The sequence below is a fragment of the Paramisgurnus dabryanus genome, chromosome 9, assembly GCF_030506205.2.
Source record: "Paramisgurnus dabryanus chromosome 9, PD_genome_1.1, whole genome shotgun sequence".
Taxonomy (NCBI): domain Eukaryota; kingdom Metazoa; phylum Chordata; class Actinopteri; order Cypriniformes; family Cobitidae; genus Paramisgurnus; species Paramisgurnus dabryanus.
Window position 1 is genome coordinate 24528451 of NC_133345.1, and position 72089 is coordinate 24600539.

General features: G+C 37.4%; 4 protein-coding genes and 1 long non-coding RNA gene across 11 annotated transcripts in view; 1 reads left to right on the forward strand and 4 right to left on the reverse strand.

Annotated features, from left to right (window-relative positions):
- The window catches only part of uacaa (uveal autoantigen with coiled-coil domains and ankyrin repeats a), a 16899-nt gene extending 12535 nt beyond the window's left edge, over positions 1 to 4364 (reverse strand). The window contains exons 1-2 of the mRNA XM_065283244.1: positions 4206 to 4364; positions 2931 to 3058 (exon numbers count right to left, since the gene is read on the reverse strand). Of these exons, the coding sequence (XP_065139316.1) occupies positions 2931 to 3058; positions 4206 to 4241 (164 nt within the window). The 5' untranslated portion in view covers positions 4242 to 4364. The remainder of the gene's footprint in view (positions 1 to 2930; positions 3059 to 4205) is intronic.
- Positions 4365 to 7465: 3101 nt separating this feature from the next.
- morf4l1 (mortality factor 4 like 1) lies at positions 7466 to 11948 on the reverse strand. Its single transcript, XM_065283245.1, has 12 exons — positions 11790 to 11948; positions 10913 to 10959; positions 10365 to 10432; positions 10162 to 10248; positions 9795 to 9875; positions 9656 to 9681; positions 9248 to 9336; positions 9050 to 9151; positions 8653 to 8741; positions 8295 to 8467; positions 8047 to 8131; positions 7466 to 7871 (listed from the first exon to the last, which is right to left on the reverse strand). The coding sequence occupies exons 1-12, from the start codon at positions 11827 to 11829 to the stop codon at positions 7787 to 7789; spliced, it is 972 nt and encodes a 323-aa protein (XP_065139317.1). The 5' UTR covers positions 11830 to 11948; the 3' UTR covers positions 7466 to 7786.
- A 1029-nt stretch (positions 11949 to 12977) lies between these two features.
- LOC135773218 (uncharacterized) lies at positions 12978 to 17304 on the forward strand. 3 transcript variants are annotated; one of them, XR_012337279.1, is made up of 4 exons: positions 12978 to 13743; positions 14328 to 14375; positions 15037 to 15104; positions 16024 to 16536. It is a non-coding gene; the product is annotated as an uncharacterized lncRNA (long non-coding RNA). The 3 variants fall into 3 exon arrangements; XR_010543476.2 differs by adding an exon at positions 16833 to 17304 and having other exon boundaries at positions 12984 to 14375; positions 16024 to 16140; XR_012337278.1 differs by having other exon boundaries at positions 12989 to 14375.
- Positions 17305 to 18814: 1510 nt separating this feature from the next.
- On the reverse strand, positions 18815 to 36939 carry pias1b (protein inhibitor of activated STAT, 1b). The gene is made up of 14 exons (XM_065283246.2): positions 36912 to 36939; positions 29946 to 30390; positions 26460 to 26544; positions 26091 to 26138; positions 25702 to 25792; positions 24737 to 24871; positions 24526 to 24631; positions 24079 to 24152; positions 23626 to 23786; positions 23334 to 23464; positions 23032 to 23230; positions 22564 to 22703; positions 22164 to 22204; positions 18815 to 21495 (listed from the first exon to the last, which is right to left on the reverse strand). The coding sequence occupies exons 1-14, from the start codon at positions 36933 to 36935 to the stop codon at positions 21178 to 21180; spliced, it is 1998 nt and encodes a 665-aa protein (XP_065139318.1). The 5' UTR covers positions 36936 to 36939; the 3' UTR covers positions 18815 to 21177.
- A 4040-nt stretch (positions 36940 to 40979) lies between these two features.
- On the reverse strand, positions 40980 to 53764 carry skor1b (SKI family transcriptional corepressor 1b). 5 transcript variants are annotated; one of them, XR_012337281.1, is made up of 8 exons: positions 47579 to 47878; positions 44963 to 46721; positions 44262 to 44358; positions 44049 to 44159; positions 43889 to 43963; positions 42927 to 43001; positions 42346 to 42416; positions 40980 to 41691 (listed from the first exon to the last, which is right to left on the reverse strand). XR_012337281.1 is itself a non-coding variant. In XM_065278617.2 (8 exons), the coding sequence occupies exons 2-8, from the start codon at positions 46709 to 46711 to the stop codon at positions 41597 to 41599; spliced, it is 2280 nt and encodes a 759-aa protein (XP_065134689.2). In that variant the 5' UTR covers positions 46712 to 46721; positions 53641 to 53764; the 3' UTR covers positions 40983 to 41596. The 5 variants fall into 5 exon arrangements, 3 of the variants coding, with proteins under 3 accessions (XP_065134689.2, XP_073671784.1, XP_065134690.2); XR_012337280.1 differs by having other exon boundaries at positions 40980 to 41694; XM_065278617.2 differs by lacking the exon at positions 47579 to 47878 and adding an exon at positions 53641 to 53764 and having other exon boundaries at positions 40983 to 41694; positions 42346 to 42420.
- Positions 53765 to 72089: the final 18325 nt, after the last annotated feature.

The following is a 72089-nucleotide window of genomic DNA, read 5'->3' on the forward strand; positions in this document are numbered from 1 at the left end:
GTTTAACTCTAGGGGAGCTGGAAAATTAGCATATTTTCAAAAAAAGTTGATTGTTCCTTTAAGATTCACATCATAACCTTGTTTGTCTAGGATACAAGGATGTAGCAAACAGACATTTAAAAACATGCATGAAAGCCGAGACCTGTTTCAACAGAAAATACACCCAACCACTCCTGTCTAGTCTAGTCACAACGATATATCAGAGATTATTAGAGCAATAAGACGGTCGGTTATCACTTGAAATCTAGAGAAGTTAGAAGACAAAAGAAGGATGAATAAGATGTAGGAGTATGTAATAAACACATGTACAAGCATGTTTTGCCCATAAACAAAAAATGGATTTAAATCTGGATTTAAAAAGGAATGAAAAGCATAGTGTGAGGACCTCAGTGTTTAAGCCCTAATGAAATGCACAGGATAAAAGAAAATAAAGCAGGCATTCCATAAAACTTACTGGCAAGGTTTTAATGTAGAAGAGTTTTGACAGCAAATGAATATACATTTTATGTTTTATGTTAAAGAAATAAAAGGTTAGTAGCTTGCTGTCATTATTATGTATCATCATGTAAAAGAGTTTTTTTTTAAGGGAATAGTGTTTAACACAAAATCACAAAACATGGGCTGAAATGGAAGCCTGGCACACCCAAATGAATAACAACCCCTTTCCAAAAACAAGTGACAGGAAAAGAACAAAGTAACAGGAAACTTTTTAGGCAGTAACATAGCACATTGTGTTTTAATAGGTGTCAAATTGTCTTTGATCTTTGAAGATAAAAAGCCCCAAGTATAATGAAAACATACTATATAACTATCAAAACTCCATTTTATCCCCCAAAAATATTTTTTTTGGCCATTCATTAACTTTTGTACCTTTCTGTCATCAAAACAGATAAACACACCAACTACATTCAAACATATTCACACGCCATCTGGGTGTTCAAAAACTGGTGTGCTCTGCTCAACAACATTGCATTAATAAAAGATTATAATAAATTAATTTATTCCTTTATACCAAAATGTTTCTTCTTTATACTGAGGTTTATGGAAATGTTTGCAAATATTAGCTATATGTATGACCTGTTTCCTTGGTATTTTTTGTAACTTTATTATGTCAAGAACAGCCTATCCCAAGCAGAGACATGCAGAAAGGCAGCGAGGTAATCTAAGTTAATATAATTCTGTTCGATCTATATAGCAAGTTTGTGTTTAGGACTATTCTAGTCATTTTGCTATAAATGTTGTTCATTATTTTTATTAATTTAATGCCAAACAATTCAAACACTTGTGTGGCAGGCCCATGGTTATGTGTTGTTCTCCAAAGACATCCTTATCAAATATTGTAAGAGTACCATAGCTTGTCGTTTAAATCTTTTAATTACTTTTCTAGATAAACTTCTTAAGATCAATGCAGCTTTGTTATAGACTAAAGGGCGATTTATAGTCGTGCGTAGGTCCTACGGCGTAGCAGTTACGGCGTAGGTTCCGCGTCGGTTTTCATTTATACTTGTGCGTCGCCGTCCGCGTCGACGTGCAAACACACGCGAAACCGCGGGTTGGCAGTAATCACGAGTGTAACCACAGTAGCAGCAGAAGTCGTCAGAGAAGAAGAAGCTAAGCAAGTTAACCCACAAACAAGAAGAAATAGCAACTTGTTGTGTATAATTTGAGAAGACCAGCAATGATGGAAGTAAATAAACAGCGACTTATGTTGCAGTTTGAGTTAAATCACTCCTCAACTTGGCTCATCTTTGTTTTCACCGTCTCAACCGGAAATACCTATGACGCAGTTTTTTTTACCTGACGGGAGGGGTTCTGGTGGACCAATCACAGAGCTTGCGGTCCGCGTAGAGCCGACGCGCTGTTAGGAATTTTGTGAGGTGCGCGTCAGGCTACGCAGAGCTACGCACAGGCTACGGATAGCCTACGCCGTAGCTACGGCGTAGCACCTACGCACGACTATAAATCGCCCTTAACACTGCACAAAGCGTAGAGAGCACTGTAGATAACTTATCTTTGAGGGTCATTGACAGGAGGGTAAACAAAGTATGATCTTGAAACAAAGTCAATGCAAAAGAGGGGTTTAAATGGCCTCCAAATCAAAATGTTTTCAGGCAATTAAAGCTAAGAGGCTGTTTACATTTGGCATTATTATGCCAGGTGTAAACTGTGTTCAAAGCGTTTTGAGTTCGTCCACTTTCGACCACATTCAGAGGTAGTCGAAAACCCTTTCGATCGGACAGAAGCGGTCGAAAGTGGACAAAAGAGACGCATTTAAATGCCAGGTGTAAACGTGATGTGTCTCTCTCGTCCACTTGTGATCCGATCGATGAAAACATATCTTAATACCAAGTGTAAACAGCCCCTAAGGTTAGTCTGCACGTCCCGGTCATCATCCAAGCTATTCAAATGCCTTTACAAAAAACTTGAGCTAGGACAGACTCTCTATTTTCTATTCAGAAGCGGACACTGGAAATAAATTCAACAACAATCAAGGCATTGTGCATTAAAGGGGAGGATGAGGGAGGACATAAAAATTAGGTCATCAGAATTCCCTCCCTCAATCCCATGGCTGGACATTTGAACAGCTTTCTTTGGTGGCAAGAAACAAGTGATGAAATGCATAGACAGTATGTATACACCCAGTCCCATTCGGGAGGAAAGGGATACAGTAAATGTTTCACAGATTCACATGTCAAATCAAAAACTGAAAAACTACTTGAGCGCAGTGACCTTTATAGGGGCTTGCACTTAAAAAAACAAATCCAGAAATGAGCCCAGACATTTTTGCACAGAACCATAGAAAAGACGTTCAAATGTGTTTTCTGCGGAGGTTCTATGCAAATTAGCTGGTCTGGATGCATACACATTTTCGAGAATATTCTCAGATTTTCAGTGCAGTTAATCTTATCATGTAAAAAAGTGGCACTTACGCAGAATGGCCCTCTGGGTCTAGTCTGGTGGGACTCGCTCCTTTCTTGATTGTGGCTGTGAGTCGGTCTATATCTCCATTCTCCACTGCTTTCATCAGACGCTCATCATACTTTCCCCATTCTGTGCTCTGAGATAGCAAGCAGAAATAAGACATCGGAACACACAATTTACCAAAATGACAACCATGTGATCATAGATTTTTAAAGCATTACATTTAAAGATTTGATGACTAATCACATACCGAACATTCCAAATTTATTAGTATTTTGCACATCCCCATTTTGCTTTAACCTCCCAAGACACGAGCTTTGGTTTGTCTTTTTTTCAGATTTCTTCCAGCTATTTGGGGTTAGGAAGAACCCATAAATATAATAACCAATTTTTTTTCTTTTAATATGAAGGAGTGTAAGTCAACTTGTATATAACTTTTTTGGATAAAAGTGTAATACATATAGTTGAAGTTTTTTGTAAACAGTATGGACTTTTGTACAAAGGAGTAGTTTGTTAACTGTCACAGATTTGTTTGATATACTGTAGAAATAGGTGCAATGGTAGGAATAGTGTTCTCAACCTTTTTGATCCCCTATAACAATGAGCATTTAGTTGTTGTAGCCTGCAGGAGAAGTGATTCAGGAAGCAGACCTGTTGATACACTACGCCATAGCTTTACTACACTGTCATTTAGTATAAAATCATAGGCTTTGTAAACCTTTGATAACCTCTCATAAACCTTAGCTCACCAAAAGTCCCTACAAAGAAACGTGTAATAACCCTGTAACTAAACCATGACCTAATGTCAAATCAGAATACACATTAACATTATTGTGCTTTACATCCTACTACTATAATGTAAATGCGTGTTTTGTGGTCTAGTAAAAATTATTACATTACTTCAGGATACGTTTGGTTATAAACGAGTCTGCATTATTTGTTAAGTGTTCTAAATTGTGCGTTAAACAACAAAGTAAACAAATATCTTATTAAACGCGTGAAGTTTAACTAGAAACTGCAAACTAATGTGCAGCGATAAAAAGACAATCACATATTCAGCAGCAGGCTAATTTCTGATAAACTTATGTATTCACTTCAGCTACAACACTTTTTATGTCTTTTAACAAAACAATATGCAATTTAAAACCACCGCAGAAGTGACCACCCACAGCCCATTCTTCAAACACAGAGCAAGTTTTTAGGGCATGTTATGGGCTTGGTCCAACAAAGTCACTCTAAAATCTACGCGAAACAGTTATACGTCTAGTGCCGATAATGTTTACCTCAGTTTTCTTAAGTCGCTGTTTCAAACTTTTCATAATTCCGCTATAGCCGTTATTAAGGCCGGTGCACTTGTCCAGATGTCCAGATTTGCGTCTCTTGTAAAAGTTTGCCTGAAACAACCCTCCGTTTCAAGGTTCAGAGTCTATAGAGACCTGACGCACCCTCGTGAACCAATGGGCAGGAATACTGTGTAAGGTGTGTTCGACTTTATGCAGCGCTGCGCAGACCAGCCGGCCTCTGACATCAAGCCCGGCGGGAGCGATTCGAAAATACAGCACACCTTTAGAATCGCTCTCGTGATACTTTGATGTCATACGCCATTCACTCTGCGCAGCTCCGCGTTACGTCGAAGACCTCTATTCTCAGCCAATCGGCGTGTTCCGGGAGTCTTCCTATGAAGGGTCACACCGTGGAAAAGCTGCTTCACATGTTATGTGGGCTAGATTCCACAAACTCTACAAATGCTTTCAAAACCAGCTCGACAGTGAGTGTTTGTTTTGGATACAACTTCCGAGTAATAAAATTAGCAGGCTTGTCTTGTTTGCACACTCAGTGGCTGGCTGGTTTGAAATATGCATTCTTATGAAGCATGATTTGAATAGTAAACTTATTCGCTGTTGTTCTTTGTTTTACCAACTAAACACATTATTGGGCATGTACGTCATCTTATAGTATCTTTCCTCGTAGTCAACTATTTTTAGTAAAATCATAAGTTATTATTTAATCCACAACTAGGACAAGATTTAGTTTGTGCCATTAAAGCATTGGATGTTTATGACATCCCATAAATCGTTTCATCTGTCTTGTTTGGATAAAAGCATAAATTGACTACATCAATATTTTGTTGATCCTCTTGTTTTGGATTTAAAAAGCCATTATCATGGGCCTTGAGTCAATAAGCTTGACGCATATGATATGGTTTGTCAAGGTTTCTTAAACTTAAATTCTTCCCAAAGCTGAGCTTTAACGTACACTACCTCTTCAAGTACAACTACGCAACATGCATACAAAATTTTTGTACAGCTTTAATGATGTACTTAAAAGGTCATAAAGGAAGACACATTTTCTTCAAAGCTTTACAGACTTAATACTGGAGCGAACTAACAAAAAATACATTTAACAAGAGGACAAGTCTGCAATTATACATAGTTGGAATTGCACTCATTTATTTGCAAACTTGCCAAATCAAGTAGGCTACTCAAACCTGTTTCAGACACGTGCCTTTTAAAAACCATGGTTCAGTCTGCCCGGCTATGTAACAGCTTCCCAAAGTGAGCTGATGTCATTTACTTTGCCATTGTATTTCTAAAAAAGCAGTTTTTCAGGCCTTTTAACTGTCACTGCAATTAATTCTGAAGCTGAGATAAACTCTCTTACAAAACTGATATACTGTCTTTAAATACAGAAAAAGTATACTATTTGTTTTTAAAACACTTTCAATGTTTTTACTTTTCTAAATGTTCTGTGTTAGTAGAAAGTAACAATTTCAATGGTATTAAAGGAATAAACACAGAAATATACACTATACTATACTATACTATACCACCCCTTTAGGGTTTTTCACAGAAGTGTCTTGAGGTGAAAATCTTTTTTAAAAAAAATGTTATAGCAGTTTACATTTATTTTAAGAAATAAAAATATTTAAAACATAATTTTATAAATAAAATTATAAAAATGTAAACAAATGTTCACTAAAATAATAATGCAAGCATGAAACCATAAGTCTCAAGTAGTTTTGTTTCAAATTTTAAGTTAAAATCACAAAAAATGTTGTTTGTATCACAGTTTTAGTGGTTTTACCAACAACGGCCACTAGGTGTCAACGGTTTGCTGCATACTCTTCTCACAAATTAATAAATTACTGTCACTGCATTATTTTTAATGCAAAAAGGTTTTGAAATATGAAAACTACATTCTTAGAGCTTTCCAACAATATATAGTTTGTGAACATTTTGAAGATTTCTTAAAAGCGTAACTAAACCCCTGTTCAGAGCCTGACTCCGCCCACTGGCAATATTTGAAAAATGCAAGAAAAGTGGGAAGATCCCAACGGAGATAGAGGGGACGAACTAAGCTGTACCAAGTGTGTGGTGAGATCGTAACAAGGGCGTGGTGAGCTTGAACCTGCTTACGTCACGAGTTCTTTTTTGGACCCAACATCCAATAGGAAAATTCAACTGCAGTAGCCACCGTTCAACCTGAAGAGGGCAGCACTCAGACGTTTTTATACCATATATTATAGTATTGGAACACTTTATATACAAATGTCAAAAAACTTACTCAAATCAAGTAAGTTTCAAATCATACTCAAATCATAAAGCATCATTCTTACAGATCATTAACTAAAAAAAGTTAGTTAAGGGTTTAGTTACTCTTTAAAGGATATAACATTATGAATAAATAATAATAAATATGCATTCCTATGGGGGGGGGGTCATGTAACTACATTATTTCTATCATCAGATGACCTTGAAATATGAAAACTACATTCTGAGAGCTTTCTGGTGATATATAGTTTGTCACGATTATTTAGATTTAGAGTAGGGTTTTAATGTTATAAATGTGGATAAACAAATTTGGCCTGCCTGTGGGCCCGTAATCTTTTAAAAACTCCCACCATGTCATAATTTTCCCCAAATGGTGATGAAATGAAATATGAAAACTACACTCTTAGAGCTTTCAAACGATATAAAGTTTGTCAAGATTGTTTGGTTTAGAATAGGGTATTAGTGTTATAAATATATAATAACAAAGTGGGCACACCTGTGGCATTTTAGAAAATGGCCCTCACTATGTCATTCCTTTACCAAAATGGTGATGAAAAATGAAATTTACACTCTTAGAGTTTTCAAACGATAAATAGTTTGTCATGATTGGATAAGAATTCACATGCAAAACATTTTAAAAAATTGTAACCATCCCTCTGGCGGATTCAACAGAATATAAATATTTTAAGGCACACTCTCTTCATAAATGAATCAATTACTCTCCCTACATATTTTATTTTATAAAACACTGTTAAAAATATGTATTCTAGAGGCTTAGACCTCTCCAATGATACATTGTTTGTTGTGATAGATAAAAATTTACATGAAAAATATTGAAGTAAACTAAGGTGCCCCGCTCACTGGACAGCGCCACTTAAGGGGTTAAACCCTCCAATTACTATATTCAGTTTCATAAATAAGCTTGTTTGCAACAATGCTTTCTGGCAGAAGATGATTTTTATAGTGTTTCAGTAATGACATGATAGAAACAATTTTGAGAGGGACAATTTATTGATAAACATGTTTTTAAAGTCAAACAAAACACAAATGATGCAGCAACACATGACCAGCTCTGTTAATCAATATTACAATAACCAAAAATATAGGAACAACTACCAGAGAATCCTGAATTTTGGTAGATTATCTGAAACACCAGACATAATCCTTAAAGTACAAATAAACAAACAAAGAATCTGTTTTTTTAAATGTCTGATGCTAAGTACCGAGATCTTGTAGACCAATAAAGGGATTTAAAAAAATATTTAAAAATGACGATCAGAACATAGCACCAAACATCCTCACTGGCTTTGGCTTCAGACAGCCTTACGGTGGTATTCTGGAGGTGCAACCTCATAGTCACTTGCGCTGAATAGAGACGATGAATTTTTCACCAAATACCTACGGCAAAAATAAAACTTTAGACTCGGAACATATCAACAAAAATCCTAAATTGCATGGATTATGCATACAATGTGCAGCATCAAAATTGGCGGTCAAAATCACTGTTGCAGTTAAAGTGACATCGATTTGAACAAAATGTCTTATTAACCTTAAAGTCGATAAGTCTACTTACTTTAAAAAGTCCTGCAGATAGCTGAGAAGCAGGGCTAGACTCTTCTCATCCAGTGGTGTGTAGGCCAGCATTGCTCCAATTCTTACTGTCCATAACAATAAAGTAAAAAAAAGCATTAAGAACAAATACTAGTACAGATAAACAAACCATAAACACTCATTATTATGTCTGGTGTCTAACAGTTATCATTTTGCATCTTTTAAACGATTTCCAAGCATTTCTGAAATACCATTGGCTTTCGCTCATACCAAAAAGTCTCAACAAATGTGGTGCTCCGTATATTTGAGACATGGAGGTGTCTGGATGGTTTGCAAGGATCTCTGCATACTGTGGTCTTTCAAACTTGTAGAGTAGCTGAGTGCCTAACATGACATTGAAGTATTCACGGACTCCAGCAACAACCTCATTGACGGCATATTCCCTGTGTGAAGACATCAAATATGCTTTTTAGTATCTCATTACAAAGACTCTCATGTGGAGTTTGTTCTACAATGAGTGACTCCAATTAACTGAAAGACTTGTGCATTAAATCAATAATTTGTACTACAGTGATTCCAATTAACTGCATAATTAAATCATTACTTGCCATATGGCACACAAACATACTTGTTATCACAGTTTCCCCTCGACTTCTTGTAATTTGCATAGTCTTCCAGGACACCATCAACATTCTTTTTTGCCGGCAAGTGGAAGAGCTAAACAAACAAACAAACACACAAAAACACATTGTGCATAAAGTTCGACTGGACATATACTATACTGTAAAGAAAGCCCATTTGTCCAAGTACATCATGACAATTTCTGTTAATCCAAAGGGAGCTGAGCTGTGGACGGACCCGTTGGCTGCAATTCACAGTCTCACCACTAGATGCCGCTAAAAGTTCCACATTGCACCTTTAACTATTCCTATTAGTTTTTTTTTGTTATTTTTTCTATATAAAATGATAAGTCATGTATTATAGGCTAGAGCAGAATTAGGTTAAGTACAACAAAAGGTTTGTACCTGCTTCTGTCTCGTGATCAGGTCCCAGTCATCTACCAGCCACGGTTTTAACTCCTCAGGAATTTTTACCTTCACTTCTACCCTGTTAATAAAGGTCTCCTCCTGTACAGAGTAACAGTCTTACTGTTACCTTACTTTAAAAATAAACTGGCCATAGCCATATTTAGGTATTATCTGACAGGTATTAAAGCAACATACACTCTCCACAGTTGGGTCCACACGTGCCCTCTTCTTGCGTGGGGGGTGAGGCATATCCCCAGTGCTGGGACCTTCTCCAGCTCCCGGTGCTGAGAAGCCACCAAAAAGGCAATACAAAGTTTGTATAAGAAATTTATAATGACCAATAATGCAGCAATACACTGCAGTACTAAGTTAGAAACTCTATAAACTGTGCTTTTATCTACAGCTAAGCTGGTTAAAAGACTTTAAGCTTGGATAAATAAAAAATGGGACACAATCTTGTATAAATTTTAATGTGCTAAAGACACCCTTGTGCTTTAAGCAAATATAAAGCTTAAAACACTTAAAATACAGGGACACGTGTACTTAAACCATTTCAATACACAGGTCAGAAAACATAAGTATTGACAGAGAAACTAAACTTACTCTTTTGCTTGTTCTTTTTTGTTTTTCTAGTGAAAGAACAGAAATGTCGTGATTAAATACAACAGTAAACAACGCGAGTTTGCACCTCTGAAAGTTTTGTAAGAAGCACTGTTTATAAACATTCAAAGCAAACACTCACACATCTACATTTTTTTGCTGCACAGCAGCGATCTTCTTGCTTGGTGCGACACCCCTCATCCTTCCCTCAACATAATGGTCTCTGAAAAACAGATATGATTTATATAGTTTCTATAGGAGAAACATCACAATTATACACAAATGTCTTTGCCTTTGTAATAATACTGCAAATCAATAAAGAATAGTACATTTAATTAAAGTTTTCCCCAGATGAGTTCAGAGGACAGCACTGAAGGGACAATTCACCCCAAAACTATGTAAACAATCTTCAAAATTTCTCAAGTCAAGGGTTTATCACGTCATCAGGATTTTGGTGTTTGGGTAAACTGTATCATTCTGCATTTTGTGTAATCTTAACACACACTCACTGATTTGCCTTCTGAAGCTCTTTCTGTTTCTGCAGGTTACTGTCCACATATTTAAGCACACGGCTTTCAGGAACCCATTCGTCCCAGCTAGAAAAACATTGAATTCACAAAATTAACCTATTGAACCATTTAGACCTGTACAATGTTAGATATGTTATCTGCATCCTAACTACCAGTAAACACTTGGAAAAATATAGACTTACTTTTTATTCCATCCACTGTAATGAATAAAGTATTTCACTTGTTTATCCTTAATATTGATTTTTACACACTGCAAAGAGAGACATAAAATATTCAAAACATCATCTCTTACAGAAAGAAAAACATTTTAGCCTGAAAAATTGCACAAAGTAACACAATAAAAATAATGTTTGTTTAAAAATCAGGAAATTGCACTTGGACATCAAAATCAGGAAATGACAAAAATACAAGCACACACTCTCTCTCTCTCTTTACACATGTGGAAATGCATAACAAATCATCAATCTTCATCATCAATAAGCACACAAATTTAAAGTATAAAAGGCTTTAGAGTCCATTTTTAAAAGTGCGTTTTACAGAGAATGCTTTTAAAAGCATTAACTTTCATCTACAAAAGCACATCATCAGACACCTGAGCTCCATTTACACTTACAAAGCAAACTATCATCCTTTTTTTTGCTACCAAAAATATCAAACAGGCTTTTGAAGACCTTAATGGATGCATAATCGATTAAGAATGAATGCATAACAGAATGATTCAGACAGATACCTTAGCTTCGTATAGCAATGGCCCATGAAAGCACAGCACTCGTTCACCTGAAATGGATCAGACTTTATTAATAGTGTCACTTAATGATGTACACTGGTATTACCTTTTTGGAAGCGTTTCCTTTGTATGGATCACTTTCATTTTGCATTGACATAACATAAATATGTCTTAAGGCAAGAAAATGCTTTACTTATTGAAACCAAGCAGATCATGCGTTTATTTTGACAAGATGAGTTTTGAGCCACAACACAGACTATCTAAAAAATATTATCAAGTTTCTGAAACAAAAAAAATTTAAGTGTCCAAATCGACAAACATAACACATAAAAACTGCGTCGATGTTTTGTGCAGTTCTTTTCAGTCAGGCATCTCTCAGTCTCCTAAAACTGCAACAATTGCCAGTTGACAATGTGATGTGGGTAATATTAATGCGTTTAAAAAGACTTTGGCTCGTCTAAAATGCACGTAAATAATTTCAAAACAGTACACATTTCAAGCTAAATATATTTGGATAATAAAAATAACAATATAAAGTACTTCCGCTAGGACGTTAACAATCTGCCGTGTTGTGTGCATTCTGTAAACAAGGCCTGCTATGAGCTAACAGGCTACATGGATAACTGCTCATGTTTTGTTTCGGAAACGTGCAGGTGCTTGCGCATGTAAAAGCTCTTCGCGCAAAACGGAAATCCTGACATGCAGTCCTGCACTTATATTAAATAAATCTACATTTTATAATAATAGCGACATTAGCATTGCGCGGCTAAATGTTGGTTTCAGACGCGCCATTGTGCGGAGGCAGCGCCCGCTTCCTCTGCACAGTACACTCACGCTGGACAAATGAGGACTCATAGAGCATTCAAGTAGGATCTCCTACCTTCTTGAAATTTAGGTTTAGGGTCCTGTTTAGGCGCCATTCACGGATTAAACAATAAAAATAGCTGGAAAATCAAATCCAGGCATCGCCAGCTCTGGGTTCATTCACACAGGGTGAAGGCGCCGCGTTGCGTTTCTACTGTGATGAACTTTTTTGGCGCCCCTGTCAGGTGGCTGCCATAATAAACACACGGAGCCCCTGATGGAGAAACACGGTATTCCAGTGCATACAGATAATAAACATATTTAGGTTCAATTTAGATTAGAAACATGCAATATAGTCATATGCAAAATAAATGCAAATCTCTACTTTGTTGGTAAGATAGCAGTTTCTGCAACGCCTTCATTTGTATATACCATGAGATGAAGGATAAATAATATAAACACACTTTACCCAGCTGTCATCATTGACAGGACATAACTAATTCTATCTTTATTATTTACGCAGGAGTCTGACATTATAGATGTATCGAGAACCACATAGACCTAACATGAAAAACATACACAACAATAATGCCAATAATAATGCATGAAAAGTAAGACTTTATGTTGATATATATTTTTATTAAAAATTAATACATGCAACCAAAAAGCTGATTTTTAATAGAGCCCAGACTCCACACAACACACACACAGGTTTGCATTTTTATGGGGACATTACATATACGTAATGGTCTTTATACTGTACAAACTGTATATTATATTCCCTAACCCAACCCCTAAACTAAACCCTATAAACTTTTTGTTTTAGATTTTCCAAAATATCTAAGTTTGTTTCCTCATGGGGACCAAAAAATAATCCCCAAAAAGTTATAACTATATTCTTTTATGGGGATATTTTGCCCCACACCAGGGAATCCGGGTAGGCACGCACCCACACACACACAAATGTATATTTGTTGTCTCAAAAACAAACAAACACAAAAGCATCTTTTATTACAACGCATGTTGCGTGTTTAGTACTATTCAGAATAAATTACAGGCAATTCTATGCATTTGTATGGCAACTCATGCATTGCCTCACAGCTTTCTGAGACAGGGTCAAAAACCAAGGTGCAACATTTGACAAACATTGTTTTAGTTTCTCTCTCATTGCCCGTCTTGTAAAGCAATATATAAACGGATTACAACAACTATTAGCATGAGCTACACTGTAAAAAATTACCGTTAATTTACGGCATAATTTTACGGTACTGAACTGTTTTATAAATTTACAGTTTCTTGCCGTAAATGGTTGCATGAGTGGTGAGCGTGGGGGAGGAACTGCACTGAAATTATTGAGTGGTATGTGTTGGCCACTTATTAATATGCATTTTCTGTCTGGACTTTTATTATAAAGACTGAATAATTTTGAAACGTCATCAGTAGATGGCCAAGTACTGTTCCAATTCAAAGTTAACTTCTAGCAAAGAACAGTTAAAATCCTATATGTGTTCCTACATCATACCTTTAATCGAGGACCCTTATGAAAATTAACCATGTTGTCTTGCTTTATTGATTGGCAAAACATGGTTTTACTACAGTAAACGTTTGTTTTGGACTGCATAACTCCTTTAATATAACCATAAATAATGTCAATAAAAAGGTCTGTTCATTCAATAAACCGGGAAAAATCTGTATGAACGTATACGTAGAAATAATATTGAGGACACACTGCACGATAATGAAACCTTTAGTTTGATTAAAAGTCGATTAATATTTCTGTTTTTATTAAATAAATATTCTATGTTGGCTCTAAACAGGCAACTTTCTTTCTTGGAAGCAGCACTGGAAGAAGCACTTTACTTTCATCTTTTATATCTTTATTTACTTTTATTATGTTATTATTGGCGGAGGCGCGTAAGGCGCGTGTCCGTATACCGAATGCTTTGATCACGTGATTATTCAAACCAGGAGACGCGCAATCTGGATTAACCGCTGTTCTCCTCAGACGAGTGTTTTGGTGGTATTATGAGGTAAGTTTCTTTACATTCGTGGTTACTTTACTGAAATTAGTTCACAGTGATGTTTATTCAGTTGTCAGTATATTTCGATATGTCTAATATAATAACCCTTGATGTTGACCGTTGGTTCGTTTCGTTCGAGCGCTGAGTGGGGTGAGCTGAGCTCGGCGCAGCTGTGAGCTAATGGAGATCTTTTATTTGTCTTTATATCTTCTATAAAAATGTGTTATGCATGTTCTTAAAAGTATTTAACATAGTTAAGTTAATTATAACGCAAGTTTTCTCCAAGTATTGCAATGTGGGCTTAGTTCAGCTCCCGCCTAGATTGACTGAGCTCGTGAGCTTACGTTAGTGGAGATCTTTTAACTTATTTGTTTTTTTTATATCTTTTATAAAAATGTGTTGTGCTTGTTGTTAAATGTATTTGACATTGTTTAGTTAATTATAACGCAGGTTAACTACAAGTATTGCAATATGGGATTTGTTCAACAGGTCCCTCTTATGAAAAACAACGTTATCGTTTTACAGTAAACTTAAATGAGCTAAAGGCCATTCTGAATTAATACCTGTCGTATATTTATGGTTACTTCTTTCAGATCCCTTTCTTGGTGTGTCTTGATTTTTCATATTGGCTAAAGACAAGAGTAAGTATTACTTGGTTTATATTTGCACAGCCACCAGAATCAAACACAAGTCAAGTGCTCAAAAGTGAAATAGCATGTTGGTCTTTATAATGCAATGGATAAATGAAATCGCAATAACTAATGAAATAGTCAGACCTCACTTTGACTTGATGTACAGTTTGAGCGAATTCAGAACACAGCTCATTCACACAAATCAAATCACTTTCAAACTTAAAGGGATAGTTCACCCAAAAATAAACATTATGTTATAATTTACTCAGACTCATGTTGTTCAAAACCTGTATGAGTTTCTTTAATCCGTTGAACACAAAAGAAGATAATTTGATAAATGATGAAGCGCACAGTAGATTGTACCCATTGACTTCTATAGTGGGAATAAATACTATGGAAGTCAATGGGTACAGTCTACTGTGTGCTTACCATCATTTATCAAAATATCTTTTTTGTGTTCAACAAAATAAGGAAACTCAAACAGGCTTTGAGGCTGTGTAAATGATAACAAAATGTTTATTTTTGGGTAAACTATCCCTTTAAGTTTGAAAGTAGGAGTACATTTCATGTATTCTCAGCACTCTACTAAAATGGCATTTTGAGAAGCTTGATAAATATGGACGCAGGTGTCTAACTTGATATTAACTTCAGTTTTTACCTTTCCTAACAGTATGTCTGCAAATGCTGGTTCCATGTCACATGGCTTATTCGAGACTAGATCTACAAAAAACACTGCAGGTGAGTCGTCACCATCATGAGAAATGTGCTCACTGCGATGTTTAATAGCAGGTTGCGAAACAACTTCATAGGTGCATACCACCACTAACTGTATTGGGAACCCCATATATTGTATATGTGCCCTCATACAGTAGGTGGCAACCCGCTATTAAACATTAGATGAATAAGAAGGTAATGTGAATGCGCGTATTGCTCTGGGGATAGTGTTGTATTATGGCACTTTTCCATTGCATAGTACTCCACGGTTTAGTTTAGTTTGGGTCGGGTCATCTCACCTCACTTTGGTGTGGTTAGCTTTTCCATCGAGTTTAGTAACACTTCGGAGTGGGAGGGATTATAGGCGTCTCGTTATATTTGCGCTGCATACTGCTGTGACCTCATACAAGTGAGAGTGTCGCTGTACATTCCCATACATTCATTTATTTCTCAGTTCACCACAAAATTAAAATTGGCCACCACAAATAGATGTTTGCACATCGCGATTATCACTACCTATGTCTCACATGACAGTTTCTGTATAAACACCCGACCCGTGGCGTCAGTCAAATGTGCTGCGCTGAGCCTCATTGAAGTTGCATTTAAGCATATATAATGCTGACGTGCTCGTGTTTTCGCGTCACGTTTGGTATCAGCTCGGGTTGCTTGGAACCCCAACCGAGGTGGTACGAAAAAAGTATCGGGTACTACGCACTGCACCCAGTGGAAAAGCTCCCAAAAGTAAGCTGACCCGACCCAAACTAAACCAAACCGTGGGGTACAATGCAATGGAAAAGTGCCATTTGAGGTTAAAAAAATTATATAAATACTGTTCGGTTATTCACACAAACCAATTGTTTTATTTCTTAGTATATTAATGTGTTGTCATAAGCCACATGGTTTAATTTGGATTTGTCTGTGCATGTTTTTTTTTCTATATCAGATTTTGTTACCATCAACTTGCATTATACAACTGACAGACTGAAACGGTTGGACTCAAAAATCTACATTTGTGTTCCACTGGAGAAACAAAGTCACCTACATCTTGGATGGCCTGGGGGTAAGCTGATAAACATAAAAAAAAAAATTTAAGATGAACTATAGCTTTAACTTCGAGCCGATGCTAGAGTTATTTAAGTAAATGTCCAGGGATCAGGGAACATTTTCTGACTTTTAACCCCAAAAAAGTGCATTCATCCTTCACAGAGGTAATCCACACGGCTCCAATAGGTTAATAAAGGTCTTCTGGGGTAATGGTTGTGATTGTGTAAGAAATATATTTTAAACTTTATAAACTGTATTAACTAGCTTCCGGTAACGGCACCATCTTGGACTCACATGATTCACACGAGTTTTAACGTAGTGAGCACTCGTTTACATGGGTATGTTGTGCAGTTACTCTTGAGTCCAAGATGGCATCATTACCGGAATCACTTAGGGTGTACTCACTTTTGCACTCACGAAGGAATATATTTTGAGTTATGTTTGTAAACAAACCGTTCATGAGCCCCACTCACTTCCATAGTAGGAAACAAGAATACTATGGAAGTGAATGGGGTTCATGAACGGTTTGTCTACAAACATTTCTCAAAATATATTCCTTCATGTTCATCGGAACAAAAATATTTAATCAGGTTTGTAACAACATGAGCGTGAGTAAATGATGAGAGACACACTATTACTGCCACGTGTAGTGTTAAATTTACTTTTAGCACACTGCTTACAAAGTTTTTTTTTATGTTTATCTTTCAGACTACCTGACCTGTTCCTGTTAAGAGCTATCTTTGTGGAATGTTCCTGGCCCATTTTTCCCAAGTTTTTACAAAAGTTTTTTCAATGACCTCAAAATTGATGTGTAAAAATTATAATAAACTTGAATTTGTTTAAATTTGTCTATAGACTGGGTTATTTTTGCACAAACCTATTTGGTAATTTTATGGTTCCTCATCTTATCTTTGCCATTCTATTATTTAATTACAAAGCAGCAATTTAGAATACGGTAATTAAACAGTAGGATTACAGTATGCAGCTGGAAACCCTGCTGCCAGTATTTTACCGTAAATTTAAAGAACAGCCGTAATTTAGAATACGGTAATGAAACCGTAGGATTACGGTACACAGCTAAAACAGGCTTGCGGTATTTTACTATTAATTTACAGAACAGCCGTAATTTAGAATACGGTAATGAAACCGTAAAATTACGGTTCACTGCTGGAACCCCAGCTGCCAGTACTTTACCGTAAAATTACGAGGAAATTTTTTACAGTGTAAGCAAACAGTCGCAGCATAAATATAAGTATGAACAATATAATATGCCTCATCCCAGTAAATGAAGTTTTTAGTTTCACCAACAGACCCCAAAATGTAATCGCATGTTAGGCATCCAACAGAGAAAAAACGAGAGCACCACAACTGTGATGGATTTGGTGACACGAACCATGCGTTTTAGTTGTTGTTCAGACTTCTCTTGCGCAAAAATCGCAGCCATACAATATTAGATAGGACACTAAAAGAATCAACATGGGAAGAACAAAAGCAACCAGGATTTTGAAAATGATAAAAAGCCAGCCAGTAGTGTCCGGCAAAAAACTTAAGCAAACAGAGTTTCTCCCCAGCCATGTTGGAGCGGTGGCAACTGTTGCAACGACCCATAAAAGCGCGCAAACCCATTTGACTGACCAGCTCCTGTCCGCGATCACCTCAATGTCCTCAAGATTTCCAAATGTGATATGACTCTGAGGGGTTTGGTTAAACACCTCGCCGCTGTTGAGAATGTCACCCATAATGAGCATTCAATGCGCGCGTTGACTCAACGATCTGGCGCGCTATGTCAATTTTAGGTTTCATTGAAACTAGCGCGCTTGTGCTGGAATATCAAGAGGAGCACTGCTATTTAAAACCTAGTGCCCCCTGGTATAATCCGCCTATGCAAAGCAAAAATTGGCTAGCTAGAAGTATGACAGCTGAGGGTCGATTACTTTTGCGCATTATAAACAGCCAAAAAATATCAAGACTTGAGAAATGAGACCTGAGAAGTGCGGCTGGATCAATTTAACTTAAAGGAAAACACCACCGTTTTTCAAAATTTTACTATGTTCTTACCTCAACTTAGATGAATTAATACATACCTATCTTTTTTAATGCATGCACTTTTAATCTTTGTATAGCGCTTCATGAATGTGTTAGCATTTAGCCTAGCCCCATTCATTCCTATGTCTCCAAACATGGATGAATTTTGAAGCCACCAAACAATTCCATGGTTTCCCTATTTAAAGACTGTTACATGAGTAGTTACACGAGTGTGGTGGCACAAAATAAAACTTTTGTTTGGAGCCATAGGAATGAATGGGGCTAGGCTAAATGCTAACACATTCAAGAAACGCTGTACAAAGATTAAAAGTGCACGCATTGAAAAAAGATAGGTATGTATTAATTCATCCAAGTTGAGGTAAGAACTAGTAAACTATTGAAAAACTGTGGTGTTTTCCTTTAACAATGAAGCCAAGTATAGCCCGTTTAGAAGCATCTAAATTAGCATCTGATTTAGGTCATCGTGGGTTCAAAGCGCATATTAATAAAATGTATATGCACTGCTTTTGCCAAAAACTTTTCCCAAATGCATAAATTCCCTATTATCATTGTTGGTTTGTTTATAGACGGATCATAGAAAATTACCTGCATTTTATATCCACTTATCAAACAAATCAAAATACAGATAAGACAAATAGAAAAGATTGAATGCATTTGTTTTATTACAGCTAAACCGCTTTCTACATAAACAAGTAACATTCATTAGGTAAACAATGTATCCCAATTGAAATAATAAATTATTCATATAATATTTTATACAAACTGGTATTGGTTTCCTGTACATAATGATTTTCCATAGCGTACCATACAGTAAAAGAAGAACTTAAGGCAGAGAGTTCATACTTTCCAGTTAGTGGTACAACTATAATCGACTGTCTAGTGGTATACTTCAAAGACAAAACAGATATGATGATGCAGGGGGCACATGAAATGTATTATTTCAATGCAAAAACTGCCAAATTGGAGAAGCCAAATGTACAAAATAGTTTGTGACTTAAGTAACTCAGTGCAAAAGGATATATTTAAATTAAACACGCATTGATGCCTCAATCCAATTATGTTCATTTGAAACTCAGTTAAAGACTAAATGACTTGCAAACACCCATTAAGGAAGGTTAGTGGGCTGTCCTGCGTACTGGCTGCAATCTAGTCAATGTGATTAAAAGTATGTGCTAACTTTCATCAACATTAGACAACATCTTTTAATGGAGGAAGATAATTACTTAACCATTAGTATCCAATGCCTAGATAATGTGAAAACAGTCATCTGCTCTATCAAAGCCGTATCAAAATGGAGCCAGAGGATATGCACACTTGGCTAGCTTTTATCCTTTAAATTGTTTAATTTCAACAAATGTTGAATTTGACACAGCAATTAACATTGTGGAATTAATGCCTCAGGTGTCTCATATAGTACAAAAATATGAGACAGGGACACAATTAGATACTTGTACAATGCAAAGCATGTGTTAAGAGCTCTCAAATAATTATGAAATAAATGCATGACAGTAATGCATGATCAAACAAATAGTAAAAATATAATATATAGATAAAATAAATAAATTCAGTTTTATACAGTCAAAAACAGACAGCACAGATAATGTTGCAGTAAGGTCACCTTTCAAACGCACTTTGAAAACCTATAAAGCTAACTGGAGGGGGTCACAGATAATGGCTGTTATTGTTACCAAATCACAGTCTGTTCCAATTTCAATTGCAGCTGATTGATGCCTTTGACAGGGAACTAAAAACCTTTAAAAAAAAAACTCGCAAAAATATGACATTACACAGGAACAGTCTGTTTTGCAATTAAGACAGGACATTTAACAAATTAGGAGTACATGTCAGTGTATGGAGCCAAAATATTTAAATAAAAATTTAATGACAAGCCGTCAAATCCTTTTGATTCTATTCACCTAAATCTGAATGATATTAATAGAAATGTATGGTCATTGTTATTGAAAAAGTCAAAAAGCAGTGGTTTCAATTATATCCTATTCTTGATGATAATGATACCAACCTAGTGCATCTGGGCATCTAAACTTTAGAAGCTGGATTTTAGTAACAGCTTTTAAAAGTGAAGCCACTTAAAACAAAAACATTTTGGATTGATAGATACATAATTTCAATATACCCTGGTATGGTGGTACGCAACATGATGCCTCTGTGATTTCCCCATGTAAAATATTTTTTTTTTACTTACACATAAATACCGCAACATAATTCTGGTTATTTTTCGGTAAAATCTGGAACCAACAGATCACTGAGGTATGCTATATTGCCTGAACTTCTATTCTAAACCTCACTTCATGATTAGTACAGACGAGCAACAACGAAAAAAAAAACAATTGGAAGAATCATACAACAGCAAATAAGCAAGAAATCCGAGGACTGTTTCTTTAAATCCACCACTTGTATGCATAAAGGATGAGAAAGAATGTGCGGTTGGAATAGGATGTGACCTCCATCAAGCAAGTCGTGGCTAGATTCTGTGTTGGCATAAGGGAATGCTTCTGTACAGCATACATCCTACATAACTTAAAAGCAATAATAAATTACCTGCACATGATAATGGCATTAAATAATATGACATTCCCTCAAACAATGACTGAGGGCTGAAGTCTCATGACTAAACAGAAACAAAAAATGAAAATGACTGCCATTTCATTACTGTGACTGAAATAATTGAGGTGAAATAAAATAGTATAAAAGGTACAGAATAAGATGATCCAGAAACAACACACAGAGCAGTGAAAAACATCTTCAGTATCCATGAAGAAAATACCAACTGAAGTCACTCACTGGGTAGGCAGCGTCCTATTGTTTATATACAAAAGTAAAACTGAAAATAGATTTTTCTTCTCTGTACACAGCAATTTTATTCTTCTCTTTACAAAAGTCTTTGTTCTCTTTTTTTCCGTCTTTTTATCCGAGTGCACAAGCTTCTTCTTCATCCTCCTGCTGTTCGTGATAAAGGCTAGTCTGTGTGCCAAGCACCCCCTTGCGGTCAGTCCAGTGAAATGACATCTGGGATGGAGCCGTATATGACCGAGGCGGCGGCATCCGAACGTGAACGGGAGGCGTTGCTGTGAGCGTGGCTGTCTCGGAGGCTGCTGGAGGACACCAGACTGCTGCTGCTCCCACTGCTGCTGCCCCCGCTGCCGTTGGCAGGCACTAGCGAGCTGCTTGGCACCGTCCCCGACTGCTCCAGGAACAGCTGAGATGAGCCGTAGGGCATAAAGCGGTTAAGCAGCAGCTCGTGGTCTTCTGATGTGGGTGCGGAGGCCGATGCGGCGGCCGCAGCGGCCATGACCATGTTATAATGCTAAAGAGAGAGAGAGATGAAGAACAACCACTTAAGACTACTGCTAATGTTGATTTTTTTTGTTTGTACTTTATTTGTCTGTCTATAATGACTACAAAAAATTAAACACTAGGGGGCGGTTTCCCGAAAAGGGTTTAGATTAATTCAGGACTAGGCCTTAGTTATATTAGGACATTTAAGTAGTTTTTACAAATATACCTTACAGGGATAGTTCACCTTAAAATTAAAATTCTGTCATTGACTTATCCTCATGTTGTTCTAAACCAGTATGAAGTTCTTTTTTCTGATGAACACACAGAAAATATTTTGAGAAATGATGGTAAACAGACAGCAGATAGTGACCATTGACTACCATAGTACGAATAAAAACATATTATGGAATTTAATGGGTACCATCAATTGTGTACTTAACATAATTTATCAAAATATTTTCATCATCATTTATCACAATATTTCCAAAAATTTGTTTTCCTACTATGGAAGTCAATGGGCACTATCTGCTGTGTGTTAACCATCATTTATCAAAATATCTTCTTTTGTATTTAACACAATAATGGAACTTCCCGGGACTAGGAAAACTGCCCCTAAATTAAACACACACTACTTGTGTTTATGCACAATGCTGCCCTCTAGCTGTACTATGATGCTTTACGAATGAGTTAACTTACCTGGTGATTGTCACCTTGTAAAAATGAGAAGAAATTCAAATCTGTAGATAAAACAGAGCTATGTTTAAAGCAGGCAGATCATCAACTCTCAAAGATAAAACTGTTGCTTAATGTCATAGATATCAGTAGGACAGAATTAAGCAACATATGCCAAAGTTCAGTTTTACAGCTACAGTGAGGACCAGAAGTCAGAGACCACTACTAAAAATGTTTCTTATTTGTATTCTTGTAATTTAATATAAAATGACATATTAACCATATTCATTTAAATAATCTGCATAAGTTTGAATAGAAAAACTAACTCAAAATGTTTACATTTTTACAAAGACAACCTAAAGTAACCTAAAATAGGTGAAAATAATATAATAGCTGTGTTATGGCATTAGAATGATGCTGGTACCTGACAGGTCGCTGGGTGTGTGGTAATAGTGACGGTAGTCCTGGATGAGAGGAGGAGGGGGAGGGATATAGTTCGGTTCCACTGCAGGCATGCTGGGTGCTCGTGCCAGTGGAGATGCCTGATGATGTAGATTTAACACTCTGTAGAAAAAAAACCAAACATTTATTTAAATACGAAGACTCAAATTTTTTTTTTGGGGGGGGAAACGTATGAGCATCTTTGCAATAACAAAATATCAAGCCAAGAGGGATTTATTTTAATGGAATTCAGTAAAAACTCACTGTTCAAACAACATTATACAAAAAGTTATATGCAAAATTTAAACAAAACACATTTTGAGGTTAATCTATTAAACCTTGTGAAATAAGACCAGAGTTTGTGTGATGAAACTAAATGTTGTACTGCATTACATTACACACAATAATAACAAAACTTCATGTCATGTCAAATATTAGAATGACCCCTCACCCTTTGTTGACAGGTGGAGACGTGGGTGATAAAGATGGACAGGCTCTTTTAGGTGGAGGTTCGTCATTATCATTATCATCATCATCATCCTCCTCCTCCGAGGAGCTGTCCAGCGTCAGGTCAATCACCTCTACCTTCTTACTGCTACCACCATGGGACGAACTGTTTCTGTGTTCCGACAAAACCGACCGACAAGAATCTGAAAGAGAAGATTAAACAACATTAATGCAGTAGCATACAGTAAAACATTCTTTTATAACATGGTAAAATATTTAAAAATATAACACTTTTCGTAATTATACCATCAATCCCGTTTGATGAGGCCGACACTTCCTGTACCACCTTCTTGGATCTCATGGGAGCCCAGTTGCCATCTTCCTTAAACTGGATCTCATCACAGTCCACACAACTGCTCAGAATCTCCATGAACAATCTAAACAAGGAAAAAAAATCTCAGAACTTGCAAACAGGTATATGCACACTTATTTATACTACAAGTGCCAACCAATAAATTACATCAAGGATAAATGTAGAAAAAAAATACAAGATTCAGATGGCCCACAATCACGTGTTAAAGGTAAAAGCCGTGCTGACCCGTCAATGATGAGGTGCTCATATGGGGCTTTCTTGTCACAGACTGGACACACCCAAGTGGGCTTCTTTTCATTCATTTGGATATAAAGCGTAGCATCAAAGCACTGGAGGTGCGAGCAGGTGAGTGATCGGCAGGGAATCGTCAGACGCATTTTTCCAAGCTACACATAAGCAAACACACATAATATATAATGATTATACTTTATAATGAAATTTTAGATTTTTGCTGGATCAATGTATATTCTCATGTCAAATTACTTATTAACAATTAATACAATATGGAAAGCCGGAAGGCTATATTCAGGACACCGTGGCTTTAATAAAACGAAGAAGAAATTAACAACTCTAAGAAAATAAATAATTAATGCGGTCTATTGTAAAGATAAAAAAAATTAATGTCTAACAGGAGCCCTGTGCAGATAACAATGTCTTCATTCAGGGTCCATTACATACCGGACAGAGCAGGGAGACTCGCAGGCTGGTGGTGGCGATCTCACTGTCAGGATCAGCGGTAAGCTTTTCTTTAACTGAAGGAAAAAGCACAGGACATATAATCAGATTTTTAGCCGTTTCACAGACTAGGAATCACTTGAGGCCTTCCTGCGGCTCAACCAGCAATGTCAAGGTCATAGATTTAAAACCCAAAGAAAAAAAAACATTTTTAAATTTTAAAGCCTAAATACCCTAAAAATGTCATTTGGGATACAAGTATCTGTCATGTGCCCCTATTTGCAAACCCATCCTCATTATGTTATTTACAAGAAGTTATTTGCTATAAAGATCATTCCATGACAGTAAATATCTTGAATTATTATTTTTTATATTTCATATTAAGTATAAAATAAATTTGGCTAAGAAAACACCATTTATGTATACATTATAAGCAGAAAGTAAACTTACTGAGCGCTCTAGAGTGGTCTGGATTTCTTATGCCTTTTGCCCGTAGTCTCTGTAGCAAAACTGAGGAGGACTGCTGTCGGACGAGGTACACTGCCATGGAGTAACTCTGTATGTATAGACAACCCAATGTTTATTTTAAGCACTATGATGGTGCTCTCACACCAGAAGGCATTCCTAAATGTACAGTTTTACAGATATAACATTTTGTTACCCTTCCGATTTCTGACGTCCATGATACAACAATGGTGTTGGGAACTGTTGTAGACAACCTAACCAGGGAGGTAATGTTGATGGGTCTGCTCGGTCGCTTTGGCTCCACCCCATTTTTGGTGGGAGGAAGATAACCCTAAAGACATCCAACAAAATTGAGTAAAATTGCCTAAGAGGCAAAAATATTCTTAAAATATTAAGATTACTTTAAAAATGTATTAATAATATATGTGACACTGGACCACAAAACCAGCTGTAAGTCGCATGGGTATATTTGTACAAAAAGCCTAAAATACATTTCATGGGTAAAATATAGATTTTTCTTTTATGTGAAAAATCTTATTATGTAAAGAGCATGTTTCATGAAAATATTTAGTAAATTTCCTTTCGTAAATATATCAAAAATCTATTTTTGTGAGTGGATGCAGCAAAAACCGCAAACAAAATTGGCTTGAAACTCGCCTACAAACTACTTGTTGCCATCCGCTCTTTGGGGATTTCCCATACAAGTTTGGTTTTGGTTTTTATGTAAAAACTTAGAATTTCCCCATTCAGTCAACAATGTCATTACAGTGGTAAGCCAGTAGAGAGCGCTGAACCTTTTGATTAGTAATATGCATTGCTAAGGACTTCATTTGGACTTTGAACTGCAAATGCGATCTTCTAAATATTTAGATTTTTTGCACCCTCAGATTCCAGTTTTTCAAAGCGTTTGTCAAATATTGTCCTAACAAATCATACATCAATGGAACGCTTATTTACTTTACATTTGGATGATGTATAAATCTTATTTAAATTAAAAAATGTACCCCTACAACTGTTTGTGTGGTCCAGGGGGTCACATATATATAACTCGTAATTTTAAAGTCCTTGAAGACACATAATATATGCAACCCATTCTCTTTGTTTTTGGCTGTAGAATAAAATGAGCTTGCTGATGTGTGACTAAAAAAAATCCAGACTCACAGGGAGGTTACAGGGTTTTCCATTCACTTTAACACAAAGGTTGGGTGGGAAATGGTCTTCCTGAGGACAACTTGTTTCAGATAAGCAAAACCTGAAAAATATGCATTGAGATTCTATTAGGAATGTGTGGGAAAGACTTCCAAGACTCTCTCAGCAAGCAAAACAAAAGAAAGCTCTTCAGATGGAGGCATGAAACTACAAACAGCTAAATAAAATACACAATATTCAATGGCATGCACTGCGTTTACAAAGAATGCTTCATTTTAAATGTTAGCCAAAACATTCGATTATTAGATACTGGGATAATACAAAACAATAACAAATACTCACACCACTGGTTTTATTTATTTTTATTTTTTTTATTTGAGGAAATGATTGTCTTATCATACCTTAGCTGTACTTGTACGCTGAAGTCACATTTGGTCCCAGAGATGTCCCTAAGGAGACAAGAGGGTGGGAGAAAAGGAATGTGTGATAGAGAGCGTAGGAGAGAAAAGCATACCAAACATGTTACCGGATCGCTCGGGAACGTTTGATAATCTCTAGTGTATTCTGTTAGCTCAAGAGAAATATTGCTAATAAGGCAAGATTAACCATTTAGCAGCTGCTTTTAATTTAGTGGCTTCATGGACCTGATGTTGAAAATGGCTAGGGTTACATATTTATTCTAAGCTCGAAATGAGTTAGGACCTTTTCAAACACTTGAAGCACGTTAGCCCATCAAACAATGTCATTTAATATCCCTCCCCTGCACTTACATTGAACTGCTGATCTGTTGAACTTGCTGAGGCGTGAGCGCAAAAGCAAAACACGTTTCCTGAAACCTCTGACTGCTGTCTGAGGCTGTAAAAGAGAAAAAGAGAAGACAGTTGTGGAAGAATTAGAGCATCACACTGTCAATAAAAGCAAATAAAATGTGAAAAAGTTCCAAGATTTAATAAGCGTCAATGATCTTCTAAGTTTGAAGACTAGCTTAAAGTCACATTTTTAATAAACAAACAAAAAAAAAATTAAAAGCTTTTAACTCTTTCGCCGCCAGCATTTTTTTTAAAAAAGTTGCCAGCCAGCGGTAGCATGTTTCATGATTTTCACAAACGTTTTATGCCTTCTTTAAATATAATAACATACAATATATCAAATGAACGAAAAGACCCTCAGTTTTCAAACAAAAATAAAGTTTCATCCTACCTTCATTAGTTCTCTTTTAATGAACATAACCTCTTAAATACAGGTATGAATCTTCAAAAACACCACATTTTGAGCAAAAAGCTGAGAAAATGCAATTTTTGTGAAGGACTTTTGATAGAGATCAGATGCAGAGCAATCTTCAAAACAACCATGGACATGCAGCTGCTTGCCCTAGGGCGATACTTCAGAGTTTTATAAGTTGCGGAAGTGCGGTAGAGTTCGATAATAGCGGTATGGCGGAAAGCCAGAAAAACTCGTCATTGGCAGGAATCGTTTTTTCCTAATTGACAAGATAACTCGTCAATGGTGGCGAAAGAGTTAATGACTAAATGAAAACTAGTGATGCACCAATGCATCGGCCGCCGATATGTATCGGCCGATTTTTGATGAATTTGACACCATCGGCATATCGACAATAGCACGAGAAAGGCCGATACCGATTTTTTATTCATTAACTGGATAAAGAAATCCATTATATGTAAAAAAAATGAGTTAATGTTGCTAATAAAATAAATGCTGAATAGCAACCTTTGAAGGTTGTCATGTTGTCTTATTATATTTGTTTTAGCTTAATTTGTGCCTCTCTTATTATGTTGGTCAGTTGAATGTTAATTAGATCAAATCCATGTTCAGTAAAAATAATTTGATGCAGAAATAAACTTGCTAATAGACCAACTGTATAGTATTGTATACAAGTGTTTAAATCGGTATCGGCCCAAAAAAATCCTACCGGTGCATCCCTAATGAAAACTAGATGAAATACATGAATTCATTCAAAATAGCGTCTGATCAGTGAACGACAAGACCTATAAGCAAACAAAAAGATATTAAATGTAACACAAGACTAAGCACTCCTACTAGTATGAATGCAACGCTCAATATGGCCGCTCTGGCGACGCAAGTCCCGACTTCTAGATAAAAACCCATCATCAATTGATAAAGACTGACGTTTCTCGAGAATGAGGCTCTATACGAGGTCACGTGAGGCATTTGCCAATATGTTAAATGCATATTAGCTGTGAAGCGACCTCAAAAATTGGATTTTTTGTGCAATTTAAGCTTGAGAAGCAGAAGTTATGGTACAGTTGATGTCATTTTTAATTCTTGGTCAGAAACATGTAGTTTAATTGTGCTTTAAGCATGCGATTTCAGAGATATCTATATTAACCTATTTAAGTAGACAGAACTGAAATAAATGCCGCTTCCCTAAAGGGACTTAGCAACACCGTAAAATTCGTATTTTTCTTTTTAACTCCATGCCAGCTTCTATGGCCATGTTTATTGAGAGAGTCAGGTTTAATTATACAGAATAACCGTGAAAAACTTTCTTTATTTTTCATGTCATTCAAGCATCTATGGCTATATTCATGTTGAGAACTGGTTAATCCATACACAAGTTGATCCATACACATGTTGGGGGAGGGGGAATTTGGTTTTTCCAACTCAACTAACTTGCATGTTTTTGGCCTGTGGGAGGAAACCAGAGCACCCACGTAAACCTAGCGAGTAAATCGACGCTGACACCGGGAGAATATGCAAACTCTACATAAAAAGGCCACCTGACCTAGCCAGAGCTCGAACCAGGGACCTTCTTGCTGTGAGGCAACACAAAGCCATTGTGCCACCCATTCATTTTCTCTAAAAACTGTCAAACTACATTTGAATTGACTTGGTAAAAGCCTTTTTCAAAAGTATCGACAAAATTAAACAGGCTTCTTACAGGAGTAGCAGTAATACAATCCATGTTTAATAGATAGTGGATTCTGACAAGATGAATGTTTTGGAGGCTTTTCTCTTGAGAGTAAAAATGTAAGTCTGACTTTTAAGTGTAGTTTATTTAAGTTCAAAGTCAAACAGAGCCAAAAATAACTCAACGTTGCATAATCCAATCTCCTTAAAAGAAGCAAAGATAAGAGGAAGCTCTATCTGCACTTTTACAGACACTCCACACAGCACACACTGATGGCTGAACTTAATAAAAGAGACATCAGACTGAAATAAAAAGGTGTTTTTTGACCACTTGAGTAGTCTTGTGAAGAGGCAAATCTATTCCACTTGAAGTGTTTAACATAGAAAATATGGCAGATGATTAATCTTGACTCTTACAATACTGTTTGCTCTTTCAACTCAAACTATTTTATTCAAAATTCACAACTCATTTTCATTACATCGCCACTGAAAGGTTTTTCAATGCGAAGGGGCTTGAGGAGTTGCTTCAAAAGCAATTTACTGTCATAGGGTCCTTAGCCATGCATAGAAAAAAACGTATTATTTAACAAACTGCACTCGAATTGAACTCTGTAAGAGCACTTACAATATAATGAAACCTGAAATAAAGTAACTTGGCTCCATAATCCAAAATGAGCTAAGCCTTGGTTAAGAACCAAGACTTAATTTAAAGTGCTACTGACTGAGCAAGTGCATCCAAACCATTGTCTTAGATTCGCAACGGTACACTTAAAATAATGATTTATAAGTTGAGCAGTTCGGTACAATTTCAAGGGATATGTCAGTTTGACATCATCTGACTTCAACCCCCCTAAACATGTGTAAAGTAGCAATAGAGGGGCAAAGTTACAAAATGCGGCTTTAAGCAATCAACCAGAGTTTAGCCTAAATGATTCCTAAATCTTAACTTTGCAGTTTATGTCCCTCCAAAGGAAAAACTATTGACATGATTTTAATATCAAATTTCTCTCAAATGGATTGGACCACAGATCCAATGTATCCCAATAACCTCAAAAAAAAAATCAAGAGCATAAAGCCTGCAAAGGCGCACGTGCGTCTAATGAAACCGTCTATACTAACAACAAAGTTCATGGAGTTCGATTTCAGAGAACACAAAAACTGATAATAGACTGAATAAAGGCACAACCTCTCATTTTGTGCAAAATGAAATATCTTCTATTAACACTGCCCTCTGAGTCTTAGCAAGACCATGTTGACTAAATATAGCTTGGCCTTTGTCCAATCTGATAAGCCATAAATCACTAGAAGAGCACATTTATGTTTGTATCAGTGCGTGGGAGGCTTAAGGTGGAGCCTGTATTATTTACCTAAACTGGTTGGCTTGATCAGCTCATCGAGAACATCGTAGAAGGGCAGCCTCTGGAGTTTGACGTCTGGATGGACTGGGTGTAGGGTGGAGGGCAGGTGGGGCAGGCCCAGCTCGTGCTTTGGCCCAAGCAGTGTGACAGGTAGTAGAGAGGGTGAGCCGTGCCCATCGAATCCCAAGTGGGCCAGGCTGCTGGGCAGTCCCGCGGGAGCCCCACCAGAGCTGGCGTGTATTCCCGGGAGTGAGAGGTCTGTCGGAGATACCATCTTTGTGGGGAAGCGGCGGCGGTAGAGCTCCTTGATCTTCATTTGTACGGCTGGGCTGCAGCCTGCTTTCAACAAGTGTAGCGCTTTGGTCAAGAGTTCGTGCTTACGTCCATGCTTGTTACGACCTGCGTATCCCAGGAGAACCTGAAGCTCTGAGACACGAAGGCTCATCACCATTTGCTGTTTTTACAAAAAGACAGGAAACAGGAGATAACTGATGTGATAAATGCAAACATTGAAAATGCAAACAGTGCAAGCACAATGCAAACACATTTATTTAAAGTCTCAAAGAAAGCCTGTTTCAAGAAAATGGCTAACGGGCCAAAGCGTTTATCACAAATAAAAAAATTCTGTATCTGTTTGTCACTGTTTAATACTAAACATTAATACTAATGTTAACTGTTTAAGCTCCTTTTTTTACATAAGTGTGACTTAAAATTATGTTTCACAGACAGGGCTTAAATCTAGTCCAAGACTAAAATGCTTGTTTGAGATGTCTTAACTTGTATAGCTATGTCAGCCAGCATATGGAAGAGGCTGAAGGGAGCTTGAGCAAAATCCTCCCATATTTAGAGCTATTAGGATAAGCTTAATGTCTTAATGAGGGCCACCATGAAGATAAAGGAAAAAGAAGTGGACCATCAGCTACATCTTCATGTAATCCTAACCTCAAACCTCATGAGTTTTTAAATCTGTGCTAGTGTGCTACTCTCTCTGTCAACATTTACATAAGTGAATTTTTATAAAACCTATTACTTTTGTTACGGTTACACCTGCCATTCATACTACTCCAGAGATTTCGACCCTCAAACTATTGCAATAGTTTCTACAATCTCACATGCTGGCAATAGGATGACATGAGTATTGAGAGTGAGGAGTCACGTGCCGATTTGGGCGGGGTCTGCGCTGGTCGGCCATGATGGTAGGTGACGCTATCAGTTGCCAGGGGCAACTTCACAGAGACGCGACTTCCAGACCTCTTTTAATTTATTATTTCGGAGACGATCTACAAATACGATAAAGAAAATGTATAAAGCAAGGCGAAAGAAAAGAAACCTTACAGGAACAAGCTCACAAACAGCATTGTACTGGCAAAGGTAACTTACGTTTCTTCACTTGCGTTTAGTGTATTGAAATTAAGTTACATTGCATTTAGCAGACCCTTTTTGCCCAAAATGACAAAGTAATTAACTGCGACGGTTTCTAAACACTAGGTTGTAACGAGACGTTCAAATTGAACGGTTCAATATACACAAACGTTTCCAACACTTTACTTGAAGGGATAAGACTGACATAAAACCTTCATAATTATTTATGACATGACACATGTCATGATGAATACAAAGGAGGTTTTATGCATGTTTATGACAACTGTTATTAAGTGTCATTCGTTCAATTATGACATTTTTAAAGCAAATATGCCATTGTTTGAGATGTCTTTGTTATGCATAATGGTGTCTCCATTTCGGTAACCTAAAAACTGTATTCCACTGTTCCAATGTTTTCCATATGTATCGTGTGATGTGCTGGAGTAGTTTTTAACGCAGCAGTTACCGCCAGGCATGGTAAAACAGTGTAGAATTGCAAAAAACCTCATCTACTACCGAGCTAAAAACACACGTAAACAATCATGTTCTGCCGCCGGAATCCTGCCAACATGGCGGAAAGGGGGAGGAGCTCTGTACCATCACGACAACTCCTCACTCTCAATAACCCCATTCACACTGCACACTGATTCTAGAAAATCCCATCATGTTGAGAACGTGTCTTCTGTGTGAACATGTCCTGTATTAATTCTGGGATCGCTTATGTAAAGTGGACCTAGTTACAATGCCGTAACATTTACAGGACGTGTCCTGTGTGAACAAATGGCACAAACAATGCCGTAAGGGTTGTGTTGTAGTAAGGATGCTCGTGTCATCGCAACAAGAAGTTGTCGTACAGCCCCCTTTGACAGAAGATTAACATTCATGGCAAGTAATGTTTGCAAACTAGAATAAGGCAGAGATCAGGGAAATTGTCACTATACGCAATGAAAATGAGATTGTTCACCAGCACAATAAAACAGCATGTCACTTGCTAGTATATTATCAAATCAGAAAATGAAGAAAAAAAAACTGAGCGCTTCCCTTTTCATCACATTTTGACAACAACACACTTAATAGTAATCAATCATATATATTGTTGACACTGAATTTGCACAGTAAATAAATATTAGGGTGTGTATCGGCAAGAATCTGGCAATACAATACGTATCCCTAAACAAGGGTTGCGGTGGGCAATATCTCGATATTCAAACTATATCGATATATTTTTAGCCCACGAAATGGATTTTGACATATCGTATATATCGATATAATGTTTGTATTTAATTCTGATTGCCTTCTCTGTGTGCTGTGCTCGCCCCCGCCTCCTTGTTTTTGTTCCCCCTCCCCTCTCGCGTGTTGTCTCATTTCCTCACGCAATCAACACTGGCCACCACGAATAGATCTTCCATGATTCCCATTTACATGCAGGGCTCCAGACTTACTTTTTTCACTAGGAGCACAGTGGCCCCCAACTGAAAATTGTAGGGGCGCAACCAGAAAATTTAGGGGCACACACCGTAAATCAACATGCTTACCAAATATTCACATTTCTACTAATTTCCACTGTATTACTAATAAATACTTTAATGATAGATGCAGAAAAAGTATAATGTGCTGTTTCAAATTCAGTGTCACATCACAAAAAAAGGTCACATTTGCTGGGCGCACATGTGCGACTGGATGTAAAATTCAGTGGCACAATCTCAAATTTTGGTGGCAAAATGCCACCATTTGGTGGCAGTCTGGAGCCCTGACATGTATATTTTACCGTTTAAAACGGCTTAAATTCATTGTTGCGAGCGCTCAGCGCACCCCTCTCTCTCTCGTTGCGTAAAGCATTTCGATCGCGCGCGTCTCTCTCTCTCTCTTGACAGCGAAAAGGTGGCGGTGCTTTAATGTCCGTTCCTCCGTATACTTTCTTTTTCGCGTAAACGTCCTCAGTCACGGATGTTACTGGCAGAGAAGACGACTGATCTAGTTTATCATGACTAAACAAAGGTTAGCAGTAGTCTCTCTCTCTCTCTCTCTCTCTCTCTCTCTCTCTCTCTCTCTCGCTCTCTCTCTCTCTCAAATTTTCTTATTTTATAGTTAAATTATAATTATTTTAATATTTTTTTTAAAATGCTGCAGAAGTACTTTGTTCCTAAGTGAACTACCTCTTTGCACTTAATAAAAAAAGACCTTGTGGAACTTGGCATATTTGTTTTGCAGTAGTTTTTTTGGGGAGGGTATTTTTCACACAAAGCCATCAAGATATATATCGCCCACCGAGATATAGCAAATATATATTGAGATATAAGTTTCACTCCATATCGCCCAGCCCTAGGTTGCAGTATGATTCAATGCGATAAGCTGTGATACTGTATGCAAGACAATATACTGGGATATTTCTTCTTTTTGGGAATAAAATAGGATATAATTTTAGGAAGGCTATCATCAAAAACACACCACCATATGCAAACCTTGTGTGAACTTGCCCCAGAGGGAGGTGGGAACCGACCTAGACCCGTGCACAACCACAAATGTTATACCCAAGCTCCTATTATTTAGTAGCTGGACCAGGTCGGCACATATTCAACAGCACATTGCTATTAATTCAGTAAACAAGTTTTGAAAATAAATTGTCTTACCCTAGAAGCATTCTCCTTTGTAAGTTGCCTGACATATGCATACAATCCATAATATTCATATTATTCCTCTCCAAGAACTTAATCCACTTATTATTCCAGACTCAAAAATCTATGTGCTGTCACTGTGACGGGTGACTTTATTTTATCTTGAGTCATCTTACATAATGAGGACTGTTTGCCTTTGAACTATAATAATGATTTCTCGTACAGTGCAATGAGCTTGACATTAGCATTGCTTTATTTGCTGCTATCTCTGTGAGCGAACATTTTACATATAAAAAGATTTCATTAAAAAGTGGGAGAAAAAAGTGTAGCTTGTGGTCGCAAGTTTAAAACAGGAGCTAGTTGTTGTTAGTCTATATAAACCGGAGGAGCGCTTAAGACTGGACATGCGCTGTAGCACGTTAGCACTGACTGACTCTGATCACGGCTGGGTGTTCTCCAATCATCTCGAGTGTTAATCAGACCCGGGACCCGAAGTAATTAAACTAGTAGGAGCGGAAATGGATTCATGCGATTCTCATGCATATCTCATCAGTAAAGCCGGTTGGGTGATTAGTAGTAAATCGCCATCACCTGCTTTTAAATGGAGCGGCATTTACTACACAGAGCCATATTTCACAGAGGAGCTGGGCAAAATCGCATAGATTATTGGAGATGATTTTCCACGATTATAAATGCTATTTTGCCTAGCTTCTCTGTGAAATACGGCTCTGTGTAGTAGGGGAGAGCAGGGGGAGTACCATTTTTTTTTTTTAACTTAATTTTAAAAAGATGTTTTAGACAAAGATCCTGTGGTCAATAACTCACAAGTGTGGTCTATCAATACCAGGTAATATTTTGAACAAATGTAAAAATGACTTAGAAGATTACAAATGTGAACAAATGTAAAACTTACTTAAAAGATAAGTAGCACATTGTTACTCTTGACCCTGTCAGCAGGGACGAAAGCAACACACAGATAGGTCAAAAGTAACACAACAAAACAAGATAGATTTTTGTGTTACACTTGTTTTTAGTAAATATACATGACTATGACCTTGTTTATATGTAACTGCAAACATATTTTGTCATTTATCTTTGCAAAAAATAATTAAACCCAACTAATCACCCAAGTAACAAGTGTTACTTTCGTCCCGACTTGAAATCCTGATATTTAAACCCAATTTACTTTTATTAAACTCTGAGATGTCAAACTTCAGGATGTGTTAGAGCACCAAATAACCTGTAGATTGATCAGTACTGTAACACATGAAACAAGAAATACAACACGTTATAAGAAAAAATTACTGCTTTAGGAATTTACTTATGGTTAAAAACAGCTTTCCGGACCCAGATGCGCAAAAAGGTAAGGAAATAACGCGATATTTGTCAGCTTTTTCAAGGGTTGTGTGCTAAAGATGCTGTCGTAGTTTGGGATGCAAGGAGAAAATCGCTCTGTTACTTTCGTCCCACGTTACTTTCGAAATGTGTGGCCAATCTTTGTAGTCCCCTGACAGCCCCAAGTTGGCACACTAAATTTTCATTTACTATTTTGACTGAATCTAAATTTAAAACCAGCCCTACAGTTTATTTTCCTAACACTTTCTATTTGTGTTTTGGTAGCAAATGTTTTTCATTTTCATATATAGCACCTCTGCACTCCGATACAATTTTGGCCTCACCATTTGCAACCTTTAAATGCCATGGAAAAACGAAACTGCCCTTTCATTATTGCCTACACACACGGTACAACTTAAATCTATTATTTTGACACATTTCAGCTATATCTAAAATTACATAACAGTAGTTAACCTAAAAACATTTCTCATTGGATTGTGAGCAATATAGGCAATGGAGGATTTAAAAAGAGTGCATCTTATCTCCCTGTTTTGCTCTCTGCAAAATTACTGGTTTTATTACCACTGAGAGTAACATGATACACTGTGTTATGCCCAAATAAAGCCTTCAGAGGAATAAAAAAAATTGCTTGTGCTTTGGGGCTATGTTATCAGACTAAATATCATTTTTATTGCAGTTTAGGAAACAAGTATTTCTAAACACAATCAGATCACCCTCTCATTCAAACTTGCCAACAAAATTTAAGCCACACTTTTGACGCACTTCTAAATCCGCAATAGCATGAAAAGCAGTTTATTAACACTGGCAATGATGATAGTCTACCTCGTGATTTGAAATAAGACTACATAGGTAATCAAAACCATTAGTACAGACCAATATTGCAGCATTAAACAACAACAGGTGTATTTTTATTTGCCTTAATAAAGGTTACCAAACTCATGGCATTGTCTTGAATCAAATAACTCCACAAAGCCTGTCAGTGTAAATAGCACAGCTAAATAAACATAACCCCAACCAAGTAACACAAAACTAACTGTTTATGAAACTAAACGACACAGGCCCAATACGCTGTGTCTCAAATATAGTATCATTTTTATACAGCATTTTCTATTTTTGACATAGGTCCGTTTCACGCGTTTGAAAAAACGCATAAAATACTGTCTACATAGACTGTTTTCTAGGTTATATGACAGATCTGTTGTCCGATTTAATAAATGTAGCAAGATAACAGTAATTTTGACTGTCAAAGCACCGAATCTTCAGCCTGTTAACAGCCTACGCACCACCCACATACTGCTGTGTACCGAAAACTGACACATCTAACGGTCTATACATCATATAATCATCCCGTTTAAAGTTAAGCAAGCAAAAATCTGTTTTAATCCCAGTTTAGCATGTGGAGGGATAATTTCACTCCAGCAGGCACACAGCTGTGCGAGTTAGCAGGTAGCTAGCTGGCTCTATCACAACAATAACAGTGTCCCTTCAAACGGTCACAAAACTGCTCCTAAAGCGCACTTAAATCAAATACGACACGTCACCTCGCTTAAAATTAATCTCATAACCACATCGGGCCGACAGTATAGCCCAAAAAAGCTTGTGTGAATGATGTATTGAAAGTAAATTGCGGGCTACACTTTACCTTCAATTCCGCACTCTCCGCCATCTTGTTTCTCTGGCGCAGGCGTGATCAGACTCCTGGCACGTGACCAGAACGTACGTTTTGTATTAATATTCAGTAGGCTCTTGTTCAAAACTCAGAGCGCGTTTTCAAACACAATAACGGGAACTGATTATATATGCATTTTAATTTTTTTTTAAATTCCATTTATATGTTATAATTGCATGTATATGTTTCAGGGTAGCGTTAATAAAATGTAGTTATATATTATGTTTAATCTGTGTGTGTAGACAGATGACTCACAGACGAAGTGTAGCAGTTTACAGTGGATTGTTTGCTTTACACTTGACACAGGCGGAGCATAGTAAGTAATTATCAATGTGTGATCAACAAATATGTGCACGTAAAATATTTGTTTAAATCCTTATTAAATCCCATTAGTCATACATAGTCTGTCCACTAGATGGCAAACTCGCACCTTTTATTATAACTCATCAAAGGCGTTGTTTTGCATGGTGAACACAAAGGGCCCTGAAAGGTTCTCTGCGTATGTTCATGAGAAACCTTTAACTTGATGTTGCAAAAAAACGTTCTCACGTTTGAAAAAACACATAATATACTGTCTATAAACACATAAGAAATCTCTAAGAACCTTAGACTAAAGAGTTTGGTTCTCTGGGAAACTAAAAATGGTTATTCAATGGCATTATATACACTTGTATATAATATGTGCACTGAATAACCCTTTAAAGCACCTTGGAGTGTAGATAAGTAATTCTGTTCATTTAATTTAGTTGCTGTCAAAGTCTTTTTTACTTGTTTTAAAAAAAGCTTTATTAATGATGATTCTAATGCAATAAATAATTTTGTGTTGATCATTGCATTCACTTAAAATTTAAAGCCAAAGAAAATTTTAAAAACGTGATTTGAGTTGCAGTCAACTTAGTGAAAGTTTATTAGACAGTGGTTTTGACTTTTTCAGTATGCGGCCCCCCTTGTGTACGATGGCCCCCACTTGTACCCTTCATGCCCCCAAAGAAATTTTTTATGACATTAAACTTAACAAATCATAAAATTTGAAATTAACAAAACTTATAAATAGCCTTTTTAATGTGATAAAACTGGGGCCCCCTGGCACAATCTCAGGGCCCCTATAGTTTGAGAACCACTGGTCTACACTTCCAAAAGCTCAAGTCAGCATTACATTTAAAATGTTTCTTATGAATTCTAGGACCCAAGTGACTTAAAACACTGCAACATCAGTAGAGTTACAAATACAGTGGCAAGAAAAAGTATGTGAACCTTTTGGAATTTCATGGCTTTCTGAATAAATTTGTTGTTAAATGTGATTTGATCTTCCTCTTCGTCAAGGGCATTGACAAACATAATGGGTCTAAAAATAATTACACCAAAAAATTCGGATCTTTTATGTCTTTATTGAACACTCACTCAACATTCAAAATGGCAGTGAAAAAAGTGAACCCTTAAAATTAATATCTGACTGACCCCCTTGCTAGCAATAACTTCAACCAGGCGCTTCCTGTAGCTGTGGATCAGGCCTTCACATCTTCGAGGAGGATTTATAGGCTCTGACTTGGCCACTTCAAAAGGCGGATTTTGTTATTCTGTTGTGGACTTGCTTTGGTGTTTTGGGACATTGTCCTCTTGCATCACCCACCGTTTACACAGTTTCAGCTGATGTACAGACATTCTCACATTATCCTGAAGAATTGTCTGATACACTTAAGAATTCATCTTCCTCTCAATGATTGCAAGCTGTCCAGGCCCTGATGCAGCAAAGCAGGCCCAAATCATAATGTTTCCTCCACCATACTTTACATTTGGGATGATGTTTTCATGATGGTATGCCTGCCGTGCACTTTCTATACCAGATGTGTTTTTTCCAAATAGTTTAATCTTAGTTTAATCAGTCCACAAAACATTTTGCCAATACCGCTGTGGAGTGTCCATGTGCTCTTTTGCAAACTTTAGACATGCAGCAATGTTCTTTTTAATAAGCAGTGTCTTCCTTCGTATTGTCCTGCTGTGGATACCCTGCTTTTTTCTGTATTGTAGACTCATGCACAGAGATGTTAGCAAGTTCCAATAATGCATTCAAATCTTTGGCTGTCATTCAGGGATGTTTCTTTACCTGATTTTTTTATATTGTGCTTTTGGTGTCATTTTGACTGGGTGCCCACTTCTTGGTAGAGTAACAGTCCCAAAGCATCTCCATTTGTAGATTGTTTGCCTAACTGTAGACTGGTGAAATTCTAAAGTCTTTGAAATAACTTTGTAACCCTTTGTAAAGCAACATTTCTTGATTGTCACTCCTCTGAAAGCTCTTTTTGGCGAGGCATGGCTCACATAAATGTGTTCTTCTTGTGCAGAGCAAACTCCAAAAGTTTGAGCGTTTTTATCAGCCAAAGTAGCTGTAGTCCACACCTCCAATATTATCTTAACAAGATTCCAGGTGTGCTAAAACGTGACTCTCCAATTTGCTTTTTGTGAGGTCATAAACTCAAGGTTCACATACTTTTTTTGGTTGTTTTTAATAAAGACATGAAAGATAAGAATTTTTGTGTTATTATTTCTAGACACATTATGTTTGTCAATGCCCTTGATTTAGATGAAGATCAGATCACATTTTATGACAAATTTATTTAAAAAACTATGACATTCCAAAAGGTTCACATACTTTTTCTTGCCATTGTACATGTAGGCTACAACACCACAACAGGTTCTAAAATGTCCATAGATTTAGTCATAGAAATGTTACCTTTACAAATGTGGGATTCATCTGTCTTTTTTAATAATTAATATTAGGACAAAACATCATTACTATCACTACAACTAATTCTTAAGCTGTTTCCCTTTGATGTTTTTTGAGTACCCTTTCTGTAAAGGTGGATCATTAAAGGCCCCCCAATAACTAAAACACTCAAAGAAGTCCCTATAGCACCACCTGACAAAGTTTAAAAAATAAAAAAGTAATATCTGCTCCATCTGTCAACAAGAACTGAGGCCTAGTCAAGGCCACGGGTATTTTTATAACCGTGACTTTTTTATGCGGTTCAGCCGTTCATCCACATGAAAACACAGTATCAGGGCACTGAAACTGAACATTTTTGAAAACCCCTGCCAGGGCGAGGATTTTAAGGAACGCCGGTTGCAGTGTTGTCGTGTAGACAGTAAAACCGGGGGGTTTGCCGTGCGACTGCACTTATGTTAGGCTTCTGGCCAAGGTGGCTTTACGATTTGGGTTATATCGCCGCCTGCTGGTGTGGCATGCTCTTGACAGTGCTTGATAGTGTGTTTTTGTTTTTTCATGAGGACGGAGATTTCTTTTAAACCGAGCATGTGTGGACGGGATTTTTTTGGAGGAAAAACTCCAGTTATAAAAATACTCGTGTGGACTAGGCCACAGATTACACCAACCAGACTAAGCAAAACACTGTTTAAAGGGAAAGTTCACCCAAAAATGAAAATTTTGTCATCACTTATTCATGCTCATGTTGCTTAAAACCTGTATAAAATTCTTTGTTCTGATCAATAGAAGATTTTTTAAATGTTTAAACTGTTCATGAGCATCAAGTATTCTTTATTCCTACCATGGAAGTGAATAGGGCTAATAATCGGTGTGGTTACAAACATTTTTCAAAATATCTTCCAATATGAAAAAAAAACCTCAGACTATCTCTAAATGAAATTCATTAATTTCATTATGTAAATCAATGGAGTACATCAAGTGCCTCTAATTTTTAGAACCAGGGCTACATTGATAAAACTTTACAAAACCTCCTGCAATGGGCCAAATCCCGGTCTACATACATTGCTTTTAAACCAACACAATATAATGGCTAAAACATGATATTTTGAATATCATCAACAAACCAACGAGTGTAAGGATATGTATTGTATATGTACAATATGTATTGTGTAGTACAGTAAAATTATCATACTGTATAGATGATGAAGCTGATCTTTGTACTGTGTACATATTCTTAATAGTGAATTGTAATGTATATTACTCAAAGCTCTTTGATTTTCCAATTTACCAAAACCGTCATACTAATTTCAATGAAAATGTTTTTCTAATGTTCAACGGAACAACACGCTGTACTTCACTGGACTGCATCCTCTCGATACAACATAAATACAACTGTAGTTCATTGTAAAGGAAACAAACAAAATAATGACTCTCAAACAAGATCATTTAATCCACATTTCAGAAACAGGGCTGCCAATTTAAAGTGCTTTACATCAATAATATACAAATTTGTAAATGACAATAAACAACCAACATGAACATGGAATAAATAAAATACCAAAACATGAAATATTGTAGCATCTAATTGAACAAAATGTCCTAACATATCACTTACATAAAGAGTATCACAGGATACATAACAAATATATGCATTGCACATAGCCATTTAATACCAGTGGTTTCTACAGCTGATGATAATATTTATAGTGGAACGTTCTTTTTATAATGCAATTTTCTAGAACTTTATATAAATTATACAGTACATACAGTCAGTCTGAAAACACTGTTGTGCACATGAAAATGACTTCATTACAGTGTAAGAGCTAAAATACTACAGTACACACTTGCTTTTTCCAGTTCTAAAGGCTGACAGTGTTTTGCAGAGTTTTATTTGACACAGCAGTATTTGAACGCTCATATCTTCAATAGATGTGCATCAAGGTGGTAAAAGAGGCGGCTTGAAGGTGCAGGTCCCAGTGCAGTGACGAGGGCTCAGCATCTTACACGAGAAATGGTGGAGTGCGTCGTGAGCTTCTAGGAAAAAGTGGATGAATCATTTAAAAAAGAAGTTGCATATGGCTTTGTTTCTTGTTGTGTGCGTGTGTAAATGGTAGTGCTAAGTAGAGAGTGAGAGAAAATGCATTATATAGGACAATAACAATTATAACATTGAATAACACACTACGTAATGGCTCAGTTTATCTCTACTCATAAATGCGCGGAAGGATTTCTCTATACTTCGTAAAGGAGTCCTTGAGTTCTCCTGGAATGCTAACATTCCCTAACCTTTGCCAGAATCAATTACCTTTTAACTTCTGCTGAATAGCATAACCAGTCTATAGCACAAAGTGTTTGAGCAGGAGAGACAAAGGATATCTCAAGTGTGAAAGGCTTTCCCCTTTTCATCCGCACATTTCAAAAGTGTTCACAGTTTTCTGAATTAGCTTTTCTGGCGTCCACTTATGTGCCTTACAAAAAAATCAATCGTCTGTCTATGCAACTACCTTATGCGGGAGTGAAATGCACCCACATATTAATATAAAAGAATATAGAGAAATAAAAATCTCTTTTCCACTGCAAGAATTGAGGACCATAGATGAACCAGCTCGGTCGATCAGATATTATAGTGTTATGCCTTTCCTTTAAATTAAGTCTGAAAGCTGTTATTGAAAGTTGAATGCTCACCTCGAACAATCTGAAGTTGCTGCACCATTTCCTCTCTGTATGAGAGTTCTCTTTTCATTTGGTCTTGAAAACTGTCTGAGAAAATATGAAGTAGGTTAAATTAAATATTAGAGTATGTCATTTTTCACATCTCCAGCTATAGCATTTTCATGGTACATTTACTTGTATACCATCTCAAAACATAAACACCTTTATTATAATGTGCTTATCACTAAACAAACTTCATTGCTTTGAAAATATTACTACTTCTCAAACTGTAACCTTTTTAGTTAAAAGGACTAAAGTCATTAATTTTTTATAGCTAAAAATATTCAAAATATTTTCAACTAACTAAAATGTGCTCCTTGCATTATTCTAACCAGACCTGCCGTCATAACGTTTTGGGTACATTTTATTTGACTGCTATAGGATTTTCAACAGATTTTCTACTACAGTATTATCGGTTTCATTTATCTTTAAAAAAAAATTTTTTTAAATGACTTAACGAAAAGCAGACTTATATGGTGTTTATTGGAGGAGTATAGTACATTTGTGACATGCGCAAGTCTGAATATATTTGCACACATATATACAAGACCTACCTTTAAGATTCTGGAACTCACGCTCCAACTTTTTTCTAAGCTCAACTTGTTCCACAAGTTGTTTTTGCAATTCCTCTGTTAATATAAAAAGACAGATTATATAGCTATTAAAATTTGCATTCTTTGAACACAATTTGTAAAACTCCAAAATTGCTCAGAAAGGTAACACACTATTATAATCCAAGGGGATATCAACTTATGAACATAATAATAACTGTAAAATTATAATTTTTGTATTGTGTTAAAATTTAAATATAGTTCTGCTCTTCAAAGACACAAGGACATGTAGTATAAGAAAAATAATAAAAATTTACTTCAATCAGCCTATTTACACCCCCCTGACTCTTAACATAACTCTTTTTGTCATAGTTGTGTATGAGTTTCTGTATTTTCCAGGGTGAAAATCAGAATCTTATTGTAATAAAGCCAGAAGATCCTAAAAAAAAACAAAGAATGTGTGGTATCTGAATTTTTGTTTACAAAGTGACCAGCTGGACATTTAGGACACAGCAGATGTACAACTATTACAAAAGAGTCATTGATGAAGTTTTAAAGCATAATAAGAATTTAGGGGATATACTTTCGACAGGATCATTTCTTTAAATGTTATTATTTTGACTTGTGTATAATATGTGTATTATATATCATAAATACCTTTTATATAGCTCATTTTCAAACAATAAACATGTTAAATAAACATTTCCAATAAGTGTATAAAATTGTAATTGTTTTGTTTATTTTATGTGATTTTCTTCACAACTTTACACAATATGCTTAATGCAATTGTTAATAGCATTGTTGTTAATATATTGTTAATACTGAAAATAGGATCAGCATCATATTAATGATCACAGAAACGGAACAACGCTATTCTGATTTAAGTATTAAACAAAAATAAAAATAAACAATAAAGCTGACGATGATAAAAAATAAATACATAATTCAGCAAACGTGTAAAATACCTTTGGCCATGCTCTCTATGTTTTTCTCAATCAAAGATGCTCTGCTGCTGGGGTCTTTGCGCATAGATTCCTCATCTGCATATAAGACAAAAACAGTATTAAAAAAAATCAACACATTTGTAGGAATTTCGGGCGTTATAGTCTAATAAACGGGACACACCATCATTGGATTCCCTTAGGCGATCTTCATGTACACTGGCTTGGTCCTGATTAATTTTGGGTTCCATCTCCTCCACTGTAGACGAAGGCTCTTCTTCGTGCATGTCTTTAACTACAAGCAAATGGACTGGTAAATATGATGCATGATAAAAAATGTTTTACATTTGTATTTAAATAAAAATAAAATAATTAACGTGAATGAAAATAAGGCTACCAGTCGATTCAATCGGTTCGCGCTGGTAAATGGCAGATGATCCAAAATAAGACGTGCTCATTTGATGGGTGTGCTGGTCTCTCTCACGCGCATATACCTGTAAAACAACATAATTATTAGCAATTATGTCCAGTTTCACAAGTAACTAGCCTATATATATAGGCCTATATATGTAAAAAAAAAAAAACTCAGAGACTTTAAAATGTTTATCTTAATGTGATTGTTTAATTTAGTGAGGAACATCTGCTATTTTAATTTAATTGCTTTACATTTATAATTATAAATAAAGCCATGTTTATAATTTAAAACAAATCTAATGCGTTTATTATAGGCCTACATTTAATACCAACGAGACAAACATGACCACAATCTGGGTGTATCTCCTAAATGTAATCATTTTTAGATAAATAATAATTTATATAATTTGCATGAATTAGATAAATTGAAAATACAATCGAAAATTTTTCTTAAATTTACTAAGTTAAATAAATTTTACAAATCTGCTACACTGAACGGGGAATATTTAAAAAAAATTCTGAATCAAGAATTTTCAGCAAATTGACTTTATATTGATATATTGTTTAAAATAAAATGTACACTTCGTTACCTATAAAAAGCAACACTTTATCTAATTTTAAAAATAGTGATAACTTTAGGCTACTTTTACTACAAAATATGTGAAAATCTTTCCAGTTACTTACCTCAAAACGCGTCGTGTGTTTATTGCTCTCAAACGGCTTTCCAAGGCTCTCCAATTCAGCGGGTCGCGTTTCATTTGAATTAGTCGTGTGTACATCAGTCATAGCGTGCATCTGGTTATTTTGTTGATCTTGACCCTTAACCCCCTCACTCTGTGCCACGGACAAAACAGGGGGGCTCCGTCGGTCATCCACAGACAGCTGCAGACACTCCTCATCTTCGGCACCTTTGTGTGACTCCACATCCACATCCGGATCGTCCACACTGTCCACGTCCGGAGACGCTGACCTATAACTAGAACTTTCACTTAAGAAATCTGGTGACATATAGCCAGCCCTGGGACCAGAATATGGACCCCTATTGCCATATAGTTTCGCAATACTCTCAACATCTTTAACCACTGGTCTGAATGCTGATATGTAACTTATTTTTCTTGGGGTGACTGGGATGCCTTCAACTGATCTACTCTCATCTCCTGATTTATCCTCCTCGTTCCGGGTAGACTGTGTGCTAGAGCACCGTTCATTGTCAAGTAGACTGTCTTTAGGGGTGCTCGTGCTTCGGTCGCTTTGCTCAGACCCGTCCAGCTCATGTCTGGTGCATAACACGTCAGATGGAGGTTTTGGTTGAGTATGGTGGTATGTTGGCATTGCTAAGCTGCCTGTTGTAGGCCAAAACATCGGAAAAGATGGATAGGCACTGTCCTTAGTGCTCGGCCAGAACACACCTGGCAGGTTCGTTTTGTTTGGCTCTCCCATCACAACACCATCATCTTTCTTTTGACACAGTCCAAACGCCGGAAAGCCATATGGATGCGGAAAGAGAGGTGGTGGAATTTTTTGTAACATCCCAAAACTCTTGCTAGGCACTGGAATAACAGGGTAACTGCGAATGCTGCTGGGCATGGTCACGTTCACCCTGTCATCCTCACAACGGAGAGTTTTATGGGGGACCTCAGATGGTTCACCCTGGGACTGACCTCCCGGTCTCTGAGTATGATGCGGGGGTGAACCCCCAGACCCACCGATTGGCAGCGTCCTCTTGCGGCTGCCACCGTTAAACATGGCTTTTACGTCTTCCCAGGCATGTGCCACGTCATCCGGTGAGTTTTTATCGCTCAGTTTTAAGTGTCTTCTCCATGAATTAAAGTTCGCAGCATCGGGTTGCGTGTATTTGGACTCCGGTGTGCGGTGAGAGTGAAATATGAACTTATTTGGAGAGAAATACATGTTGCATAATGAACACTTAATGCATTTCGCTCTTGAGCTATTGTACCTGGCTGGGATAAAATTGCCCCTGCTGCCCCATGCGCATTCGTGTGACACGTCAAAAGCGAAATTTTCGGGTAATTTCGGGGGTGAGTGTGCACCAAGAAACGACTTGCAGAGCCTCTCGGCCTCTCGCTTTGTGATCATCCCGCAGCGTCTCGAGGAAATGGGCATAGCCCCCGCGCGCCTGAGGATTTCTAACTGGACAGGAGTGCACTGCACACATGTGATGCCCAGGGCCACACGCCGGTTGTGGATTTCGTTATAGCTGTAGTTCTTCAAAAGGGTGTTGGATATTTGGGCTAGGCAAAGTCTCTCCTGACCGTCTATCACTAGTGAAACGATCGGTATTCCGTATAAAGAAGTCTCACTGACTTGGTTCGGCTTTAGTGTTGGGCCAGAATAAGGCTGCAAGTCTTGCTTAGAGTTCGGGGAACAGCTGGTGTCTCTTCCAGCCGGCAGCTGATTTGGGATAGATTCCATTCCTGGAAATCTGCAAAGAAGGGTACAACGGTTACATAGAAAATAATTATAAATTGATGACCGAAATAACATTTTAATTATAAATATACTAGTAAACTAGTAAACCTTAACGTAACATTCTTACATTTTATTATCCTATAAATTAAAAGACTCTTGAGGCCACTCCAAGTTTTATTATTTTATTTATGAACAAAGTTAGTAAAATGTCATAGATAGGCTACTAAGATCATCATCTTTACGGATATTAACGTTTAAATCCTTTGCTTATCCAAATTGTTGTTTTTCGTTTTGCGCATTATTAAAACATACATAATAGTTTAAAAATCTTATTTTTTTGTGTTGAAAGACCAAGCGTAAGTGATATGTCAGCATCAATGTCAGCACATTAAACTGGCAGAAGGAAATATTCATTGAGCCACGTCAAACAGATTAACAAAGGTGTAAATTTCTCTAAGCCTATATTTAAATGTAATAACGATGGATAATCTCTACATCGTTGGCTAATTTGTTAATAAAACCAAATTAGCTATAATTTAAATACCTTTTTTTTGAATGCCCCCTTTTTATTCTTTATCGCAGTTAAACTTCTCTGGATTGCAGCAATAAATTGCGCATTGTTCGGAAATTAATCATAATCCGTTTAAATAATTTATATTGTATATTATGTTGTAGAATATTGCGCATTTCGTTTCTTTGTAAGCGGTTCATTCATAACAAAACGAAGTAACAATAATTTGGTTTAATTGTGGCTAAACATGCAGACGCATCGTTTGGTTACCCTGCGCAGCTTTCACTGTTTTGTCTGCCTTTGAACAAATATGAGAAACTATAACAACAATTTACATTACAGATGTTGAAAAATCTCACCTTTTCAGAAGAACGCGAAGTGCTTTTTATCAGTGGGCAAAAAGCGCGTTTTCGACTTCTTTGGATAAATGCTTTTATTTGTCCTCTACTGGGGCGTCTGAGACGCGTCGGAATCCCGTCGATCCGATATAAACTGTCCACGGGCGCTTGTTCGGTGTTTTTCTCTCAGGCCTGTTAGAGCGCGTGTTCCTGCATTCCACTCTGTTCTCCCGCGACTAGTTCTGAGGCGCGCGCGGACGGTGACCACATGCTAGTGCGGACCTCAACGACACAACCACTGAAGACACTCGACAGCGTTCAAGTGACAGCCAAACTAAAAGCAAGGCACTCCCACTTAGCGCCAGCATATTTACATTAACTGTTTGCCTTCGGGACCAATGGGGACGACAGTCAGTGCTGTCATTGAGGCCTGGAGACGTTTAAAGTTCACCACGTGATCTTTTAACACACGAAAGTGATTGCCTGTCTGCCAAAGTGTGCGGACGTTCGCGTGGCATTTAGAAAGCGTTTAGATTGCCGTGTAATGTGATTCATGTAGGTAGCGCGTTTTTTAATGTGAAATAGCAATATTTTACTTTGAACGTGGGAATTGTTGCGGTTTTGTAACAGTATAAGGAACTTAAACAGTTTCTCAGATCTGCGTTTAATGCGTTTCGTTATTGGATAGTGGACTTTTGATATAAAATTACCCACATACCAATGTAGCATCACACAACTGTTTAGATGAATAGGAATGAAATAAAGCAAAAGTTTACAAAACACAGAACTGAATAAACGATACGGTTATGATTTAAAGACCACCATCACATTACAGATAACTCGTGCAGAGCTATTGTCTTACTGGACTGCATAGGCACTATGTCACTGCCTATGAAGGATATCAATTCCTAGACACTGATGGGTTTATTATTTACAAGTATGACATTTAATCCCAAAGTAAACAGAATGTCCACGAGGAGCGCATTTTATTTTATAATGTGAATAATCCATCTTTTTTGGAAGAACAATTAACCTATGACAGGAAACAGAATAATAGAGTGAATAAACAAAGGTGAATAAAGAAAATTGCCTCGAGCCTTTTCATCTATATTCAGGGTCTGTTTTAAAATAAACTATACTGTTATTGAAATTGCATGGCGCCGGGGGACTATAGGCTAAGCAATGATTGTCTCCGGGGGCTATTTGGATCGGTGTGGGTTAGGGGACTGCTGTTGCCCGCATGTGTTCAAGTTCCCACGGGTTAGTTGAACTTTTTAGGAGCAATTGTTCTTCTGAAGAGTAAGGGTAATTTCTTTAAAAAAATTAAAGACGTGTCCTTTTTAAAGACATCAGATAAAGCGCAAAAATCAAGGAGGCTGTAAATTTAGCCTATTGGATGCAGGTGCTAATAACAATATTAATCTAATCCTCCAATTAGGCTAACACATGATATGCTGAAGTATGATGATCATGAAAATAAATACAAAACATAATTCAGATAAAACAATTATATATTCGATATATAATTTTCTGTATGCTTAAAAAATTTAGCATGCAGTTCATGGCAGTCTCCAGAATGTTTGTGAGCTGAAAACGAACACTTTCTGCAATATTGATAGCGGAGGGAGGACCTGGGGAGGGAGTTTGGAGTAATGCGACCCAGCCCAGTGCTATTGACTTTCACAGGCAAGAGACTTTCTTTCTCGCCAACAATAATTACCATTTTGGACTGTAATTATTCACTTCTTTTAAATTATTCAGGGACCGAGCTGAATGCCATATTGTTATCCATTATTTCTTTTACTCATCCGCCAGGGTTAGATTCGGGCAGGTACGGAAATCGGACACCTTACAAGATATTTAATTTAGCCCTTTTGTTAGTCGTAAAGAAATTAGAGACCTAGAACAAAACACAGCTAAAATTATACCTTGGTATTTATAATGATAAGGGAAAACACCTGATAAATAGCTATCTGCATTACGCTATAAACAACAAAACAAAGCAACGCATTAATTGTAAAATAAGAAATGTTCCAGCAGTTTTAAAAAAGTAGGCATAATTATTAATAATTTAATTTATTCTAAAACAAAAGTACCTGAGATATCCATAAACTGAGGCATAAAGATTTTAAATGTTAAAATAATGTCTGGACGATTATCATGAAAGTGAGGGTAGCATTTAACGCAGATTTTCAAACAAGCAAAACATTTCTTCGCTTTATTTGTTATTTAACATTTCGATATATTGCAGGCAAAATAAAACACACACACACTGTAAACTTACGGCAAACAAACCTCACAGCTTTCATTGCTGTATAAAAAACTAATAACAAATAAAAGATTAACTGTTAAGACGATATCCACTCACAAAGACATTTGAGCATGTTATTTTATTATTAAACACGCACGTTTGTTTCCTTCCAAATGGCTATTTAAATTAAGTTATGATTAAAAAATGAATTCCCAAAATTATCTTAACTGAAACCACTACACACAGTAAGTATATTTAATTTTTAAACGAATGTACTAGATTTAGTTTGGATGGTCAACTGATGCGTCGGGAACTAAAAGCTTCACTAGCCTATCTCATCTTGTGCATCACGTTACACAGCCTACTGAACTTTAAGTGAGAGTAACACTAATGAGTCACGATGACGTACATTTCACATCATTTGACAAAGTTGTTACACAAAGACGTTGAAATGGCGAATGACCCAATGGATCCACACATTTTTATTAATGACTGAAATCGAATATTTACGCAGTAGCTAATGTTTGAGAATTAATGTCAAATTGTGTTTCTTAAAATATATCTGTAATAATGGGGAAATAGAGGCTTGACCAAACGCAATATTTCAGGGTTAATTACTATTGGATTGCACGTGCTGGTATATTGACAGATCTGAAGAAGAACATTGGAGAAAGCGTGTTGTGTCGTTGTAAAGCGTAAGGGAGGTTCCGCTGACCCCCTTATTCATTCCTGACAGACAGCTCATTTAGACATGTTAATTGTATTCGGGTTAAAAGTAGCCACAGTGTCACTTTCTTTAAAAGTTACAAGCCAAACATGTAAATATGATTTCCAGTAGATTACCACTTAAAATTCGCCTGAACAGCGGGGTTCAGAGTAAACATTTTAGTGGTACCAACATAAAATCATGACCCCAATAAATTTAATTTTAGGGACAAATCAATCCTCTTCTACTTTATCGATCTCCACTAGCTCGCCACACTTGCACCGCGTTTGAACGCCTTTTTTGTTTCACTTGGAAATAGCATTTCGATTAGATCCTTTATTAAGCGTGGATTGCTTCAGAAGGATTGGTGCGGCCAGAGAATTAAATGGTGACAATTTAATTACTGGACATTGATACAAGCATTGTGGCACGTGCACTGTCAACCCAGATGGACTAAAATGTAAAAGATGTGCAGCTCAGTCTGCAACAAAACAAACAAAAAAAGTGGCAAAAAAAATACTGGATATTTGTATGTAGCCTGCAATAAAAAAAAGTATGCTTATAGTGATGCTTTTATACAGTTCCCTATATTGTTGTTTGGTGCTCACACAAATAGGTTTGTAAGCTGCTTGGTCTCTTTCCTCTCCTGTCTATAAGGGTCAGAGCAGGGTCACCTGATGATGTAGTCCGGTGCCCATTTGTGACTGGCAGCAAAGGTAATTTTAGTTGTCAACTCAGAAAATTAGGTACAAAACAACTAGGCCTTTAAAAACGAACTTGTCACTCTTGGTTCCCTTGACACATGGGTCAATGTGCTCCGACTCCATAAGAAGATTTAAAATTGCAGAAGCAATGAAAATAAAAGCATTTTTTAAACCTAACAATTATCAAAATAGAAATGGTCAAAGGTAAGCAAATAAAAAAATCTAATAGTGTCACTTCTAAAACCACATAATCACATTCACCCACAGGCATGCAATCAGACAAATTTTATTACATCAGAGAAAATTAAAAGCCTTTTGGGCTGAAAACAGATTTAACCTTCAAAAATTTCTAACAATGGGCTCCCTTGCAAACACTATCCATCTAGTCTGAGGTCAGCTCAAAATATCCTAAGTTATTTCATGATGACAGCTATAGGAGAAAGTTATTAAGAGATAAAACAGGAGGGGCATTACCTGGATCATGCTTACCTTTACAAGACTGAAGGAAAGAAAAACTCATTTAAGTATTCCTACATTAATCACCGGCTGCACATCAAACTGTGATAATCACCTGAACACTCCATTAAAATAAAACTGCCAACCCAGGGGAAATCTCACCTTACTCTTTAATTGTTTTGAGGCTTTGATCGGCTTTTTAATCCAAGATTAATTTATGCATTTTTAAATAACTCTACATATGATTAATAAGCTTGAAAATTAAAAGGAATCTAAAGCAATTATAACAAGTGGTTGGTCATCACCTCATTAGATGGTGTTGGGAGATGCAGTGTATGTGTGTGTGCGCGTGCAAGCAGAGAAAATGTGTGTTTGTGTGTGTGTGTGTGTGTGTCCATAGTAACAGGGAGAAAAGCTATGCTGCATTCTGTTTATATGTTTTGACAACGTATAACATGAGTTATAATAGGACATACGCGCTATGAAAAGCACCAGCAGCATTAAGTTGGGAAATAGTAGAGAGTAGATTGGCAGAATGAGAGTGGTTGCTAAAAGGGTCAGTATAATAATGGGGACTTTACAGATTTACATACTAATAGTTTTATTCCCATGAAAGTAAAATGCAGTTTAGAGCTCCCAGACTGCCGGCCATAGCCAATTTCAGTTCCGCAGCACTGGCTCTATTATTTAGGGAATCGTGTCTCTTTTTAACTAATTGTGATATAGAGTAGCACAGTAGCTTTTTAAGGGTAGATTTACAACAGGCATGCGGATGCCACACAGACGGTCAAGGTTAAACAGGAGACCCAAGAAGCCTCAACTCTTACCAGCTGAAAAAGTCTCAGCTTCGGCTGTGTGCACCAAACCTGAAAAAAACCCGGCAGAAGGCAGGGATGTTAGAGAAATCTCTCAGGAGTGTGGTGGAGAGTATTGAGAGTAAGAGCTTCTTTAATGTGTAAACAAGACATCACTCCTCTCTTAGCCTGATGCTCATCTTAAATCTGCCCCTTGGCCATCACACACACACACAAAATGTCTTACACCTTCAGTTTGTTATAACGTATCTCACTTTATCTACTATGGTATGGCTGTGTAAAACAAGACCGCTGATATGGAAAGTTTACTGTTGTAAAACGCATGTGTTATGTGTTTATCCCCGAGAATTACACATTTTTTAAATTATATTATGCATTAAAGCTAAAGGTATTATTAGAGGTTATCTGCGCTGTGTGTCTGTGACTGTCCGCAACAGCCAAGAGCACAAGAACCCTTTTGTCACAAGCAAGGCCGCATCTGTCGCCGTAGAGACCTGCTCTCAGGAGAGAAGATGGGAACAAAGGTGCTAAAAGGCTGTGTGATGGTGAGGCCATCCTCAACCCTTTCACGCACAAACACAGCTGTCAATCATTCTTCAATCACACAAAAACGACCACACGCACACTCTAACATACAGAGTCCCGACTCGCAGCCAAATCTCTCTATAGCAACATCCTACCCCCTTTAACACATGTTTTACATTTACTACAAAACATTTTGAGTTGCTCCAAACTTGATAATGTGGTAAAGTACTAACCAACCTTACTGCATGCGATTTTTGCAGACCGCAGATATTAAATTAAAAAAATACCTTAGCAAGACCTGTTCCATCACCTCAGCGTGTTAGCCAATAGTGCCAATCACAGAACGAGCCCCAGTCAGTGATAATGGGAATTATAGTAATGAAATCCTTGGCCCGAGGTGCTGGTATACTATAGCAGGGCATTACCATAAAGATGCGACTTGCTTGTTTTTTAGGGTCTATCAGAGGGGTAGTCCACAGAGATAATAACTATTAGTAAAAAGGACAGTTCGTTGCTGGATTCCAGCTGTGGAGGCTACATTTCCATACAGATGGAAAGGCTCTAGAGGGCTTATATGTATGCAGAAAGGAGCAAGCGTGTGGGGTGATGCCATCGGCTATCCTTACCGAGAGTCCAGGCCACTGTCTCATCTGCTCTTCGTCCTCATCATCATCGGTCCCTGCAGGAGTAGCATTGAATTAACTCGTGCTATTAAAGTTCTGTATTAGAAGAGGTGGAGCCTAATCTTCAGATGGTCTTCAGGTTGGATGAGAATGAAGATATTCAAAACTGCGAGAACAAAGAATATGAAGGGATATTTCAACATACCCGACTTAACAAACGGGGACATTTTACAATACTTTTTTAAGATGTCAAATAAATCTTTGGTGTCCCCAGAGTGCGTATGTGAAGTTTTGCTAAAAATACCATATAGATGATTTATTATATCATGTTAAAATTGCCACTTTGTAGGTGTGAGCAAAAATGTGCTGTTTTTGGGTGTGTCCATTTAAATGCAAATGAGCTGATCTATGCACTAAATGGCAATGCCGTGGTTGGATAGTGCAGATTAAGAGGTGGTATTATCCCCTTCTGACATCACAAGGAGAGCAAAATTTCAACCTATTTCTTACATGCTTCCAGAGAATGGTTTACCAAAACTAAGTTACTGGGTTGATCTTTTTCACATTTTCTATGTTGATAGAAGCACTGGGGACCCAATTATAGCACTTAAACATTGAAAAAGTCCTTGATATGTGCCCTTTAACAAACACGTACACATTTTTCCACAAAACAAAGTACAGTCAAATGCACAGATAAAGTGCACAAAACACACATAGGCAGTCATCCACCACATCTCCACTTTTAGACATAAAGGTAAATGTTCGACTATTCAGATTTGTTATTATTAAATTGTGTTTATCTGAAATCTTATATGATATAAAGAAACTACGAAGACATGGTCATCTCACATTTTTATATAATTGATCAAATTTAAAGCAAATTGCAAATATGACCGGGCAATATTTGTAATCAATACAAAATTGTTCATGAAAAGTATGTGCAAATATATTTGTTTTTAATCTGTGCCCCTGTTACAAGTAATACGTGATAGGAGTGAAAGGATAAGATTATACTTTAGGCTATATACCCTGTTAGCATTTGATAAATTATGCATGTGAAGCTTGAACTATAAATAGCTATGGAGAGATGGGTATTGGTCCTCTAATGACCAGGCCAATGTCATAGTTAAGGTAACAAGTTTGTGTAAATAAAGCCAGCGGTCGACAAACAACAGCTGTTCCACACACCAACCAACGACCTTCTGGGGTTTCTCAAATTCCCTTGATTTTTTAAGGCTCTTTGACACAAACACACACACACAAATCTTTATTTAAGCTTTGTGAGCTTTCCACCAATTATGATCAATAAATAAATTACTTTTTAACCATTTAGTGCTTTTTAAGACCTCCATATCAATTGACATCTTAAAATGTACATGGAGCCATTAGTGTCTTTTCAAGCATGCCGAATAGAGCAAAAACAGAAATGTTTTATTTACTAAAAGCCTTGTGTTTTGTAAGAAGTATCATGATTCTAATGGTAGTTTTCCAATCAAATTAGAGGAATAAATACAGGATTCAATAACTAACATTGAAATGATAACTGATAATACAAAGTTTAACAAACACGTCAAAGTGTCTACTAAGTAATTAAAAGGAAAGCTCTGAACTGAGGTCACCTTAATAACCCGAGAGTGAACAACAACAGTCCTTTCAATTCAGAGTAAATTGCATCCGCAGAAAAAACTGTTCACTTTGATACGTTGTAGCGAACAAGGCAAGAATTCACCCGTGACATCAATCTCATTCTTGATACGTACAAAAACAGGTGCAATGCTGTGAACATATCAACAATTACAACAACACAGGGGCAATAAGTGCAAGCTATCAACCCTCACACGCCATATAATTGAAGTTCACAAAACACCTCCTGGCTGCTTTGTCTTAGCCCCGGTAACCCACCATAATGCATTCGGCCATTTAAATTAACTCGAGGTTTTTCCCATTTTTTAGGTGAGGGGGTGAGGTGGCAGAGCTACGGCTGCTCAGATGAGCAATGTATCATTATCCCGAATTCTGCATCCCCTCCTAACTGCAACACCGCAGGCTGGGCAGCCTTGCGTGAGCTCCATCTACTGAGCCAGGCAATCTGGCCAGCAGACATGCATGTATTCATAATGGCAGCAGCCTCTGATGTAGCAGAGAGATCGAGAGAGATAAAAGCTCTTTTGGAGGACACTAATGCTCATCATTACCAAATGCTACACACAGAACAGCTCATCCCACCCACAAAATGTGACTAGTAAATACATATTACAGCAGCCATTCAATTGAATTTAGAGCAAAAATGGTTGAGTGGTAATTACCGTAAAGACTGTTAAGTGCAAGACATTTGTAATGTTTCTTGATCATTTCCTTTTCCTATCATCACAAAGAGAAGTGGATAAATGCAGGAAACTGGTGGTCCTAAATGACCCTTCTAAAGCTAAGCTCCGCCCCTCTTGGATACCGTCGCTCGCTCAGAAGATTTCTCAGAGCGTCCCATAGGAATGAATTAGGGATTGAACAGCAGTAAATTGTGCTCATAAAGTGGCACAGATTGAATAGATGTTATTCTTGCGAGGACTGGAATGAAGTGTGACGTTTCTCTGCAAGTTTTCTTTAAAGAAATTACACTGAGATGTGATTAAAAACAGCTGAAAATGTGAATCTGAATCAAGGCAAACGCTTCTCCTTTGTCGACTCAAAAGAGAAAAGAGCAGTAACATGCAAATGTCAACCTTACAATGACAAAATTTAGTTTGCAACCGATAACATTACCGAAAGTGTACAGAACTGTTTCTAACATTTGACTATAGAGGCTTTCATCGCGGTGATGCGGCTGGGCAGACCTTAACTTCCGATCTCTGTTTGTTTAACGGTCTTACTAGTGGCTTAAAGGATTAGTCCATTTTTTCTTAAAAAAAATACAGATAATTTATTCATGACCATGTCATCCAAAATGTTGATGTCTTTCTTTGTTCAGTCAAGAAAAAATTATGTTTTTTGAGGAAAACATTCCAGGATTTTTCTCATTTTAATTGACTTTAATGGACCCCAACACTTAACAGTTTTAATGCAGTTTCAAAGGACTCTAAACGATCCCAAAAGAGGCATAAGGGTCTTATTTAGTGAAAGAATGGTCATTTTTGGCAAGAAAAATAAAAATATGCACTTTTAAACCACAACTTCTCTTCTTCCCCCTTCTTCCGGAGCCAGCGCGACCTCACGTAATTGCGTAATGACGTGGAAAGGCCATGTGTTACATATATGAAACGCACATTTGCAAACCAATAAACAATAAACTGACAGAAAGACATTAATTAGTATCATTCGACATACAACAACGTTGGAACGGTCCTCTTTCTCAACACTCGTAAACACTGGGGCGTAGTTGACGTGATTAAGTTTTACGTGTGGTCGCGCCGACTCGTCACACAGCCGGAGGAAAATGAGAAAAAGTATTTTTTTTATTTTTCATGCCAAAAATGACAATTGTTTCGCTAGATAAGACCCTTATGCCTCGTTTGGGATCGTTTAGAGTCCTTTGAAACTCGTTGAAACTGCAATTTTAAACATGCATTAAAACTGTTGGGGTCCATTAAAGTCCATTAAAATGAGAAAAATCATGGAATGTTTTCCTCAAAAAACATAATTTCTTCTCGACTGAACAAAGACAGACATCAACATTTGGATTACATGGTGGTGAGTAAATTATCTGGATTTTTTTTAAGAAAATGAACTAATCCTTTAACTTAAAATAGGGGATAGCAGCCGATCTGTAGTTAAGATTTTATACATTATATAGTACACATTTTACACAGAAATGTTAGCTCAGTGTAGTTTTTGATACACTTTAGCTATGATATAAAATAAGGGTAATTTACTTGTTGTTTATTTTCCTTGTTATCAGAAATAAACAACTCTAAAAGGACCAGTGGTGGCCGGTGACTACTCTTGCGAGATGTGCGAATTCAAAATATATGTATATGATAAAAGAGACGCTCACGAGATACTCGCAAGACACTAACTTAACAAACTCTAAATACACATGAGATTAAGAGAGTATCTGGCAAACGTGAGTGTCTCTTTTATCATAAACCCTTTAGACACATCTGCAGGAGGCTTGTATTTTGACATCAAGCGTGATGCACATAAGTTTACATGACGCACCGAACACAAATTTTGAAATGACGAGCCACACACATGATGGGCTGCATACATGTTGTGATGATCTTCGCATTGTGCGCCCCTAAAAAAAGTCACCGGGCCGCCACTGAAAAGGACTCTGTTGTTATTGATTCTTTGCGGAGTTTATGTTTGTTCCACGAAAGCCGTTTGTTTATGTTTTTACTGCTACAATTAATTCGGATGCACACGCTTGAACCGAAGTGAACTTACGGTCCGTATTTAGTAATCGGTCTGGCTACTGGCTAAACTGATTTCTGAAACAAATAACCTGTCGAAAATAAAATGTTTTGGTTTGCTAAAGACGAGGGGGGACAATGAACATGGATTACGACTGTAAAGAGAGGTTTGGCAGCCAGGCAAGAGTTCATGGACCTGTAGCTTACATTGTATACATTCCTTTTACACAGTAACATTAGCTCAGTGCAACAGTTGATACGTGTTAGATGTAATGTATGAACAAAGGTAATTTACTTGTCATTTATTTTCCTTTTTATCAGAAACAAACTAATGTAAAAGGACTCTGATGTTATTGATACCATGTGGAAGTCTACTAGAAGTTGGGATTAGTCCACAAAAGCCGTTTGTTTATGTTGTTACTGTTGAAACCGTCTTTATATGTCACTATGGCACTGTAAACTCTTTGGTGTTGCCAAGTGCCATGACCTGAATCAACATGCAAATGAATTAACATTAAGCCTCCTTGGAGCTCTTACTGATATAACAGTAGATGTGCATTTGAGAATTTTTGATTTGTGGTCACTATTATCCCATTGTACCACATTTTTAGATCACATCTTTAATATTTTGTTTAAACTTATCAAAACACACACAGGTACGCACGCACGCACGCACACAGGCACGCACGCACCCACGCATGCACACACACGCACACACACGCACACACACACAAACTCTTTTCTGGTATTATTGATAATAACAGATTCAAAAGGTAGGATTGGTCAATAACGTTTTTTAAGGTGGGACTTAGCGAAGGCTTATCTGTGCAAGTGCTCACCTCAATCAACTTCTCTATTTTTTCTCCACACAAATCTTTTTTGTTTTTATTCTTTGTCTCTCCCTTCTCCGTCTTGGTGCAAGAGTGTAAAGGCTGAACAGGATTACTGAACAGTGGGATTTAGAGGCTTTTCAGCCTCAGTGGAACAGAGAGTTTTAATTCAGTCCAGACCCATATTAGGCTACTGGTCAGCTGAATATAGATGCTGAAATAGGTGTTCACTAGCCAAGGGGGAAAGAGAAAGCTGGCAGAGCTGCGGCTGATTTTGAATGATGCCTTTGCCGTCTGAGTAATGAACAGGTCAGAGGAGGTCAACCCATTACAACTGCAGCTACTTAATTATTAATTACACACTTCTATATAGCAAAGGACAACTTCGGCATGTTGTGTTTGTGTGTGCGTCCTGTGTAACCGCAAACGCACACATGCATATGCATGCATATCACATCAATTTATTTGAATAACGCTTTTCATATCACATATGCAGCCTAACAAAAAATGTATGCATGCAGTGCACGCAATATTTTGTTCTCTCTCATACACACACACATACACCATATATATAGGTACACCACATAAAAATCTTTAAGAACTACGTAAGATCAAATCAGATTTAACTTAATAATTACACGTGGTGACAGAAAACCACACATGACTCACACAGTTACTGTATGCAATTAAAATATTATTCATTACCTTTTAAATACAACACTGGTACTGAAATCCCATTAAATTTGGGATAATTGAGTGTGTTTAATTATCAGCTGTGGCATGAAGTTAGTTTAGGAGAGACTCCGAGAGAGAGAGAGAGAGCGTGAGAGATAAAAGCGAGTAAATGGTGACCTAGTTAGTGTCAGAAACATTGTGTTTTAAAAATGACCTTGCTCTGGAAGCTGGGCTCAGAATAACTCTCCTTTTAGACACCCAGGGCGTGCGAGAGTAATAATGCTCAAATGCTGTATCTTTCTCCCTCACCTCTCCCTAACTGTCTGAAGCAAATTATGTGTATCAGACAAATATTATAGTCTCGGGGCAGGCCATGCACCGTTCTTTTCCGTAAGTGCCGGACTGCGTGAAATGTTGCTGAGCATAAGCTCTTCTTTAACTTGTCACTGCGCTTTAAGCAGATAGATTAGGTTATAAAAGCGAGCCGTTAAATATTTACGCTCTGTCACAACTTCTCTACAACTACACCTCTTCTCGTTACTGTCCGTCCGCACACTTTATCTTGCCTGAAAGTGACTCACCAAACCCTCTGGAAACGTGCTGTGGTACTACCCCCCCCTCCCCTTTAGGCCGGCTGTGTGCGGTTCTGCCTGGCCTGCGCGGCTCAGCCTCCGAGCGGGATGGCTGGGGGCAGTTGAGTCTGGTGTTACTGAGCGAGATGGAGTCGCTCTGCTTGCAACTCCACCGTGCTTCATTAGGAAACAAAATATAAGCTTTCCACTCCATTACCAATGACTTTAGGAGTGAAAGCACATAAGACGACGACTCACCTCATCAGCAATGCATTGCAATAAACACACACAAGCTAGGGAGAGAGAGATAGGGAGGGAGGGAGTAGGGGGGGGAAACAGCATTAGCCTATATATGATGTCTTTACAGTGGAACAGCGAGGAAAAATCATTAATGCAATAAAATGTGCCCAGATTAATCAAACGCATCAAACTCTTATGAAAATATCACAGGGGTAGAAATGTTCTATTACGTCTAATGGTGTCTAATCTAATACAGGCAGTTAAGGGCTTGGGTTTTTCTTCATTGTGAAATGCAATTTGGGAAGTTTAAAGGGAGCCAGTGAAGCGTGGGTCTCACACCGCCGACAGGAACACGGAGCATGATGATATATTTTTTTCCCTCTTCCCCTTTTTTCTCTCCTTTCCTTCAAACTCATAAAAGCTCACTATTAAAGATCCCTGGATGGAGTGCATTTGAAAAGCCGGGAAAAACAGGGGAAAAGACGAGAGGCAATATGTAATTAGCATGTCATAATCAAAACGACTCATTCGGACACATTATGATCACAGGGAGGAAATTATTGCATCGCTAGTGGCAATCTGTGGGCATGTGTTAACACCATTTCCATAATGAAAATACACAAATGTTAATAGCCCGCGCCTTGATTTGAAAGGGGAATACGGAAAAGAACGTTAATTTCACAGTGTACTTTCACTAGCCCTTAGGTTGTTGGGAGTATTGCAGGGTTGAAGAAACACATATATAGGCTCAATCCCTTCGCAAATGTTGTTTTTCCTGATCTCTCTCTCCGAGAAACATGATGACGTTCTTTTCGTCTCTAAAAACAAACTGCTGTTCCCATGCCAGTCTTTTCCAGGAGGACCCGCAAAAAAATTCTCGTTTTCAATTAAAAGCTCATTTAATTTCAAGTTGACGTGAAATCATAAATGGGAATTAGCATATTTGGGTGCTTGCCAAAGTGTAAGTTGTACATATTTTTTAAAAATTGATTTAACTCCATCCATTTACTTCAGAATGGCAATGATTGATGAAGATTCATCCTTCTTTACCAAAACAAAACAAAAAGTCTATTTTTAAGATTGAACAACTTTTTAAATTCATAAACAAGCATGTCCAATGATCATGATTAAATGGAGTTTTAAGGCAATGTGAGAGAGAGAGAGAAAGAAAGAAAGAGAGAGAGAGACAGAGAGAGACAGAGAGAGAGACAGAGAGAGAGACATGTTTTAAAAAATGAGGATGACTATTTTCAAATTGTTTCTTTTTCCCTAATGAATAGATATGATAAAAAATCTAGGACTGTCAAAAGATTAATCGCAATTAATCGCATACAAAATAAAAGTTTGTGTTTGCATAATATATTGGTGTGTGTATTGTGTGTAATTATTATGTATATATATAAATACACACATTTAAGAAAAAAAATTATATTACATTTTTATTTATTTATATATACGAAAATATATCACAATACATTTTTTTTTAAATGTAAATGTTTCTCAAATGCATACATGCATGTGTGTGTATTTATACAAAATAATAACACACAGTGCACACACATATTTATGCACAAACTTTTATTTTGTATGCGATTAATTGGAATTAATCTTTTGACAGCCCTAAAAAAAAACATGTTACCGTAATGTACGTCAGTGTCTTCATGGTCTATACACTGTGTGAGTGCAGAGTGACCATAAAAAATCCAGAACAGACGGATGTCAAAATCTTCAAAACGTTCAGAAGACCTTAAGAAAACAAAAATATATAATTAATATTTTCATGTTATAATTATAAAAACTAGTTGACAATATACTGACTGCTAATGTCTGGTGCCATTTACACATCATAGAAGATATTAAATGAGTTCTGCACCGATCCTATTAACTAGTCTTTTGCATGCATAAAAAAAAAGCCCAAAAAAGCCCAAGCAACTTACAATAGGTTTACATGCTTTGCTATCTGGGATTAAAGGTATCAAATGAGTTATTAAGAACTCACATGAATATGTAAGAAATTTCATAAAACTTGTTTTGTGCCTCTTAAGTTATAATGGGTGGGAAAGACAAACTTTTCATTGTTTCCCTTTGATCAATTACTGGACCGGCCTAAGACACCACTGACCCTCTTCTCTTTCCCAATGGCTATGTATTTCTTGGCCGGGACACAGTAAATTACTTCCTCATTTTACATAAGCTTTTTGACAAAGTCATAGTGCATTTATTGATTCATTCTCTACATCAAATAAAGCTTTATTTTTTTCCTGTGTTAATACCCAGAGACCCCCTACCTAACTCAATATCCATTCTGCGGCTGGAAAATGAAGTATCAGTCGAGGTGGATAATGAATTCGTCCGGCATTGCTAAAATAACTCTAATTGCCAACCACATGCTGGAGCAATTGGAAAATAATATTAATGCGCATTTGCTAGGTGTATTATCCATTTGTCCAAGTCAATAAGAACTGTCATTAAAAGCAGCAATAAAACTCACATTTCGCGTGCTTATTTATCTCACAGGGAATTCAAACTTGCATTTAGCACATTTTGCAGACTGATTACTTATCACATTACAATGCGTTTTCATGTTAAAATTCAAATGGGATGCTTCTGAAATGAATAGTACAGTTTAATTTGCATATTTATTATCTTTATGGGTAAGGTTCCAGAGTAGAATTTGAAAGTAATCATAAAAGCGCATATTTCCTCCTCATCGCATCATTTCTCATCAGCCATATTGGCTCATTCCGACACTTTGGTTCTAATAAACGATTCTTCGCTGTATTTTGTCGGCTGTCGGAATGTAAAAACTTTTAAATGAAGTTTACTAAACTCTACAATGTTCAATACAATAGATGTGTTCCTGGACAGGACCCACAGCACCGTTTCTAAAAATTCTATAGCAGCCACCTACACTGTAAAAAAAATGCAGTATGAAGTTAAAATAAAATAGTAGGTTGAATTGACTTGCAAAACTAAGTTACGTTTTGACTTGTGATAAGCTGACATAACTTATTAAATCAAGTTGAAATTGTTTTATAAGATTAAAATCTTATAAAAACAGGTAGCATTCTCTGGTCTCAAGCGCTGGGGGCGTGTCCACTGTTGGCGCTGAAACCACACCCAATCATGGGAACACTCTAAAAAATAGTGCTAAATACAACTAAAAGCTCGTAATCATAGGAGAACCATTTTTAGTGCTATAAAGCACCTATGAAGAACCATCTGGGGTTGATATAGCACCACTATACATTGTTACAGTTCCCTTTCAAGGGAACTCGCGCTGCGTCACTGCACTGACACTTTGGGGACGCCTCCAGGGGTAAGTGCGTCTGAATGTGTTTATCAAATTCAACCAATGGCGAGGCTTTACGACAAAGAGAGGGTGACGTGGGAGCTAGGAAGTATATCGCTATCTGAAATATTACCAAAGACGGCATTATAGGGATGCAGGAAGTAAGGCAAGGGAGACGCAGTGTCTCATTCCCTTCTCAGTAAACAACAGTTACATACGTAACCGGAGATGTTTTCATGTGTCAAACACAACTATGCAAAATGCATTTTGGTATGAATTAACATTCGCATACAGAAGATATAAGCATTTAAAGCGAACAGTTTAGCACGTCTGCTTAAAAAGTCTAGAATTTTTGAGATATTATCCTACACTACACAGGAAATAATAATATAGATTTTTTTTATTCAATAACTTCTTACATAAAATAGATTCAAGCACTTTCAATGACCTGTATCTATGTATGTATATTTTCAAAAACGTCCCAGGGCCTTGAATTTTTCCCCCCAGATTCACATACTTTCAAGGATTTCAAGGACCCGTAGAAACCCGGTTTAAGTTTTGAAAAAAGGTCTATACCTGTGATCAACAGCTGCTTTCAAGCACTAGATTTACCCCAGAAGAGAATAAGTGAAGGGCGAAGAGAGGACGTTGGGTGCTGAGGAAGGGCATTTAGCTATGGTCTCCATGGAGATAAGAGTAAAGACGAACGTAAGTTGAATCTCTCCCCTCTCTTTCCCATTGTTATCAAAATGACAGTCCTGTGGGTGAAATGAAATCCGGGCGAGTTAGCTTTGTCAGAACAGAGGTCAGCACTCTGTTCATCTGTGTGGGAATTATGGGCCGGCCCGACGCCCGCGGCACAGGGGTTTAGCTGCGACCCCAGACGAGGCCTCTCCCAGCAGCGGACAAATTTTTATCACGGCCACTTTCTAAGGACCCTCAGCCTCTGGCACACACACATATAAATCTGAGTCTAACCAACATCAGCAGCTGCCCTCTGGTAGTCCTTAAAGGCCCGACAGACTACTTCATGTAATTATAACCGAGCTGGTAAAATAAACTTTTTGTGATAACAGCTTTAAAATGTCACATCACATTTTACATATTCAACAAAATGAACATTTCAGTCATTAAGGTATTCACAAAATAAATTTAGTCACCAGAAGAGAGCGGCTGAACATTCAGGTGTCCTTGACAGCAAGTATGCTATGCTAGTATGCACCTGGTAATCACTGTAGAGAAATCGTGATGAAATAAATGCATTCCATCTATACTTGACTTTAATTAAAGTATGCAGACTGTGTAATTTCTATACATACTTTTGTAATGTCGGGTCTGTCACTCAACTCTCATATATTGTGAAATATCTCACATAATCAACACATTAAAGGGATAGTTCGGCCAAAAATGATATTAAACCCGTGATTTACTCACCCCGAAGCCGTCCAAGATGCATATGTACATAATTTTTCAGACAAACACATTTTCAGTTATTTTAGAAAATGTCTTATATCTTTCAGCTGCTAAACAGTAAAGTTACGGGGTCCACGTCCTTCAAGTCCAAAAAATGTGCATATATCCTTCCCCAAAAAATTCCAAACAGCTCCAGGATGATAAACAAAGGTCTTCTGAGGGTAATCCGCGCAGTGTTGTTGTAGAAATATCCACATTTAAAACTTTATAAACAAAAATAACTACCTTCCAGTCGCGCCGTCATCTCAGACTTCTCTGTATTCAGGAGAAAGTATTGCGTAATGTACGCACTTTTCTTAGTGACGTATGACAAATTTGGAGGCCGGGGGCACAGAGCAGCAGCAGAGAAACCTCTGTAAACTGCGTACGCTCTCATCTTGAATGCGGACGCGACTCAGATGGCGGCGTTACCGGAAGCAAGTTATTTTCATTTATAAAGTTTTAAATGTGGATATTTCTACAACAAAACGGCGCAGATTACCCTCAGAAGGCCTTTGTTGATCATCGTGGAGCCGTTTGGATTTATTTTGTGAAGGACAGATGCACATTTTTTGGACTTGAAGGTCGTGGACCCCGTAACATTACATTTAATTAATTGAAAGATCTAAAACATATTCTAAAATAACTGAAAATGTGTTTGTCTGAAAAATGATGGACATCTCGGAAAGCTTTGGGGTGAGTAAATCATGGGTTTAATAGCGTTTTTGGCCAAACTATACCTTTAAACAATAATCTGAGTCGAACATCGAAACTGACTGATTTTCTCTCTGATTCTCTTGAGGGGAATTTAAGGCCAAAAATCCTGTAGTGTGAGCCCGGCTTAAAGTACAAGTGACACAAAAATTTAAAATCCTGTCATCCTGTCACAAACTCTGACAATTTTACAGTTTAGCTGCCAATGTAATAAGTAATATATACATTATGAATATATATATATATATATTCACAATGTAGTAAATAAATGTATCTATTAAATACTTGATTCTGATTGGCCAATGGCAATAATTTTGCAAAAAAATATTGTTTATTGTAATGCTGCATGACTGACTATATCCCACTGTATATAGCTATGCTTTTGTCTTCTCTCCCCACGGGGTACAAGCAAGCTAATAAAATTATTTTAACCCGAATCAATATTTCATGCCCATGTATTTATTTATCTGGCAAGTAGCCACCCAGTAACCAGGATAATACAGTCAGCTAGTCATTATTGCAAAATATACCCCTTCAGGGGTAAAATAAGACCTCCCATACACATGCATAAATGTAGAGGCAAATGTCTCCATCTCAGTTTCTTGATGATTTACATACAACTTATGCAAAAGGTGTCAGTCTTTCCAAACACATCTTCGTATATGTACACTGTACATAACATCAAAACAATATTGGCATATGGAGACAACATAAGCACAACGCTCTCAAAGTTGGATCGTGCTATGACAAACACTTTGAAACATAATGAAAAAGTGAGGGGAAACAGAAAAGGCAAAGAGAGAGAGACGAAACAATCAATCAGAAGGCAATTCGCTGGCGGCTGCATATGCATCAGATCATGTCTTATGTCTTCAAGGATTTTCAGAGCGAATCGTAAAACAAAACTCCATTACCTCCTGCCAGAGCATGCAAATGAATCACACCATGGGGTAAGAGGGAATTAAAGAGCCTTCTCTAATCAATGACAAGCCAGGATGAAATCCTCCCATCCATTCCTCTACTCTCCGGTAACAAAGAAATGCTTCCCACATCTTCCCTAAGTATCCATCCCTCTGCCACGGGGCAAACATGCATACACCCTCTGAGCTTGTTTTGGCAACACCTGCCCAACCGTGTGGGCTCATTTAAAGACTACAAGGTTCGAACGGACCCCGTTCACCTGACGACTTCTAACCCTCCTCTCCTCAACACGCTTTGGTCAATTTACCATACTCAGAGTTTTCTGGTTTAACTGTCATAGTGTGTGCGTCTACGCACAATCGTGATTGTGCACACGGGAGTCCGGTTGGTACGCGCGCAGATGCGCAGGGCTGCATAAATGACAGCCTGGGCCCGAGGACGTCTGTTGGCGTTTCCGGATGCAGCCTGCCTCTCTCTTCTCCGGTCCTCTCCACCCGCTTCCCACTGCCAGCCTGCTACAGCCCGCAGGTGAGGAGTCTGCGGCGCCATATGGAGCGCGGAAAATTAACAACGAGGAGAAAATCTCGGCAACAGCGGGAGGCCTCCGTACCCTCTCTCACGCTTGTGCTCTCTGCTCTACCTCTCCTCCAAACAAAATTCAAACATGTAGAGAGGGAGAGAGATCGAGAGAGGAGGGGGGTGATAAAATTAATGGGGTTCAACACTGTAAGACAACACCGGCGGCAATATTTGCACAGAATGAAAAAAGAGAGAGATTTCTTCTTACAGTTCGGTCATATTGTGGTATTATAAATCAGACCCTGGCTTAAGTATTTTACGCCCCTGTTTTATAAATGTACATTAACCCCATTTGCCCCCCTCTTCCTCCGGTAGATAGTCCTGAACGCAGGCAGATCATGCTGGGGGAGATTCCATTGTCCCCGGTGTGTCCTCATGTTTGATACCATCATGGAGAAAAGGTCCCCCATGGAGCCTCTCCTGGTCTGGGTCATTGATTACAAAGAGCCTCCTGGTTTTGTCTGACAGATGTGAATCTGTGCTATTTAATTTGGAGCGTTCCCCTCAAAGGGAGACCATTAGCCCATCCAATAGGAGCGCAAATAGGATTCCATTAACAACTAGTGTTTCCGTAGAGCCAAGAAATGGGGGAAAAGCTTCACTTTATGCTCCTGGATAGAGGAGAAGGCCATTTGCATTGGAGGGGAGGGGGGACCGGTGTAAAGTCTGTAAACAACGTAAAGTGTAAAGTATAATCTGTGTAAGGCACAGCGTTATACTCTTAAAAATAAAGGTGCTTCACAGCGATGCCATAGAAGAACCTTTTTTTGGTTCCTCAAAGAACCATTTCTTCATACATTGCTTAAATCTAAAGAACCTTTTTTAAAACAAATGGTAAAGGTGCTTAAAGACACATTTAGACAAATCGTGAAGCACCTTTATTTTAAAGAGTGTGTATGTATGGTGCATTGGTGGACTGACAATTGGCCTTTCATCTCGGGGGCACGGCTGCCACGTGTTGGTGGCGAATGTGTCCTTGTTTGGCACCAGAGGAAGGTGGGGTTGCTAGTTAAAATGTTAATAAGTGTGATACAATTTTAATTTAACAGCCCTCTGCATTTCTAATTAGATCAGTGCCTGTGACTAAATGAAAAATAGAGAGAATTTGTGCCTTCTTAAACACAGGCTACAGTTTGTTATGCCTCTGTGTGTTGTTTACACTTTTCAGAACATAAACGTTTGCGATGTATATTAAGTTTGAAACAGCAAATCATTACCACAGAGCTAAAAATATCAGAGGTAGAGATCACAAGAGGATGTGCATTACACTGATTTTACAACGGATAAAACATGATTAAAACAACAAATGCGTTTCATTTATAAATAATAATAATAATTATATAATAAACCATCTTTTACCCATCTAGTAATATAGTTCATTACCCCAACCTAACTGTAGGCTGTTTGCATTTACTGAGCAATATTCAATTAAATTTTTTCTGTTTTTTTTATAATTCTGCAATGTTGTAAATAAATGTTAGTACAGACAGCAACAGTAATGTAACGTTCTAATAAATGTCTGTTATCAGACATATTCGTAGTGCTAATTGTTAATGTTTAATGGAAAGCAAGTTTAGCCCTTTTCATACAGAGATTCCAGAAACTTGGGATTTAACCCGGGATCGTTTGATTTTAGTTCATTTACACACTGCCACTGATTTTCTAATATGTGCGAGTGCGTTCACACACATCCCATAAAAATCCCATAAATATGTGAGGGTGATGTGTAATGTAATAGCTTGCATTTGCACTCGGTAGATATTTTCCGAACCGTCTTAAGTTTGCCTATGATCTGCGATTTCTCTCTTAAGAAACCATGCATGTGCACCTTTTCTTTTCTGATTTGATAATAAACTAGCACATTGCGTAATGCGTACCAAGCTGGTAAACAATAATAGTGAAGAGACCCCTTGTCTCCACTTCATTCCAGTTTGCAGACATTTTTTTTGTCGTGAACATTGGTCTGCGTTTAAATCGATCAAAAAGTTTAACAACAACTACGTCACTGCACTACGACACATATTTTCCGGCCTTGTTCCTGTCTTTTGTTTCCACAGGACAAGCTCCGGGACTGTTCTCAGAAATGTCACCAGGTCAATTCTGGGACGTGTTTGCATTTTCTGGAATCAACATGCTGTTTGATAGGGGTCTTCCTGTATGAATTGTTTCATAAGATATATATTAGCGATACTAACTATAAAAATGATGTCTGTAAGATTTTGTAGAGATCTGTTTCCAAATATAAACAAGACTGAAATGATGACAACTAACTTATATAGCAACTTGGTAACCTGATAGAAAATGTGTGATCACAGAACATAGGTTTATAAGCATTTTGTAAGACTGTAAACGCAACTAATCACAATCTAGTGCCAGAACTATCCATATTACTATCCAGTATTATTAGTATTATTATTAACTATCCAGAACTATCCATATACATACAGCTGTGCAAAGTCTAAGGCTACCACCACCAGACTTGTTGTTTTAGAAGTTTTAATGTCCATCCATATTTTTTCAATCTATTTTATTAAGATACAAACAGAAAATACAGAAAATATGTACAAAAAATTAAAAATTACATTTTCAGGACTAAATGTCTTCTTTAGGCATCGTCTGTGTTTAGTGTGACCTCTCTTGGCACTAAACACATCTTGAGTGTTTTTGAGCAGAATGAAGTAAAAAGACTAATTTAGACTAAGTTAGAAATTAGGATTTAATTTTATTCAGGTTTAAGAGATCCTGCAGTTTCCAGCTATTGCTCAAGTGGAAGGGGAGTTTACCCTAAAACTTGACACCCAGTTTACATTTTATACAGTTTTTAATACTATATACACAATTCCTGTATTTTCTGGTTGTGTTCTATTAAAGAGACTGAGAAACAATTATATATGATCACTATAACATTGCAAGAACAACAAATCTAATTCTGGCATGGTGGCCTACGACTTTTGCACAGTACTGTATATAAAACCCATTTTTCAAAAGCAATCAACACTGCCGGCCAGTGAACTCCAAAGCTAAAGTTCAGCAAATGTGTACTATAACATACAGTAGATCATATGGCATCGTCTGCTCTTATGTTGCTCAGCACAATAATAGGAGGAGTTACACATGAAACGAAACTTTATCTGCAATTAAACTATAAGCAGTGAGTGAATTGGGTAATAAAAAGATGTGGACAGCCAACAGAGACTCTTTACTGCATGTTTCTGTAGTAGCAGAGCTTCTCTGTGTGCAGCCTTGCAATAAAAGTGTGCATAAATTACTTTATGTAATCATACAATGTAGATTAGCATGATAATGGCAGTGTTAATAGATGCTGGGAAGCGGGGAGTGACAGCACTCTGAAACGAGACATGCCGGGGGCAGAGCGTGCACGCATACACACACCGCATGTACGCGAATGCACACAGACTCACCGCAATTGGGAATAGCCAGTCACACGACGGGCCCTCAGTGCCATCACTATGACTATGAGTGACAGAGTGTGGAGCCACTTCATCTGTTTTCCCTCAGGCCGGCACAGTGCTTTCACTCTTCCACAGGCTATGGGCCGCAGGGGATATGATGTTAATGTGAAAGAGTCAACAACTATCACTTATACATCCAGGGCAGAAGACACTGTATGATCTGTGTCACTCATCTTTTTTCTTTTAAAGGGACACTCCACTTTTTTTAAAATATGCTCATTTTCCAGCTCCTCTAAAGTTACAGTTACAGATTTTAACAGTTTTGGAATCCATTCAGCCGTTCTCCGGGTCTGGCAGTACCACTTTTAGCATAGCTTAGCATAATCCATTGAATCTGAATAGACCATTAGCATCGCGCTAAAAAATAACCAAAGAGTTTCGATATTTTCTTATTTAAAACTTGACTCTTCTGTAGTTACATCGTGTACTAAGACCGACAGAAAATTTAAAGTTGCGATTTTCTAGGCCGATATAACTAGGAATTACACTCTCATTCTCGCGTAATAATCAAGAACTTTGCTGCCGTAACATGGCTGTAGCAGGCGTAGTGATATTACGCACTGCCCGAAAATAGTCCCCTTTGTTACTTGAATAGCAGGGGCAATTTCAGGCGCTGCGCAATATCATTGTGCCTGCTGCAGCCATGTTTTTAGCGCAATGCTAATGGTCTAATCAGATTCAATGGATTATGCTAAGCTATGCTAAAAGTGGAACCGCCAGACCCGGAGAATGGCTTAATGGATTCCAAAACGGTAAAAATCTAATGTTTAACTCTAGAGGAGCTGGAAAATTAGCACCTTTAAAGGGACCCCAAAAATGTAAAAAAGTTATTTACTTTACCCATTAACTTTTATTGTACAGAATAAATGGTCCCAAGCTGTCACTGGGGCAGTACCCTTTCAAAACGTCCCAAAATGTACCATTTAGGTACTGATATGTATACATTTGTTACCAATATGTACCTCTGAGGTACTAATATGAACTCTTTAGGTCATGGTTTTCAACTCCAGTACTTGGGCCCCTCTCCCAGAATGTTTTAGATGTCTTTATATATGAAACACCTGAATCCACCCATCAGGCTCCTGCCAGAATGTTTGAAACGTTTCCTTAATTAACACACTAACAAGCTGATGAACTGAATCAGGTGTTTTATCTATGGAGACATCTAAAATGTTCTGGGGGGCGGAGTACTGTAGTTGAGAACCACTGCTTTAGGTGCAATGTTGAACTTTTTGAAAGGGTACCAGCTGCAACCTCTCTGCTCTCAAATCTAAAGCCCGACTTATAGTCGTGCGTAGGTTCTACGCCGTAGCTAAGGCGTAGGCTATCCGTAGCCTGTGCATAGCTCTGCGTAGCCT

Coding starts and splice junctions, on each gene's coding strand:
- morf4l1 (XM_065283245.1), bottom strand. CDS start 11,829: ATGGCGCCTAAACAGGACCCTAAACCTAAATTTCAAGAAG. Junction 9,152..9,247: donor TGGACCCAACTGTGGAGAGT/GTATGTTGCTTT, acceptor TACTCTGTACAG/GAGGAGACCTTTATTAACAG. Junction 7,872..8,046: donor TATCTGCAGGACTTTTTAAA/GTAAGTAGACTT, acceptor TTTTTGCCGTAG/GTATTTGGTGAAAAATTCAT.
- pias1b (XM_065283246.2), bottom strand. CDS start 36,935: ATGGCGGAGAGTGCGGAATTGAAG. Junction 23,231..23,333: donor CTCATCAAACGGGATTGATG/GTATAATTACGA, acceptor CTTCTCTTTCAG/ATTCTTGTCGGTCGGTTTTG. Junction 22,205..22,563: donor CACACCCAGCGACCTGTCAG/GTACCAGCATCA, acceptor TTTTATCTACAG/ATTTGAATTTCTTCTCATTT.
- skor1b (XM_065278617.2), bottom strand. CDS start 46,711: ATGGAATCTATCCCAAATCAGCTGCCGGCTGGAAGAGACACCAGCTGT. Junction 43,964..44,048: donor CCTAAGGGAATCCAATGATG/GTGTGTCCCGTT, acceptor TCTTATATGCAG/ATGAGGAATCTATGCGCAAA. Junction 43,002..43,888: donor CATAGAGAGCATGGCCAAAG/GTATTTTACACG, acceptor TTATATTAACAG/AGGAATTGCAAAAACAACTT.